At 38.1% G+C, this 68,084-nt stretch overlaps 8 protein-coding genes, 1 long non-coding RNA gene and 1 pseudogene across 10 annotated transcripts; 3 read left to right on the top strand and 7 right to left on the bottom strand.

Annotated features, from left to right (window-relative positions):
* Positions 1-1,693: 1,693 nt before the first annotated feature.
* On the bottom strand, positions 1,694-4,107 carry LOC106912553 (granzyme K-like). Its single transcript, XM_088008719.1, has 5 exons — positions 3,995-4,107; positions 3,739-3,880; positions 3,043-3,187; positions 2,378-2,644; positions 1,694-2,293 (listed from the first exon to the last, which is right to left on the bottom strand). Exons 1-5 carry the CDS (start codon positions 4,047-4,049, stop codon positions 2,132-2,134), a joined length of 771 nt encoding a protein of 256 aa, XP_087864845.1. The 5' UTR covers positions 4,050-4,107; the 3' UTR covers positions 1,694-2,131.
* A 6,008-nt stretch (positions 4,108-10,115) lies between these two features.
* On the bottom strand, positions 10,116-12,518 carry LOC106912554 (granzyme K-like). Its single transcript, XM_088008718.1, has 5 exons — positions 12,404-12,518; positions 12,145-12,286; positions 11,476-11,617; positions 10,506-10,772; positions 10,116-10,421 (listed from the first exon to the last, which is right to left on the bottom strand). Exons 1-5 carry the CDS (start codon positions 12,456-12,458, stop codon positions 10,272-10,274), a joined length of 756 nt encoding a protein of 251 aa, XP_087864844.1. The 5' UTR covers positions 12,459-12,518; the 3' UTR covers positions 10,116-10,271.
* Positions 12,519-17,758: 5,240 nt separating this feature from the next.
* On the bottom strand, positions 17,759-21,248 carry LOC106925729 (uncharacterized). The gene is made up of 4 exons (XM_088008717.1): positions 21,002-21,248; positions 19,210-19,572; positions 18,617-18,925; positions 17,759-18,211 (listed from the first exon to the last, which is right to left on the bottom strand). The coding sequence occupies exons 1-4, from the start codon at positions 21,030-21,032 to the stop codon at positions 18,099-18,101; spliced, it is 816 nt and encodes a 271-aa protein (XP_087864843.1). The 5' UTR covers positions 21,033-21,248; the 3' UTR covers positions 17,759-18,098.
* A 730-nt stretch (positions 21,249-21,978) lies between these two features.
* LOC106925993 (uncharacterized) lies at positions 21,979-28,940 on the bottom strand (annotated as a pseudogene).
* A 12-nt stretch (positions 28,941-28,952) lies between these two features.
* On the top strand, positions 28,953-31,236 carry gpx8 (glutathione peroxidase 8 (putative)). The gene is made up of 3 exons (XM_015000607.2): positions 28,953-29,199; positions 29,367-29,628; positions 30,703-31,236. Exons 1-3 carry the CDS (start codon positions 28,993-28,995, stop codon positions 30,864-30,866), a joined length of 633 nt encoding a protein of 210 aa, XP_014856093.1. The 5' UTR covers positions 28,953-28,992; the 3' UTR covers positions 30,867-31,236.
* Positions 31,237-34,586: 3,350 nt separating this feature from the next.
* Positions 34,587-38,211, bottom strand: mcidas (multiciliate differentiation and DNA synthesis associated cell cycle protein). The gene is made up of 7 exons (XM_088008492.1): positions 37,996-38,211; positions 37,849-37,921; positions 37,693-37,772; positions 37,225-37,285; positions 36,915-37,123; positions 36,437-36,544; positions 34,587-36,053 (listed from the first exon to the last, which is right to left on the bottom strand). Exons 1-7 carry the CDS (start codon positions 38,083-38,085, stop codon positions 35,616-35,618), a joined length of 1,059 nt encoding a protein of 352 aa, XP_087864618.1. The 5' UTR covers positions 38,086-38,211; the 3' UTR covers positions 34,587-35,615.
* Positions 38,212-39,725: 1,514 nt separating this feature from the next.
* ccno (cyclin O) lies at positions 39,726-42,221 on the bottom strand. Its single transcript, XM_015000253.2, has 3 exons — positions 41,682-42,221; positions 40,712-40,897; positions 39,726-40,628 (listed from the first exon to the last, which is right to left on the bottom strand). Exons 1-3 carry the CDS (start codon positions 42,000-42,002, stop codon positions 40,014-40,016), a joined length of 1,122 nt encoding a protein of 373 aa, XP_014855739.1. The 5' UTR covers positions 42,003-42,221; the 3' UTR covers positions 39,726-40,013.
* A 555-nt stretch (positions 42,222-42,776) lies between these two features.
* Positions 42,777-59,580, top strand: tut7 (terminal uridylyl transferase 7). Of its 2 annotated transcripts, XM_015000586.2 has the most exons (29): positions 42,779-43,113; positions 44,175-44,571; positions 45,276-45,430; positions 45,512-45,628; positions 45,761-45,938; positions 46,063-46,151; positions 46,325-46,376; positions 46,505-46,574; positions 47,604-47,730; positions 47,844-47,963; positions 48,082-48,219; positions 48,489-48,666; positions 49,341-50,011; positions 50,091-50,241; positions 50,871-50,957; positions 51,474-51,574; positions 51,713-51,770; positions 52,267-52,370; positions 52,449-52,538; positions 52,626-52,739; positions 52,827-52,904; positions 53,544-53,721; positions 53,797-53,844; positions 53,938-54,029; positions 54,108-54,223; positions 54,319-54,509; positions 56,108-56,178; positions 56,260-56,323; positions 58,030-59,580. In XM_015000586.2, the coding sequence occupies exons 2-29, from the start codon at positions 44,193-44,195 to the stop codon at positions 58,086-58,088; spliced, it is 3,876 nt and encodes a 1,291-aa protein (XP_014856072.2). In that variant the 5' UTR covers positions 42,779-43,113; positions 44,175-44,192; the 3' UTR covers positions 58,089-59,580. The 2 variants fall into 2 exon arrangements, with proteins under 2 accessions (XP_087864842.1, XP_014856072.2); XM_088008716.1 differs by lacking the exons at positions 56,260-56,323; positions 58,030-59,580 and adding an exon at positions 54,844-54,940 and having other exon boundaries at positions 42,777-43,113; positions 56,108-56,156.
* LOC148157642 (uncharacterized) lies at positions 46,455-47,903 on the bottom strand. The gene is made up of 3 exons (XR_015764255.1): positions 47,821-47,903; positions 47,662-47,720; positions 46,455-46,556 (listed from the first exon to the last, which is right to left on the bottom strand). It is a non-coding gene; the product is annotated as an uncharacterized LOC148157642 (long non-coding RNA).
* A 2,194-nt stretch (positions 59,581-61,774) lies between the features above and the next one.
* Positions 61,775-67,822, top strand: isca1 (iron-sulfur cluster assembly 1). Its single transcript, XM_015000556.2, has 4 exons — positions 61,775-61,906; positions 64,982-65,035; positions 65,579-65,684; positions 66,803-67,822. The coding sequence occupies exons 1-4, from the start codon at positions 61,805-61,807 to the stop codon at positions 66,949-66,951; spliced, it is 411 nt and encodes a 136-aa protein (XP_014856042.1). The 5' UTR covers positions 61,775-61,804; the 3' UTR covers positions 66,952-67,822.
* The last annotated feature ends 262 nt before the right edge of the window (positions 67,823-68,084 follow it).

Raw genomic sequence — 68,084 nt, 5'->3', positions numbered from 1 at the left:
AGTTATTTATTAATAAAACATTAAGCCTAAAACGTACTACAGCAACATACTGAATGTTCTGTTCTGTGTGAAAAATTCTTGAAAGTTTTTTTGGTGTTATATCCTAAAACATGAAGTGGCATTGTTGTCAGTTGCTATGGCAACGAGTCTGCGTGTAGCGTGGCGAATACCTCTTTCCCTTTGCTGTGAACCATAGCACGAAATTAATACCTACATTTCTAAATTTCACTGAGTTAACGGGGCTATGGATGACATGAAAAGATTAGTCTTTTTGCCTCCCAGCGTTGTATGCCTGCGCGAAATTTCCGTACGTCCAATAATGTGCATATAGTGTCTAAGTCGTAAGTCAGTGCCTCACCAGCAATGAACCTCACCGCACGTCACTGCAATTCAATATGGCGGATGCTGTAACATATCGCAGCAACGCGCCTCCATGAGGCGTCTACGTATTCATGTCTATGCCCTCCACTGCGCCGTGCACGCGCTCTCACGCGCCCAAGTGACAGCAGGACCCGTTTCCTCATTGTGGATCGCTACTGCTGGAGTTTCGTCCTTCTTCCTTCTGATCAGTTCAGACAGGTAAGCGTCATTAGGTGGGCGTCTCAGTCTGCCTCAGAGCGCAGTTGAACAGAATAATAACATTTATGCTGCTGATGAGCTTGATACGCAGCCACACTCTTTTATAGTTTATTCACAACATCTTACAGGACACTGTAAAATAGAAATTGTATAAATATTTATATTTCAAAATAAAATTCCCTCCAGCTGGAGACAAATGGATGCAATTTGTTTTATTTTCTTTCCATTTTATGGTTTTGTGCTGTCCACAATGGTACATTTTGATGATAAACAAGGTAAATATTATGACCAAAGGCTATTTCATATTCAAGAAAAGCGCAGCAATGGAAATCAGCCCTTTTATTTGATCAGATTCCCTTTTATGATGTGAAAAACACATTTGGCTCAGTCTGGAGAAAAAAAAAAAGCAAAGACGTCTTTGGAGAAGTTGCAAGAGCAAAATCTAATGTGTTACTTCTGTGTAGAAAGTTTTATAGTAAAAGGCGTATTCTTATATTTAATTTATTCAAATAAGGCGTATCTTTGCTCATCCAATCCAGGAGCTATCTCTGACCCTCTCTAAAGCCAGGAACTCCTACCGTGTTTACGGCTTTTCACAGATGAGTGTGAAAAGCTAGAACTTCTACTGTATTGTTTTCCCACACAGACAAAAGGCAGTTCAAACCATCTGCTGTAACATAAAGGTCAATAGGCCAGAATACGTTACTGATTTTAAAACCACAATTTAGGCCATTTGAATGAAGACATGTTAAGTTTTAAAACTAGATTATCTTAAATTTATTTTCTTAACACCCACAAACGTAAAATAACAGCTTGTCAAACTGAGACTGAAACCAAAGTCATCTTCTGCTGTCTTAAAACAACCATCCACCAAAATGTTATATCTACTCATGTGAAGATCATTTTTAGATCTTTGCAATTCCATCAATTTTGGAAGTATATTTGCTGCTATTTTTAAACAGTGTTTGATTGAGACGGTACAGCTACAGCTGTGATAGAAAGCACCACACTCAGAGGTTTTTGTAAGTGGCTAATCTAGTGGTACAGGGCCAAAAATATAATATTTTACTTTTTAATCCTTTAATGAAGTGATTTACACAAACAGGTTTCAAAGTTTGCTGTAACAAGCCAAAGCTCAGTTTTTATTTGTTCAATCGTTGCCTGCGCATACATCTTTAAGAAGCAAATTGTATAACATAGGAGAGCAAGAAAAGTGGTTGAGTAAAACGGCAACATTCAACCAAGGCTTATTCATTATCTCATTGGTTCATTGTCTTCTTGATCCAGTCAAGGTGATCTTTGGTGAGGAAAGCGTACACGCCAGGTTTGGTTTTGAGTCCACACCCATCCCCAAAAGATGTAACTCCAACGACAACTCCATTACAAAGTAATGGCCCACCAGAATCCCCCTACAGAGAGAATAAATATATAAACTGCATGTTATTTGTTCAATCGTTGCCTGCGCATACATCTTTAAGAAGCAAAATGCAAGTTGTATAACATAGGAGAGCAAGAAAAGTGGTTGAGTAAAACAGCAACATTCAACCAAGGCTTATTCATTATCTCGTCGCTTCACTGTCTTCTTGATCCAGTCAAGGTGATCTTTGGTGAGGAAAGCGTACACGCCAGGTTTGGTTTTGAGTCCGCACTTATATCCATAAGACGTAACTCCAACTAGAGCTCCATTGCACAGTATTGGCCCACCAGAATCCCCCTACAGAGAGAAGAAATATTTAAAATGAATTTTTGTGAAAATCACAGCATTTTAAATTGCGTAAATGGCTGGTAGGTCACTTACCTGACAGCTGTCAGCTTGGATGTTCCCATTCCACCCAGCACAAATCATGTTGTCAGTTATGGTATGATTGTAAAAAGCCGGTGAGCTGCACTTCTCTCTGCCAACCACAGTTACATTGACTGACATCAAAACATCTGACACAGCTGCATTCCAGCTGGTTCTTCCCCATCCAGCCACCATACAGACTGAACCTTCTTCTGGGTCTTTGACAACTGTAGTCAGCTTGAGAGGTTTCACCCATTTGGTTTGCTTCACTGCCTTTTCCAGCTGGAAAGTAAAAATCACACTTATTGTATTATAATATATATATATATATATATATATATATATATATATATATACATATATATATATGTGTGTGTGTGTATAATAGCATAGATAAAACATTAAACGTTTGTTCAAATATTGTTAAATATTAAATACACAATTTCCAAAGTATAGTGAGAAGGAACCCCTGAATGAACAGTTTTATTAAAAGAAAGCATAAAATAATTGAAAGGAAATGTTTCAATACATCATTAAGTAAATGATAACCAATAATCAAGTGACAGTAAAGTTAATTGTGAAATATAAATATAAGTAGAGTCTTAATCTTTAATATTTTCCCAGTGAATGAAATTTTATGTTGACCAGACAAAATCATTAATTTTGCAAAGCAAACTTACCTTGAGCAACATGAAGTCATTGTCATAGGTTTTGTTATTAAAACTAGGGTGAGGAAAACTTTTCTTCACTCCAAAGACCTGCCTGTATGGTTTTTCCTTTTCCTTGTTCTTGATGGAGTGCACTCCCAACATCACAGTCTTCATGCTGAGAGAGCAATAACATAGTACCAGAAAGGAACTTAAGATCTAACAGATTAGAGCTTGCATAATAATGACATATTGATGGTTTACTATGTAAATTTAGTTGTAAATACAATTTAACATTCTTTCTATTATTACTGCTGAATAAAAAGACTGATGAATTACACATCCTCTTTAATAATTTTTTCATCACAATTGGTATGGTGAAGTTGTAACCTACCTTAACTATACTTTTGAGTAATGAAGGATGAATCTGAATTTATACAAAACAGAATAAAACCTATTTTGCGTTCTTGTTTGTCAGATCAGCATGTTGTAGGTTCTATCTTTTCCTCTATCTCTTTTAGCCTCTTAACTGCTTACACACACGCTGCAGCTTACATAACCATGTCTAGATTTCCTTTGTGGCATGACTAGCTGCTGCGGTAACTTAGAAATGTGCAGTATGAATACCAATACCAGTCAATGTAGCAACATATTATATTCCTTATTTTTAATGCTACTTGAAATGCACGCCAAATGCATATAAATAAGAAAAATAAGAATTGTTCTTACCCTTCGCAGTGCGCAGCAGTCAGAACCCACTTGGAATTAATTAATGTTCCTCCGCAATCTGGTTTATGAATCTCCAGCAGAGCCATGAAAGGCAAGGAGTGTGGCTTCACTTCTTTCCCATTGATAATCTCAGAACCATGACCTAACACAGGAGGATATCCAGATACAATTTTTCACACAACAGCATCAAAATCCTTGATTAGGGGGAAAAAATTATGAACAAGAGAATGATAGTATTTAGCAAAATATTACTCACTGGATTTGGCAATAAGGAAAACGGCACCAAGGATGAAAGCAACAAACCCCAACATTTTCTCCTGTCAGTGTCTTTGATCTGCAGACGACTGTGTCCTTCACTCTGCTCTTCCTGCTTTTTATATGTTATCTCTAAGGGTATGGTCTGACCACTAAAATGCCTTTTTAAGTAAAACAATATGTGATCATGAAATTGTGATTCTTTTGCCACACCCTGTATCAAAAAAAGTTACTGCATGTGGATCTCAGACCTTGCTGGGACAATTTTAACTTCTTTCTGTCTCCTAGAAACTGTCTGAGCACAACCAGTTGGGATCCCTTTTCCAGCGTGGGTTCCAGTGTATGCCAGAGAATGACCACTCAAGTCCGAAATTAAAACTCAAATTGTTTCTAAGTTGCAACAGAAAAAGACCTCTGGTTCTGATAAGATTTAATCCTTGAGATGAGGCCTGTGTGGCCACTCCAATTTAATATCCTTCATTACCAATCGGTCTGTGTGGAGCCCACACCATGGATATCTTACCAATGCATCAACCAGTGATGGAGAACGTACTCAAACAATGTGCTTTAGTAAAAGTACAAGTAAGCAGACAAAAATGTACTCTAGTAAAACCATTGGCATCAACCAGGATCTATCTCGATATTGTGCCACTGTGACTATTAACCAGTATGACCTTGGTGCAAAAGTTATGTGCATTCTCAATGCCGTCCAAAGACTGAAGCTTTAAAAAGAGTAAGGAAAGATAATTCAAGAGAAATTGGGTTGGGAGAAATAGGTCAAAGAAACACAACTTGGAATTCAAATCAAGGGCAGAATAATCAGAGACAAATCTTGGTACCAACAACAAATATACAAAAAGCATGCTCGCATAAATGTAGAAGGGATGTAAATTCAATGGTGGTGAAAAAATAAAACTTTGTAGTATTTATGTGCCATATTATCAATGTTACAGTACAAATGAAGAAGAAAAGTGATAAAATAAAAGCAATCGTAACAGCAGCAGGAAGATTTTTACATATGAAAGAAATCCAAGCTGATCGGATCCATACCATTTTGAGTGCCACTGAAACAACAGAAAATGCTCAGGATTAGGATTCAAGCTTTTATAATGGTTCTACATATTCTTCAATGGAATGCTAGAAGTTTAATAGCCAATGGACAAGAATTTAAAAAGTTTAAATATGATTTAGAAATAATCCCAGATATATGTATTCAAGGAACGTGGTTGAAACCTAACCTAGATTTTAAAATTCCAAGATAGAGTCTAGAAAGAACAAAGAATGCCATGTTTGGGTTGTGCATGCATCAGCTGCTTACACAGCTCAATCAACATTTTCCGAGCAACTACCACCCTTCCCTTGACGTCAGGCGCATACAGTTAATTGCTAATTTTTAATTCCCTAGAACAACATCAAACATCGTGTATTCTTGAACTTCCTTTTTCTTGAAATACCTTGCTGATGTTCTTATCAACACTTGCGCTTCTGCTCATCTGCAGCCATCGCCCTTATTTCCATAACATTTCCTGTTTCTTCTATGACCACAGTTCTTCCTCCTATTCGCCCTCTAGTTGTGACACAGTATAAGAGACTTTTACACTTAACTTGTAGTCATTACTTTTATCCATTTATGATTTATTCCATTGTTAAGTCAAGATTCCTTATTACTTTCAAACCAAAATCACATAACTCATAATCAACATTAATTCATAGTGCATTTAACACAAAGATTACATAATTTTCAATCAACATTAAATCAGAATACAAGATTACTTATTGCCTCTAGGTTTCTGTGACCTGTTTTCTGTGTGTCATGGAAAGATCTCAGTCAGTCCCAACCAGGTTTCACGACACAGGATAGAAGTTATGGTAGTGGAGGTGGATGTGCTACTTTAATTAAGGATGGAATAGCTTATAAGAAAAACACAACAAATAAAGAATTAGAATGTGTTAATATAGAAATATTTAATTTAAGAAAATATGGAAATATTTAAATTATAAATTATTGTAAATTATTCATTTCACTATAAAAAGTCTTGATCGTGAAATGTTTAAGGAAATAGCAGGAAAATTACATAGAAGAGAATTATGGTGTGGTGATTTTAATGCACACAATATTTTAGGGGGTAGCAAGAAGACAGATCATAATGGTATCATAGTTGAAGAAATGATGGATGAATGGTCATTAGTTTATCTTAATAATGGAAAAGGTACAAGAGTAAATATACATAAAAATACAGTTTCATGTCTAAATGTTACATTAATAACTGATTGTCTTGTTAGTTCATGGGATATTAACAGGAAGTCTACATTAGGGAGTGATCACTTTCCAGTGAGTACAATAATTAATGACAGTATTGAAGATAGTAGAAGATTTCATATTAACAAGATGTGTGGGAATAGGAATATATATACCAGAGTTTGAAATTCATATTTCTAAAAGATTATCAGATCACCTATCTGTTTTCGCAGCAGAAATGATGGCAGTTATATTAAGCTTACAGTGGGTAGAGGAGGTTAGACCAGACAGGGTGGTGATATGCACAGATTCTAAAGCAGTTTAAGAAAGTATTAAGAGAGAAGGAAATAGTAGGAAAGATTTAGTATTAGAAATTCAGTATAGTTTATTTAGATTATATAGAGGTGGCATTGATGTTTGGTTCTGCTGGGTACCAGCTCATGAAGGGGTTAAAGGAAATGAAAAGGCAGATAAATTAGCAAAAAGGGCTTTAGAAGTGGCAATAACGATTATAATTCCTTTTGAGAAAGGGGAAGGGAAATCATTTATTAAGAGTAAAGAAATGGAAAAATGGCAAAAAAAAGGTGGAATGAAGATAAAGAGAGAAGATTATATAAAGTACAAAAGTCAGTATTAATTAGAAATATTAATGAGCGAAACAGAAGGGAAGAAATAATAATAACCAGATTAAGAGTAGGTCATACCTATTTAAATGACATTTTATATTTAATAGGGAAGAAAAATAATGATAAATGTGAAGGATGTGGAGAGAAAGAAAATGTAGAACACGTATTAATGAACTGTAGAACATATGAATCTGAAAGGGAGAATTTGAAGATTGGTTGGAAGGACAGGTCAAGAATGGAGTATTAAAGGAATATTAGGAAATGAAGGAAACATAATGGATATTTATAGATTAAGAAAAACATTATTTATTTTTCTTCAAAATACAAGATTGATAAATAGAATTTAATAGATGTAAAGAAATGTTGCTACACACTCATGTACAGTAGGTGGGGGTATGCACCTTAAAGTTGCTTGCGATCCGCCATAATAGAAAAGAAGAAGAAGAAGAAGAAGAAGAAGAAGAAGACTGCCGCTGTAAGTCCCGCCCTTCTTCCCCGTGTCTGCGGCATTGTTTGTGTAAGCGGGAGAGATCCGCCATGAGAAGGAGACTGTAAAGCTGTGCAGCGTGAGAGTCTGTGTGCTAAGACGGCTATAGTACTGGATACGAACTCGAAACAAGCCCTTTTTCAGATAGGATTGCTGTTTATCATCCGACTTCTAAGCAGGAAGTTGTGAAGTGAGTAAAAAAAAGACTGAACTTCAGTTTTTCTGCCGAGCACTGTTAGAGCTAACTCGTTAGCCTCGTTAGCTCTTATTGGTAACTGGTTTCCTCGGAAGTTCATCTCGTTCTCCGTTCAGCTGAAGGTAAAGCCTAAATTATAGTATTTTTACTTTGTTCACAATGAAAGCTCATATTATTGAGGTTAAAGCATGTAAAATATGCCTGAGCCACCAGATAGTTGTCCCAAACGTGTCACATTGAGATCGGTGAGCATATTCTGTGCCTATCATTTGGGTTTTTGTTCTGTTTATCACATTTTTCTTGAATAATAGTGTTTATCTGAACTATTTAATTATTCAAATGTAAACTTTTACTGATTTTGGGTAAAATGTAATGTTTGAAAAAATGCTTTTGCAATTTACAGAAAAGTAAATTGACAATGTAGTGAAATTCTGCATTGAGGTAAAAGAGAATTGTTTTATTGCAAATTATTTGATAACAAATTGATGTCAAATATGATGTCTACAGAAACATGATTTAAGGATTAAAGCTAGAACAGCTTAATACAATTCTATTATTCTGCTGGTCCTGTCTGTTGACAGGTCAGGGTTTTTTTTCTATTCTGGATTGTTCCTGAGGTGGATTGTTCCGCCTGTGACTTCGATGGTGAGCCTTCCCACCTGGACTTAGGAAGAACTGGATTCCTTCTTTTCCATTTGGAGTCCTGCTGCACCCCGCGTTGTGGTAGGCGTGTATCACTCACATCTTCACACACAGTTGGTTATGTGTGAGACCACTGACTGACCTTTTTCATTCTTATTGTTTAATCCTGGAATTTTGGATCTGACCGTTTTGGACCCGTTTTTATTTGGGACTTTATAACAAACTGCTGTGTAGGAAATTCTCCTGATGTGAACGGTGTTGAGTTGAACCTAATCGGAACTGAAATTGATTAATCCGTTGCCTAATACCATTTAGAATTCAGATTACCAGGGTGCACCAAAAAGATTTAAAACTGAGCACTTGGCCAAGTGTTGTTATTTCTTGTATTTTATTGTGTGTAATTTTATTTTCATAATTGTGTTTCTTGTACAACTGTTTGTCAGTTTTATGGTTTATGTCACTAAAGCCAGTTGTTCTTTAAATTCATTTAACTGCCTTTGTGTGTCATTTAAACACTCCACCGTGCTCCAATAGCTGAACCTATTGGCCCATTCATCTAATACATATATAATACCCTTCCCATCTGTGTTACATAATATGACCCCCTCCGACATAGACATGAATACGTAGAGCTTCATTAAGCGCTGAGTCCTACGTTGCATCACCGCCATCTTGTACGTGGCAGCAGAGCAATCGGAGCTCCCTAAGTCCTGTGCTGTGTGGACTTGTTTCAACCATTTTACAACACAAACTGGATTCATTGGCACTACCTTTCACAGGTAAGGATGAACGAGCAGAATTACTTAACTTTTCAGCCAGAAACTCGCTTCTAAACAACCGAGAAATATTTCCTATGTCGCTAAATTGGCCCGAAGTAACTGCTGATTGTTAGCGTAGCAGCTAACGTTTTCATACTGTTTTCTAATGAGAGAGAGCTGATGAGAAACCGCTATTTGAGGGGAAGTTCATTAAAGACCAGAGGATTTAGTGAGGAAAGATCAGTCAGGATCAGAGCTGGAGCTGCTGTTCCTCAGTCTCTGTTTCCAAGCTCAGCTTCACCATGTCGGTATTTAGCTATAAAGATGCTACGAGTCAGAGCCCAACATGCTGAAAATGTCTTTTTTTTTCTGAATGTGAAGGAAAAATGTATGTATTTTCTATTTCACTTTTGGACAATTTTTCTTTTATCCTTGGCTTTAGCCTGTGAACCAGGACGTCTCAGAAGTCGTTGGAGTTCTCCCTGTGTGACCAGCAGACCGAAGCCCTGCCTGTGACCAGTGTTCCCAGTATAATAAATAAATGTTTTATTCTTTCATTTTTTGTGTGTTTTTACATATCTCAATCTGAAATATTAGTGTATTAATGCAGCTTATGTAATGAAATAAAAAATAATTTACTCTGTTAAAATTATTTTCACTCTTTGCTGTCAATAGCAGAGTTGACGTATACTGTAATATTTTTTCTGGGCTGGAGAAAAATATAAAGAAAAGAATAAACTTATTTTGCATTTTAATTGGAAAAAACTATTACCCTTGAGTACTTTGAAGTCTGTTGCATTTTCAAGTTGTCTGATTCCTTGGGGTTGTTAGCTTCAACAGTTATGTTTTTGCCCACAAACTTAAAATAACAGCTTGTCAAACTGAGACTGAAACCAAAGTCATCTTCTGCTGTCTTAAAACAACCATCCACCAAAATGTTATATCTACTCATGTGAAGATCATTTTTAGATCTTTGCAATTCCATCAATTTTGGAAGTAGATTTGCTGCTATTTTTAAACAGTGTTTGTTTGAGACGGTACAGCTACAGCTGTGATAGAAAGCACCACACTCAGAGGTTTTTGTAAGTGGCTAATCTAGTGGTACAGGGCCAGAAATTTAATATTTTACTTTTTAATCCTTTAATAAAGTGATTTACACAAACAGGTTTCAAAGTTTGCTGTAACAAGCCAAAGCTCAGTTTTTATTTGTTCAATCGTTGCCTGCGCATACATCTTTAAGAAGCAAAATGCAAGTTGTATAACATAGGAGAGCAAGAAAAGTGGTTGAATGAGTAAAACAGCAACATTCAACCAAGGCTTATTCATTATCTCATTGGTTCATTGTCTTCTTGATCCAGTCAAGGTGATCTTTGGTGAGGAAAGCGTACACGCCAGGTTTGGTTTTGAGTCCACACCCATACCCAAAAGATGTAACTCCAACGACAACTCCATTACAAAGTAATGGCCCACCAGAATCCCCCTACAGAGAGAATAAATATATAAACTGCATGTTAGGGAAACGGTGACATTTTTAATTGTTGTAAATGGCTGGTAGGTCACTTACCTGACAGCTGTCAGCTTGGATGTTCCCATTCCACCCAGCACAAATCATGTTGTCAGTTATGGTATGATAGTAAAAAGCCGGTGTGTTGCACTTCTCTCTGCCAACCACAGCCACATTGACTGACATCAAAACATCTGACCCAGCTGCATTCATTTCAGTACTTCCCCATCCAGCCACCATACAGACTGAACCTTCTTCTGGGTCTTTGACAACTGTAGTCAGCTTGAGAGGTTTCACCCATTTGGTTTGCTTCACTGCCTTTTCCAGCTGGAAAGTAAAAATCACACTTATTATATAATAATGTAAAAAAAATTAGTACAGCTAAAATGTTAAAAGTTAGTTCAAAGGTTAAATATGCCATTTACGAAGGGTAGTGAGAGGGACCAATTTGAATGAATATTTTTAAGAAAAGATAACAGGAAAGTATTTGAAGAAATTGTTTCAAGACATGGTCTGCACAGAGGCACAGTTGGTAGAACCTTCTTGACTTGCAGCAAGAAGGTTCTGGGTTTGATTCCTGGCCAGGGATCTGTTTGCATGGAGTTTGCATGTTCTCCCTGTGCATGCGTGGATTTTCTCCAGGTACTCCGGCTTCCAAAAACATGACTGTCAGGTTAATTGGTCTCTAAATTCTCCCTAGGTGTGAGTGTGTGTGCATGGTTGTGTGTCCTGTCTGTCTCTGTGTTGCCCTGCGACAGACTGGTGACCTGTCCAGGGTGACCCCACCTCTCGCCTGAAACGTTAGCTGGAGATGGGCACCAGCAACTCTCCTAACCCCACTAGGGACAAGGATGTACAGAAAATGGATGGATGTTTCAAGACATCAGTAAATGAAAGATAATCAATTGAAAGTAAATTGTGAAATAAGAATCAGCTTGATATAAGTAGAGTCTTAATTTTAAACATGTTCCCTTTGTATGAAATGTTATTTTAAACAGATGAAATCATTCATTTTGCAAAGCAAACTTACCTTGAGCAACATGACATCATTGTCATCTGTATTGGGATTATAATGAGGATGAGGAAAACGCCTCGCCACTCTGAGGATCTGCCTGTACTTTCCTTCAGTGTGGCTTGAGATGGAGTGCACTCCCAGGAATGCAATGCTCATCCTGAGAGAGCGATAACATAGTACCAGTATGGTAAATTTAAGATCTTACATATTAGAGGTTGCACAATAATGAGATATTAATGGTTTACTATGTAGATGTAAATAATTATTCTAATATAACATTCTTTCCACTAGATCTATTACTGCTGTATACCAAAACTGATGAATTACACATCATCTTTAATATTTTTTTCATCACAATTGGTATGGAGAAGTTGCAACTCACCTTAACTATACTTTTGAGTAATGAAGGATAAATCTATTTATACAAAACAGAACAAAAACTATTTGGCATTATTGCTTCTCTGACTAGCCGCTACGTGACCTTAGAAATGTACATTATTAAAAAAATTAATTCTAATGAAACTGTGGACTGCTGGTTTTCTTTTACATCTAAACGTTATTTAAGTTTGTTGAGAGAGGAAGGCAAAACCAGTCAATATAACAGCAGATTGCATTCTCCATTTTAATGCTACTTGAAATGCACGCCAGAAGCATATAAATAAGAAAAATGAGAATTGTTCTTACCATTCGCAGTGCGCAGCAGTCAGAACCCAATTGGAATCAATTAAAGTTCCTCCACAAATTGACTCATGTGATGCCAGCAGAGCCATGAAAGGCAAGGAGTGTGGCTTCACTTCTTTCCCATTGATAATCTCAGAACCATGACCTAGCACAGGAAGATATCCAGATACAATTTTTCACACAACTGCATCAAAGGAGACCCTTGATTAGGGGGAAAAATTGTGAACAAGAGAATGATAGTATTTAGCAAAATATTACTCACTGGATTTGGCAATAAGGAAAACGGCACCAAGGTTGAAAGCAACAAACCCCAACATTTTCTCCTGTCAGTGTCTTTGATCTGCAGACGAATGTGCCCTTCACTCTGCCCACCTGCTTTTATATGTTATCTCTAAGGATGTGGTCTGACCACTAAAATGCCTTTTTAAGTAAAAAAAATATGTGATCATGAAATTGTGATTCTTTTGCCACACCCTGTATCAAGTTACTGCATGTGGAGCTCAGACCTTGCTGGGACAACAGAAAAAGACCTCTGGTTCTGATAAGATTTAATCCTTGAGATGAGGCCTGTGTGGCCACTCCAGTTTAAGATCCTTCATTACCAATCGGTCTGTGTGTAGCCCACGCCATTGATATCTTACCAATGCATCAACCAGTGATGGAGAAAGTACTCAAACAATGTACTTTAGTAAAAGTACAAGTAAACAGACCTAAATGTACTCTAGTAAAACCATTGGCATCAACCAGGATCTATCTCGATATTGTGCCACTGTGACTATTAACCAGTATGACCTTGGTGCAAAAGTTATGTGCATTCTCAATGCTGTCCAAAGACTGTAGCACTAAGTTAGCCATGATACAAAAACCCACCACATTTATACGATTCTCCAGGAAACCATTATTAAGACCATCAATGTTCTAGGAATAGGAGGCTGTTTATGTTCTTAATTCATTGTAAAAAGACTCCATTTTTACAGTGAAAGTTTTTGTGGATTAAACCGTAGGGTAACACTTTATTTGAAGGGGGTTGAATAAGACTGACATGACATAAACATGACATAACACATGTCATGAACATGAATAAGCCTTCATGAATATTTATGACTGTTGTCATAAAGTGTCATTTGGTAAATTGACACTTTTAATACAAAGTTGACATTATTCAAAATGTCTTTGTTATGACAACTTGACATTAACCAATAAATCATTACTGTTATAAATTTGTTATAAAAGTATTACTGATTGCACTTTAGAAATGAGGTAACTTTATGTTATTAAAGGTAAAGTTTAAACAGTAATGATTTCTTGGTTAATGTCAAGTTGTCATAACAAAGACATTTTGAATAATGTCAACTTTGTATTAAAAGTGTCATAATTTACCGAATGACGCTTTATGACAACAGTCATAAATATTCATGAAGGCTTATTCATGTTCATGACAGGTGTTATGTCATGTTTATGACAGTGTCATGACAGTCTTATTCAACCCCCTTCAAATAAAGTGTTACCAACCGTAGTAACACAGAGAGCTTTCTTGGAGTAAGCAGAAATTGATCTCCTTATTGTGGTGGATTCCACTCCATGAATTCCTGGTTCTGTGTAAATTTTGATTTCACAATCCATGATTTTCTTTTTGCTGCTTGTTCCACTTGATTTCCTGGTTTGTTTCATTCAGGCTTGCCTTCATTCTCCCTCGAACCTTGTTTTCATGCCATGTCCATGTCACTGTTACTGTATCTTGACAGCAGCCCTTGGTGTCTTTAAATGGTATTTCTTGCATTTGGCTTTCTGCTGAATGCTCTCCTCACCTCCATTTTTAGGCCCTCCTTAAAACTGAACTTGGCACTTTCCTACTGGGTAATATTTAACCTCTTGGAGTTGTGCACTTGTTGTCTGACTAAAGCTAAAGAATAACAAAAAGATAAACACAAATAAAAAACATAAAATCCCTCTGACAAGAAGAGTTAATGAGAGTAATGATAGGTCATCTCAGCACAAACTCACTTTTAATTTTCTTTTGGTAGGGTGTGGATGTTTATGAATATCAATATTTAATAAAGATAGTGATAATAATAATATCTTAGTCCATATTATGCAGTGCTGGGAAAAGGGGTGTGCCCATATATTGTGTATTTTTGTCACATTTCCAGCCAATTCTAGAATGATTGATACCGTTGGAAGATTTATGTTTTCGCAGGCCACTTGTGCCATTCTGCAAAAATTTGTCAAAATTACGCCACAGTGAGGTAAAAACTTGTCTACCTCTTGTCTATCTTGTTTTACCTCGCACATAAAAAAAATAATCACATCAAAAGTTACAAACTCTGTGTTTAGTCATTTCTTTGATGACCAAATATATTAGTGTGTGTTAGAAAATGTGTCAATGACAGGTATTAACTTAAAATACTTTGTAGAGCGTTACTTTGTGAAGTTCGGTCCATTCTCTTGTATTAGCTTACTGGCACACAGGCCACATTCAGTATGGTGGACGCTGTGACGTATCACAGCATCGGGTCGACCTGCTCCATGAGGCATCTACGTGTTCATGTCTGGGTAAAATACTGAGTCCCTGTTACTTGTTGACAGTTTCTGCTGTCAAGGGTGACATAGCCAGTTATCGGGTTTAGGGGTCAATTCTTACATTTGGCAAAGGTGGTTTGGTGTATCACCTGAAACATCCAAGTGTAACAAAGATAAAATTTAAGACACTGTAGAGATTCTATTGTGATAAATGCACAAGAAAGACTACTAGGCTCAGTCATCACTTTTATTCTTTGTTCTTTGTTAGTAAGCAGTTCCAGAAAGCAAATCATAAACCTTATTTTAGATTTCCCTTTCCTATGAAATAGAGGCATCTAAGACATATCTATCCATACTTAAACCAAGATCTGTTCTGAATATGAGTAATTATAGAACTTCATTCTTACAAGTGCAAGAATATTAAAAACTTTGTTTGATTCATTGGCATGGACAATATTTATAGTTTAGGTATTGTACAAATCTTAAGCTGCAAAATTAAAAAAACAGAAGAACCTAACCAAATGCAAAATATTTAATTTAAAATAGCTGCAGAGAAAACATGCTGACATGTTGCAACATCCGTTGTGTGAAACAAATATCTTAGCTAATGGCAAACAATATTTAATTTAAAATAGCTTCAGAGAAAACATGCTGACATGTTGCAACATCCTTTGTGTGAAACAAACATCTTAGCTAATGGCAAACAACCAGAAAAACATCTCACTATCATTTAAAATAGAGACATTATTTTCCTGCCAATATTTTTTTTTTGGTTTAGCCCGTAGCCAAAACCATGACCCAACTACATCTCAAATATATTCATATATATATATATATATATATATATATCCCTTCTCACCCTCCGTGGGTGGTCTCTCTTTCATCCTCTGAGCTTGGGTCCTCTACCAGAGGCCTGGGAGCTTGAGGGTTCTGCGCAGTATCTTGGCTGTGCCTAGAACTGCACATTTCTGGACTGAGATGTCTGATGTTCCTGGGATCTGTTTGAGCCACTGCTCCAGTTTGGGGGTGACTGCCCCGAGGGCCCCGATGACCACAGGCACCACTGTGGTCTTCACCTTCCAGGCCTTCTCCAGTTCCTCTCTGAGGCTCTTAAGTAAACTGTGAAACATCAAATTCAGCAGGAATATTCAGTTTTTAACAAAACGTCATAATAATTCTACATGAGCCATCTCTGGAGTCATTTAACATTCTTCAACGGCATATTCACTGTGGCATGATCACTAAACTGTAATCATACTGATAATCCTCATCTGTCTTCCCCACCTCCAGGCCTGGCTCCAGAGTGGGCCCCTGGTGACCCGCGTCCGGGTGAGGGAAAACCAAGTCCAAAGTTATTTTTCTTCATAAGGGGTCTTCAGGCTGCGCTTTGTCTGGTTCCTCACCTAGGACCTGTCTGCCTTGGGTGACCCTACCAGGGGCATAAAGCCCCAGACAGCATAGCTCCTAGGATCATTGGGACAGACGATATTTATGGTTTAGGTCTTGTACAAATCTTAAGCTGCAAAATTAAAAAAACAGAAGAACCTAACCAAATGCAAAATATTTAATTTAAAATAGCTGCAGAGAAAACATGCTGACATGTTGCAACATCCGTTGTGTGAAACAAAAATCTTAGCTAATGGCAAACAATCATAAAAACATCTCACTATCATTTAAAATAGAGACATTATTTTCCTGCCAATGAATTTTTTGGCTTAGCCTGAAGCCAAAACCATGACCCCACTACATCTCAAACATTAGGTTATATTCATATCTATCTATCTATCTATCTATCTATCTATCTATCTATCTATCTATCTATCTATCTATCTATCTATCTATCTATCTATCTATCTATCTATCTATCTATCTATCTATCTATCTATCTATCTATCTATCTATCTATCTATCTATCTATCTATCTATCTATCTATCTATCTATCTATCTATCTATCTATCTATCTATAACACATAGATAGATAGATAGATCTATAACACATTAAGTAAACTGCGTAACATAAATTCAGCAGAACTACTCAGTTTTTAACAAAACGTCATAATAATTCTACATGAGCCATCTCTGGAGTCATTTAACATTCTTCAACGGCATATTCACTGTGGCATGATCACTAAACTGTAATCATACTGCTAATCCTCATCTGTCTTCAAAATCATGACACATTTAGTATGTTCAACTGAAATTCATGAGCAAATTTTAGTTTATCTGTTGCAAAATAGTGACGGTGGGTGGTTCCAACATTGTGCTCAAGACATTCTCATGAACACAAGATCTCTTCTCTTCCACAAGATGGCCTGTCTGTGGATACTTTGAGTTCTTGCTTCTTAATAGAGACACACAGATGGAGAATTTGATTGTGAGATTAAAGCTGTTTTTCTTTTTAAGAAATAATGATCCCAGAGGGTTTATGTAAGGAAACCTCAGATGTATGATCTGAGCTGACATGTAGCTTATCTGTTTATGCACCAAGTTTGACCGATAGCCAGTTTATTAAACTTAAGTGCCTGTGAACTAAACGGATTATATAAATATGAAACAGATCTTCATTAATGTGCATCTATGCAATGTACACAACAATGTAACACAAAACTAACATCTTGAAACTTTTCACAGCTTGAACTGAGAACAATTGGTAACACTTTATTTGAAGGGGGTTGAATAAGACTGTCATGACACTTTCATAAACATGACATAACACCTGTCATGAACATGAATAAGCCTTCATGAATATTTATGACTGTTGTCATAAAGCGTCATTCGGTAAATTATGACACTTTTAATACAAAGTTGACATTATTCAAAATGTCTTTGTTATGACATCTTGACATTAACCAATAAATCATTACTGTTTAAACTTTACCTTTAATAACATAAAGTTACCTATTTTTTAAAGTGCAATCAGTAATACTTTTATAACAAATTTATATCTGTAATGATTTCTTGGTTAATGTCAAGTTGTCATAACAAAGACATTTTGAATAATGTCAACTTTGTATTAAAAGTGTCATAATTTACCGAATGACACTTTATGACAACAGTCATAAATATTCATGAAGGCTTATTCATGTTCATGACATGTGATATGTCATGTTTATGACAGGTGTTATCTCATGTTCATGACATGTGATATGTCATGTTTATGACAGGTGTTATCTCATGTTCATGACAGTCTTATTCACCTCCCTTCAAATAAAGTGTTACCAAACAATTTAATGTCTCCTTAGGGTCAAAGTAAAACTTTTTTCTTGGTTGCTAAAATATGACATTTTCCAGTTTTTCTGACCCACTTCTGTGTGGTAACAGTTCAGCAATCGTTGAATCCACTGACAATCTGTCTTGGACTCTCTCTGCGGATTTGAGATCAAATAATGTGTTATTAGCATGTGAGTACTCAGATGTATACTTATAGACAGAAAAATCAAAACTTGCCTTTTTTCACAATGTGATAAATACACCAAAATGAAGAGACCAACAGCCAGACTGAATAAATCCAAAACGATGAAATTTTTTTTTGAGTCTTATTAGACGTTGCTGCGGAAGAGAAAATATGCACATGAGAATAAATTTATTTTCATCCAAGGTACAGCATCTCTCACAGGTATCAATTCCTCTTGTATTTTATTTACTTTCAAGGCCTTGTCTAACTAATAAGCACATCTTTCAAAGCAAGAACAAGACTTTGAAATTAATGTACTGCTTTAGAACTCAAACAATGACAGAAAACAGGATATACCTAAACATTTACCTTAGATTACCAATGGGGGCCATTTTAGGAGGATGAATTTTTTATGCACTGAAATGTTTGATTGTAATGTGGCAAAATGTTCAAGGGGTATGAGTACTTTACAAGGCACTGCACTTTTAATTGTCTGAGCTGCAGATTTGCATAATTGACCTCCAACATCAATACTTTATTTCCCTTAAAATTCCTCCCACCTGTTTTAGCGTTGAACATTATAGGACTATCTTGAAGAATCCATTTCCTGCTGGTCCCATGGTCAAGATGAATAACAACAGCAGAAACGTATATGAAGTACTCTGTGGCTGCACTTAGGTTGGAGATGCTGATGCTCATAAGGGAGGAGCCATTGGTGTAGGAGTAGAACAGCGTCTCACAAATGAAGCTGCATATTGTCACATTGTAATAGTGAGAAGTCGTCTGCATCAGTGCAGAGATGTTCCAGCTTAGATTCACATGATCGATGTTCACAAAGTCCACAGACACTGACTGAGGCGAAACGGGCCCTGGAAGATTTAGATCAAGAATTCACTTCAATGGGAAGTGAAATCTTGTGAAGTAATTACAAGAAAATTTACACACACACACACACACACACACATATATATATATATATATATATATATATATATATATATATATATATATATATATATATCTTGGACAATTAAGGATATCAAACATTAAGTAAACCAGATAAAACTGCCTCTGTGATATGATTTTTTTGTGCAAGAAAAAAAATTCATTGAACAGGAAGTATGTAAAAGTTCTTCAAAATAACATTTCTTACCCTGACAAACAACCCTGTGCTCCTCATTACAATAACGAGCCAGTAGCTTGTCCTTTTCTTCAAACATGGCCTCCAAGCTTACACAGTGGCCCTCATGGTTGTAGTTGTACCAGTGAGTGAGTCTCAGCTGTTCCCCATCGGTCCACTCCCAGCCACTGCTCTGCTTATGGAGACCAAGCCAAAAGCTGGCATTGTTTGTGGGGATGGCACTGAGGAGAGCAGAGTATTCCTCCTCTGTGCTCAAAACAGCAAGGTCCACAAAGTGGCTCTGACAGTACTCACGACCTTTGACCCAGGGCATTGGTTCTTGGGTGAAGAAGTAGCGCGAGGAGATCTGGCCTGTTGCTAGACTGCGGCATACCACTAAAACAAAAGATAAAGCAGAAAAAATTACTTTCTGATGTCTACGATATCTTATATATTAAATTCCATTATGTTAAACAGTCATCTCTAATCAAGCAAAGATAAATTGATATGAACAAAGAAAAACCACAAACAGCCACAAAAAGAATGTCAAAATTACAAGAAAGGCTCTCAGATCAGTTATGGAATTGCAACAAAAGAGTTTGAACCCAAAAATGTGAAGTGTTGGGTTGTTTGAGTTGGTTTTTGGATTTTGTTCATTTCTGTGTTTCTTAGTTCCCTTTCCAAGATCAGCCAAGCCTTTTGTTTTACTTTGGTCACTTCTTATGTTTAGTTATTCCTTGTTTCTCTAGTTTTATTTTGTTTTTTGTGTCTAGTTATTCTGTAGTGTTAGATTTATTTCCTAATCCTCTGTGCACTCTCCTTTGTCCCCTGTGCTACTTTCTCTCTCTCCGTTCTCCTCAGTCTGCCTTCTGCTTCCTTCCCTCACAGCTGCAATAACTAGCTAATCAGCCCAGTTCCATTGTCTCAGCATTCAACCTCCCAGTACTTAAGCACCTCTTTCTCAGACATTCCTTGCTGGTTTCTTCTGTTACTTCTCTTGTTTCACTGTACTCCCTCTGTCTCTTTCTGGATGTTCTTTTGAGTTATTATTTTGTCTTTTGCTCTTGTGGTTTTTGTAAGATTTTTCATTTCATTTTTTTCTTATATTTTTTCATCATCTGCTCGACAGTTCTGCTTCTGCATTTGGGTTAATCACCAACCACCAACCATGATAATTATGCAAGCTTTTCTTTCTACTTGAGTTACAGGCCATGTTGCTGCTTACAGACAATGCACATGTGCAACTGAAGAGCCTATTTTTTAAAATCTAGACTTCTTTAATAGGGATTGTTGTTTGAATAAGTAATGCTTAACAGTCTATGTATAATGTATTCATGGATGTCAAGAGTTGCCTTAGTGCCTAACTGTTTTTTTCTGCACTGACATACTGCATTAGAAATAGTCTGTATTTTTCAATGTTCGTTTTTGACATGTTCTGACTCAGTTACACATCCCTTGGGTCTTGAGTAGTCCTATATGCCTATTTCTAAAAACTGCACAGTATTTTCTATTTTAGTCTTTTACAGTATGTCATCATTGTCATTTATTATTATTATTATTATTATTATTATTATTGTTACCTTCATGTCTGTCTCTGCTTTTAGACCTGAATTTCCCTATTGTGGGACAGCAACGGCTGTTTCTATTCTATTCTATTCACAGAAATTGCAATGCAAACAGCAACACATTTTCATATATCAGTCAGTGGATATGGCACAAGTTTAATGCTAATGGTAGTTTCACTGCATAAAATACATTCAAAAAAAAGTTTCTGTCAAGTGGATTACATTACATTTCTGAACAAAGTAAAGAAAGTTGTTGTTACCCAGAACAGCCAGCTGCTGCAGTATCTGCATCTCATTGGAAACATACAGGTGTATCCGTATGCTTTCCCACAAGGTGATATGCGCCACTTGCCTCCTAATCCCAACAGCTCTACGCGTGTTTTCTAATAATCTACTATCAGTTCTTTTCCTGCTCTCTCCTCCTCATCTGCCTCAAACTCTCTCTGCTTGGGAATTTTATAAAAGCAGGTTATGTTAGATGGATTACGCAAGAACTATGGCAAAAGAGGGAGTGTCCCTGGTTAACATATCACTGCTTCCAGGAGGATTTTTTTCAATTGCTTTGCTTATGACCTCAATTCAGACTATTATGTTTCCTATTTCCCAAACTAGTGTTACTAACCTGATTTTTACTCCCTGATCACAGTGTTGTCTATAGAAGACTTTGATAGGAGTTATTTGATGGGGCAAGTGATAATTTTAGGGTGACATTGGGGTGGAGAACAGTTTACCTCATTGTGATTGAAAACAATAGATTCTCATCAGAAGGTTGTTAGCAAGGAAAGCTGCCTGAATTGTCTCAACACGCTGGTGTGGATGAACAGCAGGGAGATGGAGGTGTGCTTTTAAGGGATCTGCTAAAAATACTTTCAGGCAGCTCCACCCAGCAGTCTATTTTGGGAACTGGCAGAGAGAACAAAGGTTAACCTGAATGCACTTTGTGAATGTGAAATCCTAATCTGAGCTAACACTGCACATCAAAAAGCTTGAAAGTTTCACGCAGGAAGAAAAAATGAAATGGAAAAAAAAACAAAAACAAACAAAAATGTGTTCTGCAAGTTGACCGAAACTTGGATCAGCTATGATGAGTTAAAAGGCATGCTACATGCAGTAACAAGAACATTTGGTGTTAACTTTGCTCTATATGAGGTAAACACTACTGTGCCATATTTATTAGATTGTTTTAGTTGACAAAGTCTTAAAGGCACTAGGGTTGTTGCATCATTTGCAAGGATCTTCACTTTCTGAAAGTCAAAGTGAGGAAACAACTCAATTTTAAAACAAGCCACAGAGCGCAATGCAATTAATGAACTGAGTTACTAAAACAAATTAACTTTTTGATAATAACCTAATTTATTGAATATGACAGCAGCAGGGAAAATGGATAGTTTCATGGTTGTGTGGTGACAGCAGATTGTTTTCCAGATTTAATTTTGTTGTTAGAAATACAAATGTAAGTAAGTGTTTATGAAGCTGTTGACTTTTGACACGTGTCTTCTCGCCTTTTCAGAACCCACTTTCCTGTCGATTCACTGTCAAGTAAAGGCCACTAGAGTAAAAAAACATTTAAAAATCACGATAAGCCAAAAATGTTCCTCATTCTGCATTTATAACACCCTTAAAAGAATACCAGTCAGGGATGTTCCTCACTAACAATGACAGAAATAATATTCATTGCTCAACCGTCAGGTCTATCTTTCGCCTCTTCGCCTTTTCTTGGCTTCTTAATTTAACTCATGCTATGAAAACTTCCTTTCATATTTAAGTACAGATCCCAGAGGTGGAAGCTCTGGTCGGCTCCACCTGAGAAGATGTGAGCATTGACAGAATTTATGGCCAAATGCAGACTTCGATGTGAGGAGGATATAATATCCAACATATAATATTGATAATTTATATATTATGACCTTCAAACGTTTGCATGTCTCTGTTGAAATGCTATGTTGATGAGATATAACAAGTTAGATCACAGTAAACAATGTAAAAACTTCAAAACATTCAAGTCTACCTACACTACACAGAAGATAAGGGATTTGGCAAGAAATTTCAGAATGCTTATAAAATGCATCATGACCTTTAGAGAGGAACTTAATTATCATTTTTGTCTCTTCAGGGTTTCCGTACTTATTGTGTAACTTGTTGTTCTCAAAATATCAACCACAAAAACCACAAGTTTCTGTTTCTGATGCCTTAGTGCATCACTAAATGCTCTTCTTTGATAACAGTTTTTCTTCATCAGTCTTCATCATGCCGTTCACATTATGACACCATTAGACCAAGAGGATCCCTGAAGTTTGATCAACAGCTTCTCGCCACTGTGAGGCTTCAAAAAGGATGTTCTCAGAGGGCATCCCACCTCAGCCCCATGTTTCCACTGCATGAGCCAGGAAACCGAGACCTCCCATATGACTGCTATGATCACTAATAGTTTTGTTTTCACTGAAGACCCCCGGCGATAATGAGTCAGTGAAAACCGTCTCAAAAATGAACTATTTCAGTGGGAGATGACAGATGTGCTATATTACTCAGCACTACGATGATGTAATACACGCATTCCTATCAGGGTGGTGAAAATGTGTTAAACAGAAATTTGTGACTGCTTCAAAAGTGGAACGTTTAATTTGTTTCATTAATCTTCTGACATGCGAGTTGGTGGATTCGTCTGAGGGAGGGGGGCTCCCATCTCCAACATGTTAAATTCATGAGGAAGCCTGGTGACCAAACATCTTCCCAGGACATCTGAGACAACAGATCTGTAGACGGAGTTATTGGGAGTAAATCATGAAGGGTTTATTCACAGTAAATCTTAATAAATATAATACAGTCTAATGGACTTTAAGGCATCACCACCTGTGAATTTGCGTTAAAGGAAGTCAAACAAGTTCCGGATTTTGTGTCCCAGATCCTTAGCCGTTCATCTTTTTTAAATAACTCATTTTCTGTTGATGAGAGCTGACCATCCAGTACCTGCTGAGTAACTGCTGTTTCCAGGAAAGCATTGACACTAGAGACAAGTGTGACTGAACACACCACATGCTCTGCTTGTGGTCAACAACCCACAACTAAACGTAAAACAGAAACAGTGAGACACCACAAACTGTCACTCTAGTACAAGTAAGTCTCAAATTTCCCCTCATAGTGACCCCCACCATTTTTGTGAAATGGTTTTATAGCTTTTAGTTTACCTGTGTCTCTCATCATCTGTTCCCTGTGCAGAGACCTCTACCATCCCAACTGCAGCTCAGACAGGTTGACTTTAATCTGGACTAGGTTGAAAGTGTTCCAGAGATATCCAAAGATAAACAGCAGAACCCGGTGCAACAGCAATTATATCACAACTACAGTCGAGAAGATAGGTGTCCGAAAGGTCAAAGACAGAAGAAGAGTTGGACTAAAAGAGGCTAATCAAAAACTGACAAACAGAAAATTGTTCTGGCTTAGTTTTATTATTATTATTATTACAGAATACCCGAAGTCAGTTTCCCTTTTCTGTATAACCAACATACAAAACAAAGAATGTTACTGCACGACAACGGCAACTTATAACTACAATGCTGCTTTATGTCTTTTAATGGGAGCATGTAAAAGAGAGCAGATTACCCCTGTCCTGGCTTACCTCCACTGACTGGCAGTATATTTTACAGTTCACTTTAAAGTCCGTTTTGTTTTTAAGGTTTTAAACAGCATGCCACTTTATCGATGATGATGATGATGAACAACATTAATGGACATTTTTCAATTACATAGATTATGCTTTAAATGTATAAAAATGTTCTGAAAGCCTTGTCATTGCAAAGACAACTTGTGACAAAATGTGCAACTTAAAAATACATGTAGTAATTTATGTTGATCCATTAACCAGTGAACTGTTCAGTTTCACTAAACAATTGTCTCCAGAAAACATATTATAGACAATAAGACTATGATTGTGGAAGTTTAACTTTTCTCTACAAAATGGGCCCTTGTTTCACTCATGAGGGTTGAATTGCACTCCAGCAACGTAGCTGTAAAAAGGATATTTTGAGGACATCCTCTTTCACACCACTCAAACGATAAGCCAGAGTGAAACCTTTTTTTTCCATATCATTTGGCCCTAGAAGTATTTCTAAGCTAAAGTTACATAGAAAGTGGAAGAAAGAGAATGATGAAATACTGGGATGGCATTTGCAGCCAAATGTTTTCTCTTTCTTCTGCTCAAATAAAGAAACAAATCTAATGCTGCTGCAGCTGATTATTGGTGAAAAAGTATTTTCTTTTATGATAAACTTTATGCTCATAAAAGCTATAGTTAACATGTTAGTCTGGTTAAAAAGCACTACTTGCTTCAAATAGGTGCATTTTTAATTTACTTATAAAGTTATGACCAAAGGAAAGAGTGACTATAATTGTAACTATTTTAAATGTTTAAGATCTAAAATACGATGATGCATATATTTTGAACCTCTTTGAGCAAAACCACCATAAAAACCCATCAGACTGTGGTTAGAGACCACACTAACAATCATTTGCATATGCTGAAAATAATATGTTTTGAGTCAGTTTAGTTAAAATTGAGCATGTTCAAATATTGACATTTTGCTAGTTATAATATGCCAAGAATGTGCAAATAAACTGTTTATTCTTGCAACATTAAGTACATTTAATTCCTGTTTTTACTTGTATATCATGGACCTCGAGAATTCCAACCTTACAAATTTAACACACCGTTACGTTTTATGATTAGTATGCACAACTTTCTGTTTCATGCACACAAGATACTGCACATCTAGGAGTTTTATGGACAATCTGTCTTGCTGTGCATTAACAAATGGCCTACATTGATTTACAGCTACAAACAACTCCAAGCAACTTTTCTTTTGTGCTTGAGGTGTGAGTCACATTGACCATACTGACTATAGTTTGCAGTTGATCATCTTTATAAGAGGAGATTTCTGTCGTTAACTAAAGACTACTGATCTGTAGACAAGAAGTGTGGTTATACATCTAACCTCACTTCCTTAGCAGAAAAGTGTGACTCAAAGCAGAACGGGAAAATGTCTTTTGCACAGCTGAGTATCTTTTGCCTAGACTTCGAATTATCTGCATGTGACTTAGCACAAATGAAAAATAGAAGAAAGCTAAACTTTTATTTAATGTTGATCAATGGAAAAGTTCAATCTTTTTTAACTTCTGTAAAAAGTATTCTTTCTTACGGTAGTCATTCAGCAGGGTTTGTGTTTTTCCCTGCAAACTCGTATTGGCACAACTCTTCAACTCATGTTTTCTCACTAATATCTGCAACAACAAAACATACATACATACATGATTTGATTTACTATAATTTAAAGTATTGTATGATGCATGCAGACCAGTGTTTTTCTTATCAAAATGTTATTCAAATGTACTGTGATTTGTGCAAAGGTTCTTTATATCTATATAAGACTTGCAGAAGACTTATGTAACGTTTGAGATTAGGAACTACTTAAATATAACAATGCAAGTCGATCTAAAGACAAACAGGCTCCAGCAGTTTCTGTTGCTTAAGCAAAAAGTCTGCAAGAGTTTGTATATTTCATAACTTGACTAGATTAGATGATTTTAGGTATTGAGCAGCACAGAGGTGCTAAATAAAGCAGACCTGGCCAAGTCTGAATAAAAACTCTACAAATACAGTTCTACCAAGGAGTTTACATATGCATCATAGGTTTAAAGGTAGCAATTTGGGGATTTAACAATTAGAATCTTTCACAATATACATTAAAAATATTTTTATAAAATCTACATTACGCAGATGCAAAATTCAGTGGAATATGTATGTGTGTAAATCTCATCAAACTTTTCTCACATCGTGAGTGACTGTGCAAGGGGACTAGTGACAGAAGCCATCAGTGATGATGCAGTTACAAGCTCCTGCAGCTGAGATGAGAGAGACTCTGCATACAGCTGTTGCCAGCCAAAGCTTTTAAGAGAAGGTGGCAATGAGATGGTCACTGATATCAATGCTTGACTAGAGTTAGCCAAAAGGCATGTTGGAGAAAGTTATGATCAGCCCAAAATTGAACTTTCGCCCCATCAGGCAAGGCACTATTTTTGGCGGACACCATCCTTCCAGTGAAGCAAGGTGGTGGCAGAGTCATGTTGAGGGGATGCTTCATTGCAACAGGCCCTTAAAGCTGGTCAAGGCAGAAGACAAAATGAATGCACCAAGAGAACTACAGCTTCTGGGAACATTTATTTTAAAGCAAGAAGAATCCAGCTAAAGACTCACATATGGTATAAAGACGTTGGCCCAGTCAAATCCCACACCTCAATCCCATAGAGAGTTGGTAGCTGGATTTGAAAATGACTGTTCACAGTCAGAGGTGAAACATCCTTGTGCAACCTTTCAGAGGTTGAACAGTTTGTAAAGAAAGAATGGAGTAAAAATTGAGAGCTATCCACAGAATCTGTTCTGTGATTGCGACCAAACATGCAGATACTAAGTACTGACTTGAAGCAGGGGAATATTTATGCAGTCAATTAAAATATGTGACACATTTTGTATTTGTTTGCTGTTATTTTGTAGACATCCATTTTCACTTTGATATGAAGGGGTTTTATTTGTAAATTTCTTAGTCAAAAGAAACTAATTACGTTGATCGTCATTGATTTGTAAAATCATCCAAGGGTGTGAATATTTTATTGTAGTCACTGTGGGGCAGTAATTATTTTTTTCCCTGGCACAGTCAAAGTACAAGGTGCTGACAACATTAAAAGAAATTCTTGAACATTTTCCACCATGGAAGATTTAAACTTGTACACCACATTTTTTTTTCCTTTTTACTCAATGCGAGAGTCAAAGACCTCTGAAAAAGCCATATTTGCACATCTTTATTACCAACCTTATTTGTTGGCATTTCTGCGTACGTCCATCTTCTGGATCTCACAGGGTGTTGTGATGAGTTTAAAGTCACAAATGTCTTCTGCAGTTGCCCACCAGAGATGACTCGGCTTCAAATGCCACAGAAAATCTTAATCATTACGGCAATTTACCAACTTTATGGGCTTGTAAGACATGGGAAACTGTTCATATTCCCATAAACCAAATGAACTGAAGTGAAACTACACTCAAACCACATGTCAAAATGAGGTTTTTAACAACTGTGCAAATGTGTGATTGCAACACGGGTGTGGAGTGGTGTATGTCTCGCATGTTCAGTGGTACCCTCAATGCGGGTAAAAAGAGAGGATCGCAAGGACAATGCAAGATGCACAATGCAGTGAAACGTTTATTTTATTTTCATTGCACAGTGCAATGCAACCTTTGTTTTCTCTACAGTGCACATTCATGTTGATGTTTTTTTATTAGTTTGTTTGCGTTTCCATAGGATACTGAAATAATATTAAATAAAACATTAACATGTCTTTAATGTCAGTGAAATAATTAAATATGTCTTACAATCTTACAACCCAATGAATAAGAACAGTTTGCAAGCTTGTCATGGACAAGTGAGAATAATGTTTTGTGTTTTGTGTTTTTTTTTTGCTATACTATTTTCATAAACAGGAGTTTTAATCTTAATTTTGGTGACATCTTACTTTTCTGATCACATTTAAGATTATTTCTTATCTTTATCAGAAGGTGTTGCAGAGGTTTGTGCAGCATCTTGCATGTCTTATTGCAGGGCATTGTGTTCTTGCATGTTTTCTCCGTGAAAATTCGAGCTCCAGCCTCCGACAGAAGGCGTAAAATTCAAAGAGAGAGTCACAGCGCCCCCCAGAGGGCAGCGGTGTGTACTGGCAGCTGGACCTCCTCTGCTGCGCCCATGGATGCTCCGCCTCTTGAAGCGTTTGAATGCGACTTAATCGGCTACTTCGTGTCCCTGTGAAGAAAAATAAAAAACACACTGGGCATGAGAAATTCATATTTTATACTTTGGCAAAAGTAATCATCACCCCAAAGCTGACAGCAAGTCCTAGAATAAACTTTTGGAGAGTTGTTTCCTCTTGAGAATTTCACAATAAAATGTTCGTGTCTCTGCGAATTTAAAAAGTCTCCCAAGACATTTTATTAGACATTTCTTCATAACTTTTGACCTGGAATAACATAGTATGAAATGTTTAAGAACCGTGACTTTTGAATTTAGCACAGCTTTTAGAAACTGTTGGATTTTTTTTTAAGGCAATGAGTTTCCTGTTTGTAGGGATTTTTTCCCCCCGTTAACTTCACTTTACTTTCATCCTCGAGTCCGCCCAGACTTTTCTGCAGGATTCCTAACTCCCCCCCTCCAAGATGGAGGCTCTCGGAGGTTATCCCACCAAGTCCTCCAAAGCCAGAATAAAAAGGCTTAGGGTCCTGGTGAGCATGACAGTCGGTGTGGGCTGTTTGTTCCTCCTGCAGACGCACCTGGTGAAGCCCAGAAAACAGAAGGACTTTTATTCGTTTGAGGTGAAAGACGCAAGGGGGAGGACGGTATCCCTGGAGAAGTACCGAGGAAAAGTACGTCCACATCATCACCAGACGTCTTAAGTTTGGCGATAAATCTCTGCAAATCTTCATTTGGAAACGGAGATTACGTTTTTCTTCTTTATGTCCTACTTTCTTGTCATTACGTTCTGTGCAGAGTTTTATTATAATACATGCTCCATGGTTTTTGTCCTGTTCAGGCATCGCTGGTTGTAAACGTGGCGAGTCACTGCCAGCACACGGAGGCGAGCTACAAGTCTCTGCAGGAGCTGCACCGGGAGCTGGGTACGTCTCACTTCAACGTCCTGGCCTTCCCCTGCGGCCAGTTCGGGGACACGGAGCCCGGGTTCAGCCGCGACATCGAGGCTTTCGCCAAGTCCACCTACGGCGTGACGTTCCCCTTCTTCAGCAAGATCAAAATCCTGGGCACGGAGGCTGAGCCTGCCTTCAGGTTCCTCACAGGTCGGCAGGAAATCATGATGTCCTGTTGTATATTTACAATTCTGCACAGCAGTTGCTGACTTTAATTGGTTACTTGTCCGTTTTTTTTCAAGGTGTAATGGTTATATAATTAATATGACGCTTGAATTTAGTGTGGATTTTTTTCTTTAACTCTCTTAGGATCAAAAAGGATAAAATCAATGCATACATTGAGTCAGATATTTAAATAATTAAAGAGTTCTTGACCCAGAAAAGACTGGCTGGTTAACTTTTTCTAATGATGGGTAACTTTTAAAACATAAAAAGGTTAAAGATTTAGACAACACTAATATTTAGATAAATGTCAGCTTTAAAGTTTAACCCTTTTCTAGACATCAACAATCTTCCAGCAAAATTCTGGCTGGATGTTTAACTACTGCAAGTCAATTTTATTGACTTGTGTGCTGACAGAGACCCAGGCTCTTCAGTGAAGCACACACTTTTTAGGGTTGAAACTGAAGTGAATATTTATAGGAAGAAAATCCAAGAAGGCTATTATAAACCTGCTAGAATTAGTTTTGATTGTTGTTTGAGAACATTGTCCTGTTAGAATACCAAAAAGAAGAAGCAAGAAATAAAGCTCTGTTCCAGCTACTAGCTATCCACGTGTTTTTCAAAGAAAAGATTTATGGTGGTAGGAGAACCAGCTATGTCCAAACAATAACAAAAGTCAATGTTTGGATAAGCTAAGATTAGGCTTTCATACCTAGTTAGCACTGTGCAAACTGTTAAACACGGCATTAAAGCATCATCATGATCTTTTTTGCTGCCAGTGGTAATAGAATGGCATATTGCACAAAGTGGATGAAATCATGATGATACAATATTAAATGAATGACATTCACATCAATGATGAGTGTTCAAAGGTTCTCAGTAAACCTGAGTCAACAAACATGTAAAGAAATTTAAAAAAAAGCTACTTACAAATTTGGAAATGCTCTTATTTTTTTGCATAGTTACATTGTTAGGAAATTAAATATAGTTGTTGTATTGCTGTCTAGGGATGTCATAATTTTAAAAAAATAATTCACTCAACCTTTTCTTTTTTTTTTTAAGATTCTGTGCAGAAAATACCAAAGTGGAATTTTTGGAAGTTTCTCGTGAATCAGGAAGGAAAAGTGATCCGGTTCTGGAGAACAGACGAATCCATGGAGAGCGTCCGAAAAGAGGTCACAGCACTGGTGCGAGAAATCATCATAAGGAAACGCGGAGAGCTATGATGGCAAATGCTTGGTAGATATGGGACATTTTGCCACTTTATGTCAGATGGAGCCGTTAAAGCCTGAAATGACTGAAGTGTCAGCAGAGGACATGCAAGAGAGATCTGTTGCTCCAGAAAGAAGTGTTGGTATGGATTTATTTGAGTGTTGGTTTTATTTGAGTGTTGACCATTCTATCGGACAGTAACGAATCCAGTGTTGGGGTTTAAAAAATATATAAAAATCTCTCTACGGTGTACTTCTTAAAGTAATTTTCTAAAGTTTACAATCTTGTTTTTAAGATGAAACCTACCTTTTCACCTTCTAGTGTCTGATTTGAGCCTCTTAACTGTATTTCATCCTTCCAACAATAAAATAATGTACCCCAAGAGCATCAGTTGTTTTCTCCAACTGCATGGAGATGCCCATGTGACCGTGGTAAATGTTGCGTCTCCAACGACTGTTCAAATCCTCACCTGGGGCTTTTCTACATGGAGTTTGCATGTTCTCATGCTTAATGATCTCTGCAAAAAAAAAAAGCCCCACCGTGCACAGATAAGTGGGTGGATGAAGGTGATGGTGTGCAATACAGGCAAACATCTCTCATTTTTTTCCCATAAGTCTTATGGTTCAGATGCTACATTAAGTCTTTGTACCATTTTCATTGTATAGAGGCAAACAAGCCAGGCTTGAGCCGTCTTTTTCAAATTGTCTTCCAATGGCCTTCAGCATCTAGAGTGAGATGAAGCTACTTTTTTGAGCATCTTACTTTGCAAATGCAGTGGAAGCAACAACTTAGTTTTTCTACACACAACTTTTACTTTAGCTTTATGTTTATTAAAAATGAGTGCTGTGTGGTTTTGTACATTTCAACATAGGTATATAAATATGCTTAGAGTACGTACTGTACACCATAATTCTTAGCACCTAGAAACCAATAACTGAAAGAGGTTGAACCTTCATATTCATGGTGGTAACTTTTTTTTTTAAATTGCGATGTAAATGCAGTGAGTATTGCACAAAGTCAAGCTGCTGTGGATTTCTCAGACAGTTTGAGGGCAGCAGCAGGTAAGCTGGCACCTGACGACCCAACCAGCTAACGAGACACTGCCTACAAACCAGCCGAAAAGCACCAGAGGTCCTTTTACCTAAAGATATTTATATGAAAAGTCCTCCAACATTTGCAAGTTGAGCGCAAATATAACCGTTATGGTAGCAGAGGACTGTGAGCTGAAAGAGAACTCGTCAGCTAACATTACACTGCCTCCATACCAGTCACAACTGAAAGGTCTTCTGCACCAAACACAATTTGAGACATTTTGCAGCCCAGCTTCAGCAGCAGGTATTTCTAAAGGTTACCCTGATAGCGGGTAACCAGATCTACTGTCACGCTGGCACCTCCACCTCAGATCTGTAATCTAGAAATCAGGGAGATTCTGATATAGAGATGTCCACTTTTCATCTTACCTTGAAGGGAGAAGGTCGTCTTATCCTCATTAAAGCATCCTCCTGACAAAGAGGAGAAATTAAACAATTGAGCTCATAATTCAAAACAAAACGAGTTTCTGCAAAGTTGATCAGTAAGAAAGTCGAACAAGACTGAAAGCTAATAAGAAAATAATTGAAAACTGTCTAATGCTAAAGAACCAGGTAGGGGCTGTGATTTGTTGAAAGTTTGCATGTGTTGCATAGGAGCAACAGCAGATTAAAGGAATACACAGATGGGCTACAACACCACATATTTTAATTCCATGATTTGATCTACTTACCCACTTATTTGAATGCCCCTATGTGAATTTTACCCCCCCTCTTACAGAAATCACTTTTAGCCCCTTCACCCCGCTGAGACCCGGGTCATACCTGTCTCGGTGAACCTGCGGTCTCTCCTGCTCCAACTCCCCTCCTAAATACTCCCGCAGGGCGGACAGCAGAGCGGGAAACTGCGTCTTCTGCTCTGCCATTGGCGGCCTAATCCTGTCCTCCCCCCCCCTTTAAGTTGCTTGTCTGGTGATGCCATTTGCGTCCTTGTTTCCAGTGCAACAATTAAGTAGACAAAGTAAAGAAAAACAGCAACGCGGTAAAGCTTTAAAAGAGGGGGCGGCAGCGTGCTGTTGGCCCAACATGAAGAATCTAAACCTGAAAATGAATTACACACCAGAAGCTGGATTTGCTATCTTATTTTCATATCATTTACCAAGAAGGAGCTCGGAATCATTTTATTATTTTCTAATTTAATAAATTTTTTGCAAACATACACTGAGTGCGTAAAGAGTCGTTAAGTCCAGTTGTATCTGTTAGAGTTGTGTTTTTTCACGTGTAAATTTAGTGGAGAAGGTGTGTGCGTCAAAATGCTCATTTTTTTTTGTATAAAGACAGAAAAACCGCATATATTTTTAGATTATTGTTATTATTTTAAAAAGAATGGCATAAGACAAGAAATGTAGAGGAAGGAATTTCTTTGAAAAATGTTTACAATAAGCAACACCCTAGTCATCCTTAAATGACTAAATAAATAGCTTTATTTACATAAAACACATCTGAAGTTTTTTTTTTTTTTTTTTTTTGTAAGAACTACCAAAACTAAATATTTTGACTAACTAACTCCAAAGAAAATTAAATCTGATTGAAATAAATCTTGCTGCATGGCAGGCAGCTGTTAGAAAACATAACTGTTGTGTAGTCGCGCGCTTCACACCGTTTGGTAACCAGCTGCTGTTGTGGCGCTAACTGGGCTGAGCGGCGCGAGCGGCGCGCACGTTCTCGCCACCTGCTACCTCCATATGGGCCTTTAAACCGCGAGCTCGAGCCTGGAAGAGCGCGACAGGTGCGCGGGGAGGCAGGATGCTGCTTCTGGAGCTCCAGTTTGACACACCTTTGCTTTTTGATTCGGCAACCTGACACTTTAATAAAAGTCAGCACTTGTTGTTCTCTAACTATACTTGGTTGAAATCGCTATTCTGTTATGTTTTTCTTTTATTATTATTTTTTTTGCAGGCATCCTTCCCTAACACTTTTTAAAATATATTCTTTCATTTTGACCCTGAGTGTGAGTCCCAGACTCTTGACACCTAAGGAACAGGTTCCCCCCACCCCTCCTCCATCTTCTTTCCCACGACTTTTATTTACAGCCTCCTTCCTTTATTCACCTTAGAAACCCACTGTGTCTCTGTGACTTTATTTTTCTTTTCTTCAGTTTGGCGGCCGCTTAACCGGTCAAACTTTCCCCAGTCGGCCCAAGCAATGCTTGCTCTCTGCCTGCCTTTTTACTCGGTGGCAGTCGTTCGTTTCACAGTGAGCTTCATGACTGGTGCACTTCAACTCTTTAGAATATCACCGAAGGTTAATTTAGTCAAGTAATTCGATGCAACAGCAAAACTCATGTTATATCGATTCACACACGCTGAGTGATACATTTGAAACGTCTCCATGGTTATTTTTTATAATTGCTTATATAGTATGAAACCCCAAAGCTAAATTTAGACTTGACAGTTGTTCAATAACCTCCACTGGAAATTTAAGCCCCAACAAGCAATGGCTGTACGATGTGCTTCGTCCAGGCTTATTATTAGAAAGTTGGGTAACACTTTATTTGATGGGGTGTGCATAATGCTTTAAAAACCATTAAAAGTGGCAAATTTGCTTTAAAGTATCATTATTTACAAAATAATGCAAAGTCGGCATGCAACTTTCAGAGCAACTTTGCATTAAAAGTGTCAGTATTTAAAGAATGACACTTCATGACAACAGCCATAAACGTTCATAAAGACTGCTTCATGTTCCTAACAGGTGTTATGTCATGTTTATGACAGTGTCATGTCAGTCTTATGCACACCCCGTCAAATAAAGTGTTACCGAAAGTTGAGTGGAAGAAAAAGGTGTGGTAGAAAGACACCATACATGCCTATGCATCTGTCATTTTCTTTGTGCTAAGCACCAAACCAAAAACAGTGTCTGGAGCATCTTCCTTGGCTAAGGGAAAACAAGATTCAGGACTGCTCAAAGTTCTCTTTTCCGCTTTACTGGGCTGTTGATTTTTATTTTTTTATTTTTCCATTTTTTTATTGTCATTTATTTTTATGAAAGTTTAAATATAGAAGAGGTTTGGGGACTTCTGCTCCCACAATACAACATTTAGCAAGTTGAAGTAACAAAAGTTTATTGATAAACTGTGCAAACAAAACCTGTTCAAATTTCAAGGCAATAGACAAGGAAGATGGCTGTGAAGAACCAGGACCCAGGGCCTTTTCTCATGCCACACAGACTCAGAGTCAGACAAAAGTGAAGGAAGCCTCTACATCTTAAGGCAGGTCATGAGATTACATTTGTATCTTTGCTGAAACAACAGGATTTTGCAATGAAAAGTTTCTTCTAACTGAATAAACATCTGTTGTATTTCACATGTGTATATATGCTTAAGTGTGGGGGGGAAAAATGCAAGTTTTTCTCCAAAGATGAAGCAAAAAAAAAAGTTTATTTCAAGGCTTGTAAAATATATATTTTCCAACAAAAAAAAATGCAATGAATTCAAAATTCCTCATATCTCGAGGCGTGTAAACAAAAACCGAATGTAAACAGCAGAGAGGGCAGTCTTATTTCCTTAAAGCGCCACTTTTGACTGATAGCTCACAAGCTACCTGAGGAAGACATCACTTAATCATTTACAGATACCACTATAGATTAGGAGTTAAGCATTAACAGCTGCTGCCCACCCACTTCTCTCTCAGATTTATGGCACCTTCATCACGAGAGCCCCTGTGGCAGTCTGTCACTTCAGCTGTGGTTGGGGACCCAGCGGAAACGGTACCCCCCCTGCAGGGTCCTTGATGTAAACGCATGCCCATGAGGAAACACCTGAGTCCGAATGGTGCCGTGTTCTCTGACGGAGGTCCTGAAGGATGAGGCATCTTCTGCAGCCTCCGGTGCATCAACAATCACAGTGCTGCTGCTGTTGGGAGTGGACATCTGCAAACTTGAGAATGCGCCATACATGCGTATCGACTCGGACTCCTGTGGTGATCCTGCAGCGTTGCTGAGCAGCACAGCATTGCAGCGTGTGCTGATGTCCCTCAGCATGTCCTCCACCGAGTCAGAGGACTCAGTTTCATAGCCTTCATCCAGGCGCTGCCTCTTGCAGGGACTCAGAGAGGTGTTTTCAGAGCTTGGTACCTCCGGTTCTCCAGCATGAGAATCTCTGACTGTCATGAATCTCTAAAAGAATCAAAATAATCAGAAGTTCACACTCATCAACTATATAAATATGATTTTTTTTTCTTTTTTCTATAAAACTTTACATTCTGTATAAACACGGCTGAGACAAAATTCTGTAACTATTCAACTAATATGAAAAGTTTGAAACCCTTATAAAGCTCCACCTCTTCCTCGGGGTCAATCCAAGAGGTCGTTCCTCCCTACTAGGATTGTTTTTTAGGACAGATTTTTACCTGCATTTATCTGATTCATTGCTGGTTCCTGCAGCGGAAATGCCAGGGGGAGGAAAATGATGCCTAAAAATGACCCTGGTTCCTGAAAAGGTTCCTGCAGTAGAAAAATCCCACCTATAGAGATGGGTTTTGAGCTTGAATTTTACTTACTTCAAGGACTGAGGCGAGGTGTTTTGCTCGACTCGCCAGTTGCTTGAGGTGCAGGTTTCTTTCCTGAAGGGAGTCCAGTTCTTGTCGCTTGTGAAGACTCTCCTGGAGCTGCAGGCAGACGTTACAAGATATTTTCGGTTATGCTGTCTGCTTTTGTTTGTCCTCTCTGCTGTGTTTTCTTGCATGTTTCCTAACATGCAAGAAAAATATAATATTTAAAACTATATGCAGCTATTTTAAATGTTGACCTGATTCACTTGTCTTTGGAACAACCAGTTTTCAGAGCTGGCCCAAGGCATAAGTGAAACAAGCTGCTGCTTTTTTAAAAAATATACATTGTTGAAATATTTCTTCAATATTTTGCCCCGCTAAATGATATGATGGACACAAATTTTGCTTTGTCATTTGCATCACAGAAAGTTGAGTGAAAGAAAATCAAATCTCCACTGACACAAATAATCCTAAGATTATGTTTTACCTGTTTGTTGATGGCCATTGAGTCTCCAACAGCCCTTCCCTGGCACTCTGCAACACTCCTCCATGAAACTCCATCCTCTGTTTTTTCTGTGGAGGATTGAACCATGCTGTCCTCTGGAGAAAAATCCCTCTGAGGGGTCAGAGGGGGTATAACACACCCCTGAAATGGGAGAAGTTCAGACAGACAGCTATCTCCTGCAGCAGTGGAATCTGAGCGAAGAGAAAGATCACCAAGGAAATAATGAGCAGGAGTTTGGAGGAAGGATGACCAGAGCAGAAGTCATCCCATTGCCAGAACTTAGCCCCCTCACCTGCGATGAAATCCATCACATAATCTCCATAATGCTGCTCGTCTGGGTCAGACTCGTTCGCCTGTGAGGAAATAAAGCTGATTATTAACATAATGTGTTTTGGTAACTAAAACCACAAAGAAACCATGACAACTGTACCTGGTAATTCCACCAAGTCAAAGCAGAGCTCCAGGAGTGAATCTTGGTGGTCATTTCAGATGTGTAATGTTGTGCAGAGGGGCAGTGTGTGGAAAGAAACTTCAGGTGAGGTGCTAGTGTTTAGTAGCCTGCCTGTCATGTGTAAACTACAATCCCATTTGGGCAGGATTCCTAAAGTCAAACATTAACAGAGGGGGGCTCAGACTGTCTTACCTAATAAATATCAGTGTTGGTCTTGTATCAATTGTAAAACTAAACCACGAGTCAGCAAGTATTGTAACCAGATCAAATAAATTCCTGTGGTTTTATTAAAGATGATTTTATTCTCACCTGAGAGACGAATGAGTTTCTCTCCTGTTCCACAGCAGATGCACAGCCCTCCAAATCCCCCCATTCAATTGTTGCAAAACCTAAAAGATAACCATAGTGTAAAAAAAAGGACCTAAAAATAGTATCTGGAGTTCAGTCACGGTATTTGTGGTTTACCTTTGCAAGCAATGCGGGGAAATTCAACATAAACACTGACAGGACTGCTGCTTCTTGGCACCGGGAATTTATCCTGCAGGAATAGTGCCTGTCATCAAAGTTTTCATTTATTTGCAAGTTTTTCTAAAGAGAGAGAACTTTGCTTACAATTGCTTTCCCCCTACGCTGTCCCAGTCTGTTGGGCCAAACAGCACCGAAAGCGTTCCCTTCTTTTTGCGTCTCCATCATCAGCTCCATCCATCAGAAACTGACAGGGACATGATTTAGACTTGGAGCTGATATAGTCGACTCTCTCCCGGTTCGTGTCTCTGTGTGCCGCGGTTTCCCTCTCCTGGCCCAATCAAATCCACTAGTTCGGTCTCTAGGGAGTGTCGGCGTCCTCGGAGATGAAATTAGTGCAGTATGGGGTTTTCTGTTTAAAACTGGGAAACTGTGCCGCGCAGAACGGCGCCATCACAGCGCCAGCAGGTGCGCCCCGCAGCGCTCCCTAAATCTGCGGCCAACATCCCCAAGCAATCAGGTCTCATTGTAATTATGCAAATCACAAGTATACTGAATATTTACTGTAAGAGTCGATTGATATTATAGAGATTGCGTATAGGCTGAACAAAAGATGATTATGTGACGTCCGCACATTTTTATTTTATAACATGCTTATATACCGCCTTGCTTTTTCATGCGTAATTTCAATCCATTTGCGTAAAATATCATATATACACAAGAAAGGTTGCTGCCCTCGAAAAGAAAAGTGGAAAAGGGAAAAAAAAAGCTCTAAGAGCAGACAGTTCAGTAAACACTTGTGACAAATGCCTCAATTAGTAAACAAACAGGGGGATGTCAACTGGTCTTTATAGAGCTGAATGCGCCTGTGTGTCCGAGCTGCCACGCGTAATGGATTAGCAGATAAAGCCGCGAAATTGCCTGGCCTGTGTTGGCAAAGTTTGTCTCTAAATACTGCTGCTAACAAAAACGATGAAGTGCTGACCTCCATGCAACAATAGCCGCAGGAATCACTGCTTTTGGAAAAGTGTTTATTTTCTGTGTTGGCCACTCCAGCCATCCATTTATTGCATGATCTTAAGTGGTTTCTAAGATTTGTGTTAGTCTTGTGATGCCCAATCTGGTTTAAAGAGATGATCATGGTCCTTTTCACTAGTTTTAATTTTCTTTCAATAGTTTCGTTCAACTCCGATATATATATATTTTAATGTTTTGATTTCTTGCAACCCGAATTTTATCAGCAAAATCACATAGAGGGTCAAATGGTGTGGTTCTCTCTTCTGGCAGTGAGATGGAAAGGTCCCCTGTCTCATGTTCATTGGCTTTCAGGCGACTTGTGCCCGTGTTGAATAGATTAATGATTTTATTCTGTATCAGACTGACACATTTTAATTGATCTGTGTTGTTTTCCTGACATGTTATTCACTGACTGTGATTTGACCCATTTCAATAGTCTTGGTTTTCTCCTTTGTTTCAGCGCAGTGGCCAGTGGAAATGGCAGCGATTGGCAGAAGTCATGTCTTATATGTGTGACGAATGTGTGACTATGGATAAACATGAGAATAACCTTAGCTTTTTCAAATGTTACAATCAACTTTATTGTATTTGATGGTGAATTTATGAGCTAACTAAAAATTATAAAACTGAAGGAGTTTTCCTTTATTTTTTTTTTAAATGTGCAGCTCTTATATGTTCAGCAACTCTGAATCAATGCTTTATAGAACCACATTTCATTACAGTTTCGGATTTGGTGTATTTTGGTATATTTCTAAAACAATTTTGCACAAGTATCTTTATTACATCAGTTATTCTGTGGTCAGTTTGCACAACCTGAGCTCTGGATTGCTGCATCGCACTACCAAAGTAAAAGCCAGCAATTTCTTTTCATACACTTTATTACTTAAAATAATTAATAAATAAGATACAATGGTTCAAAAATCCTTCATTAAACAGATTACAGAAATGTGTGAGTAGAAACACAAATAAATCAAATATAATACCAAGTAAACCTTTAGTGGTTGCAAACATATGACTGTTCATGAGGGCTGTATGCAGCTCACATCTACGAAAATAAATCATTATCATGCATTGCTTCCCAAACACATCATAATAGACTAAGAAAAAACAATTAGAAACCAGCTTTTTTAACTTTCTAAGGTGATGTTCTACATTAATGGCCTCATTTTTAGAGTCTCCTGATTTAGTGACACCAACATCTTTAGGTTGTCTTTGCATTCCTGCACCAGACTGCAGTCCTGATCAGGAGTCACCTCCCCTGTCAAACACTGCCCAGGACTAAAGGCAGAGCTTTCACATGACTGGATACAAACTGGCTGCATACATAGATCTCCTCTGAAACATTCCCATGGGTTTTCCACCAACTCTACGTCTGCCTGCTCTGCAACGCAGCGTTCGGGTCTCAGTAATTCGCATGCAAGTCTCAGGGCACAGCAAGCAATCAGAGATGGTGGGTATTTATTGAAAGCATAGTCTGCTAGAGTCAACTCACATACTTTTTGTGCAAGCTCACTGCACTTTCTGATCTTTGCTATCTCTGAACTCACTCCTGAAAACCCATCACCGCTGTTGTTCTTAATCACAAACTGGGCAGCCTCGACGAGACTGCTGAAATAATCCAGGAAGAAGGCCAGGGTGGGCAAGGCGAGGCGAAAGTTAAGGCGGAGCAGGACGAGGCACTCCAGGTTGCAGAACTGCTCCTTGGTGAAAGCATCACAGCACAGAGACAAGAGATAGCTGACGGATGGAGAGTGCACCTCCACCTACAGAGACACAAAAAGAGATGGGGAGATATCTGAATGGAGTCAGAGGGATCTGCCTCTGAAAGACTTCACTCAAGACTGACCTGTTTACTGGCTAAGAGGAGCGCAGTGACACCCAGGAGCTGGAAGCAGTCTGTGGCCACTGGAGTGGAAGCCAGGAACCTGTCCATGATGTTCACCGTCAGGCAGCAGCACTCAAAGGACAGACGGAAGTGTTTATGGACGGGGATGAGCCAGCTCACCAGCTTACAGCGTGCATCTGCAGTCAGCTGCAGGCAGAGTAAAGAATTATCAGAAAACTGGCCCGAGTCATGCTGTATGAAAAAAGTATTTGCCTTTTAAATCTAATAAATGACTGTACCACTCTTATCAGCGTTAAATGCCATTAAGAGTTTGCAATAAATGGAAATGAATCATTTAATTCGGTCTGGGGGAATTTCAGCTCACTCTGTTTTGCAGAGAGCAGAATTTTTGATTCCTTCAGAATAATTTTAATAAGTTATTCTGATGGACAACATCCACCTGAGACCATCACACAACCAAATGACCCAGATGTAGCTTCATGCACTCCTTCTAATATGGAAGGTTACCACTTTTACATGTTGTCTCCATCTGTGTATAATGGCTCTCATTGAGGAGCATTGTAGTCCAAAAGCCTTAAAAACTTCAAGATAGAAAAATGGCAAAGATTTTAGAATTCCTTGAGACTGGGAAAAGCTGTATTTGTTTATAAGATGTTTTAGCTATAAGTTCTGTTTGGAAAATGTACATTTCTGTTTGGGTGTCAAAAGTTAAATTAAAATCTAAAGACAAAACATAAGAAATCCATGTTTACTTTGAAGCAGGGATGCTACTGCTTTTGCAGCAGTACATATTCCGAGTCTCCAAGAAATTGTCTTGAAAAAAAAACTAAAAGATGATGTCAAATTGTAGTTTGACATTAAAAATCTAATGCATATTGCTGCAGGTGTTCAATCAAGTCAGAATAAGCCAGTTACGTATTTTTGATTCTCAATCATCTACTGTAAATAGGCTATATTTCTGCTGGCCTACTTGTGGTTGACGTGCCAGGCTTTGGCAGGGATGAAACTGCGACTCTTTCTCCCTCTGGATCCTGAAACCGACGTCTCCGTACTGAAGGTACCAGTGGGACAGCTGTCCATCAGCGGACTCTGATTCTTCTGACTCCAGTTGGGATGCATTCGTCCGACAACGGGGCGGAATGGGAGAGGAAACCAGATCGTCCTCGAATCCAGAGTCACCCAGTTTGGACATAAGTCTCTGCTTTCTGTGGCGAGCAGTCTGCCGAGGCGGCGTGAGTCTTCTTTTACAAAATGTATCGCAAACTGAATCGTCCTTTCTAAATGACACCATGTCTACCTGTCCGTCAGTCTTTAGGGCTTTTGTGTATAAAGTTCTCACCTTGCTCGATGCTCCATGGAGAGTGGTGCCGCGTAGTGACGTCACTTTTCCCGGGGTAGTCCCCGCTCTTGGGTCTCGGCTTTCTTCCGTTGCTCAGGCAACGGGAGCTCAGTCTCACCATCCCATGTTGGTTTTAATTAACAAACCTTTGCCATGTGGCAATTCTAGCAGCTGTTGCTTTTAGACTTACTCTGCAGGACAAAACAAATAGGTAATAAAAAACATATTTATTCACAGGTTAAATGAAAAACAAAGTTTATTTCATAAGGTGTAAATTTAACAGAGTGTCACCTATAATCAACTTTTGAGGAGTGAACAACTGAGTAAAGGCCAAGTAGAATGTAATACAGTTACCAGTTTTAAGATTTTTATTTTTATTTATTTTAATTAATGGCTGGACTAATTTCTGATTCAAAATTTCGGATAGCCGACGGTATATTGCACTGCTGTTGTCATTGTCTTTCATAATTTTTCTGTTATATTTTATTTATCAGAATTATTTTTATTTTGTGTGATATTTTATTTCATTATTACAGTAATTCATTTTCCTTTTTATAGTTTTATTTCCTGCATTAACATATCCTTCTATAGTACTTCTCTATTTTGTTGTATTTTACTTGTACTATCATTGTACTGTTTCTTTAGTGACTTTCTTCTATAATTCAAGTTCACTTTTATAAGAATTGATTGTCTTCAGTTATTTTTTATTACAAGACATATTTTTCTTTGACAAAAACCTGTTTTAACTTGTGGCTTATAGGGGTTATTGATCTTATATGTGTTAAAGGTTATGACGTTGCACTTCCTTTTCGGTCATGATTTGCCTTGTTTATTGTATTTTAGTCAGTGTTATTTATTTCCTAGATAAACGCGTTCATCTTTTATTTTATTTTATAATATTGTCGGGGCTATTTATCATTCATGATATGCACATTTTATTTGGAACTGTGTGATACTTCACTGTAATGCTCATGATTTAAAAAAAAAAAAAAAAAAAAGCCTGTCCTTGTCCTTTACGTCATCTTTCAAACTCAACAGCAAGACAACATGAACAACCCGACAAGTATGTATCATGTCCACGAATATAATGTATTTTAACCACAATGTGTACTCTTGTATCTGTCTCTTAACAAAAGGCTTTATAAGACCACAGCTACCGACGAAAAGAAAACGCAACACAAAACGTAACATTAGCATCGGGGCTAACTGTGTAGCTATCCTAAGTGGCAAGCTAAACATTAGCTGCTAACATTAGCTGCTAACATTAGCTATGTTATGACGCGGCAGTGAGCTGTCTTGGATTTATCCAACATGTATGTTATTTGTTGGTTTCCTTCGTAATTGGTGTGGTTTAACTCGAGGAAGTGGTAGCGGGAATTCATGCTGCAGACGCTGCTAACTTAAGCTAAAAAACCTTACAGTCATTGGTAAATGACTCGTAGTTAGCCACGTATATTGAGCCGTGTTGCCTAATAGAAGTCTATCCGAAAATAGCAGCCTTAATGTTTGTTGATTATATGTTTTACTCATATAGTTTTATGTTTCGATTAATTTTATTTTAGACGTTCTTCCCGTCGAATTAAATTTCTACTCTTGTCAGTATCTACCAATAAAAGTTAGAGGTTAAAAGTCAGAAAGCAAGCTGATAAGAACACAAACACCGAATTTAAGCGGATATATTATGTTTTAGTCGAGTGGATTCTGATTAAAGAACTATTAATGCTGTTTGTTTCTTTTTAAATCATTTGTTTTCCTCAAACTATTTGCATAAAAAAGTTATGTGTCAAAGTTGGAGGCTTTGAAGATAGTCAACTAGACAGGTTTTATTTAATCCTTTTAACACAGAAATACTGTTGCAAAACAGTGTCTCAAAATGACTAAAATTGCTAAAACCAAAATGATTACAAGTTTCCATAGTTACTACTACACAATTCATGTGGGTCTTTTGAATTGTCTGTGTTATTTTTGTTCTGTTTGTGTTTTTTTGCACTGTTTTATTTGAAAAGAGTTCCAGAATTGAATTGTAAAGCTTTTATTTAAACGCTGTTGTTTACTCTTATATTTTCTACACCTTGGACAATTCAAAAAAACAATTCTAAATTACAATTACATGTCATCCTGCAGTTATAGCAAAAGTGAATCATGGAAAACTCGAGCAAACCCTATAGGTCTAAACAGAAAAGCAGGGAGAAGGGAGCTACAGCATCAGGCAAGGGAGAAAATTGGAAAATGCAGGACCATATTCGTGGACATAACTCGCGATCAGAGGGAGGTCAGCACGGCAAGAAGAGCCAGGGTGGTCCCTACAATGCAAGTCCCAAGAAGGGAGGCCTGGGACCCCTGGGCTACTCGCCTGGTGGATTCAGAGGTGGTCAAAGCCCCTCTCGGAGAGACGATTTCAGTCAAGAGGAAAGTTGGAGAGGACCTTCGCAGCAGCTCGACTGGAGGAGGAGAACCCAGGCAGAAAGTTCAAATGAGTACGGAATGAGAGAGGACACAGACGACGTCGCTCATAAACCTGGTGAGATCTTTTGGAAAGTTGTTGTGTGTGACAAAAGAAGAATACAAATTAAAAATAAAATGTGTTCAAATGTGGTAATCACGTAGTTCCAATGAAGTTGTGATGTTTGGTAAAGCAAAATAAAAACAGAATACAGTGATTTGCGAATCTTTTTACCTATATTCAGAAAATACACTGCAAACACAAGATGTTCCTAAAATATCATAATGTTTTAGGAACATTATTTAATGTCCAAGCACTCATTTGGAATTTGATCCCTGCAACATGTTCCAAAAAAGTCAGAACAGAAGCAACAAAAGATTTGAAAAGGAAAGTTCAAACATTTGTTTGGAACATTCCAGAGGCGAACAGGTTCATTTAAAACAGGTGAGTGTCATGATGCAGTATAAAGGCAAAAGCAAGGATGAGGTGGTAAACTTACCTCTGGCCCAACTTTTTTGGAATGTGTTGCAGGCATCTAAATCCAAAAGTGAACATCTCTTATGTGTTTGAACAATATAACGCTTATCTTTGTAGTGAAATCAGTTGAATACAGGTCGAAAAGAATTAGCAAATCTTCATATTCTGTTTTTATTTATGTTTTACACAACATCCCAACGTTGTTGGAATTGGGGTTGTATCTTAAATCTGTTCGCGTTCCCTGCATACCATTTGTGATATGTCTACACATCACTAATTAATGACTTTAATTTCTTATTCCGAAGGAAGAAGACAGAGAAACAGAAACAAGAAGAAAGCCTTGGCTGAAGAGTATAAGGGCCTTGAAATGGAGGAAGCCAGAGTCCCAGTTCAAGACCTCCAAACCACACGCCAAGTAGAGAAAAGACTAAGGAGAGATGAGATATACCCACTAAGGAAGGTACTGACTGTCAAATACACAGTATTTAAACTGTTTACACCTTGACTTCAAGAATATTGTACTAGTGACTTTTGTTTTTAGAATTGCCATGGCAATCCTGGTGCACTTTACACCTGCGCTTTGTGTGATATTCCCCTGGAATCTATATCTCATGCTTTCAAGCACGTCAGAGACAAACGGCACAAGAAGAGGGCTCGGGTAAGAAATTATTTTGAATTATTTTGCAATTTTAATGACGTTTGGAGTTGTAATGCGACGAAAATGTAATAAAGTTGGAGGAGTCTGAATCCTTTAGAAAACCGCTGCGTATGCTTTTGTTTGTGTTCACAGGAGAAACAGGAGCAGCTGATGCTAGCTGAGATCATGCCTCCTGGTCCAGAGCACATCAGTGCAGTGACTGCAGCTCTAGAGGCGGTTGTCCATGAGCATGGGATGAATGACCAGGATGTTTTGAAGAGAGAGAGTCTTGTTTCCGTCATGCAAGACGTTCTACTGTCCGTCCTGCCAGGTGATTTTTAAAATTTTTACCTAATGACCTGGATGTCACAGACCGTCAGGTCACACTGTTTAAAATCTGTTGACTAATTTGTGACAGTTCTATTGGAGTCTTTTTTTATTTTCTCGTCTTGCAGAAATACGGCTCAGGCTTTATGGCTCATCTTGCACAAAGTTTGGATTTAAGGACTCTGATGTCAACATTGACATTCAGTACCCACCTCACGTAAGTAACAGTTTGTGAGTTTGACCGTTTAAATGGATGTCTTATCACTATGTCTGACACGTGGAATAATTTTCACGTTGTAAATCGTTTTTTAATATTGGGTTGTAGATTTTCCCACATTTATCTAATTTTTTATTGATGTGTAAAGCTCTTGAATTGGCTTTTATCCACAGATGCATCAACCAGATGTCTTGTTGGTGGTTAAGGAGGCTCTCTCTGAGAGTCGTAAGTCACCTTATCCTTCAAACCATCCTTTAACGAAGAAATCCCACCATAACTATAAAAACTGTCATGCTGCTAATGTGCATTAAATGACTTCATGTCTTCTGTTTTATTGATTTAATTCTTTTCAGCTTATTTTTGTAATGTGGAAGCAGACTTTCATGCCAGGGTGCCTGTGGTCATCTGTAAAGAAAGAAAGAGGTTAGTGCCAATGATCAGATTCAGTGGGTGAAAATATGTTTTAAAATTAGGATTATTGCTTGGTTTAATTAAGCAAGCAAGGCAGGAGCCCATATTGATACCTTGTTGAAGTCTTGTTTATATTTGGCAGTTGCCCTATTTTCTTAATGTGCAAAGTGGTTGAAACGCCTTTTATTTCTTGACACTTATCATTACATTCAATTTTTTTTCTTTTCAGTTTTTCTTTTTTATTGTATTTTTTCCACTCTTTTGTAAATGTTACTGTTATGGAGTGCAAAGCTAAATTCCTGCGTCTAGTGGGGTTGCAGTCCTTGTTGGCCAGACTGGAAGACAGACTGGGACGCTGGTCTGTCTTACAGTTTCTTCAGTCCTATTTTTTAAGGTTGTCCCACAGTGAAAGTGATGCAGCAAGAGCAGAAGGGTTTCAGTTTTACATGCACATCTACTGTTGAATAAGGCAACAATTGAAAAACTTTACATAAATATCAAAAACACATGAAAGTAAAGCTTCTAAGCATTCTAACCTTGTATTTGTATTCGAGGCATCTACTTCTAGTCTTCTGCATCCGATTGTTGAATACAGATAGACTTTTCCTGTACTGACCTCTTCTCTTTATGAAGAGGACTGCAGTGAGTGTTGTACATCTACAGTGTCATAATAAAACTGTTCAGCAGAGTACTGCTTATTTGAAGCAGTAACATACTGGCGTGATGCAAAACAAGTGATTCCATTGCAGTTTTGCAAAAGTGCACCAATTTTGGTGTACTTAGCCCAGCACTTTTTTTTAAGTGCCCAGCACTTTTTTTTTTAATCTGGTGTTTTCCATCAGGCAGATTTAGTTTTGCAATTGCAATTAGCGCAGTTTTATGGCAACTACAGTTTTTATGACCAGTACATAAATTGTAGATGCATTCAACAAAACAAAAAGAGCCAACTGGGAATAGATAAGTTTACAATATATTTTATGTATCTGTGGGTACAAAAGTTGTAAAGTTTTCATGACAGGAAAATATAATTTATCCCAACAGTGGCTTAATCTGCAAAGTGAGTGCTGGGAATGAAAATGCTTTCCAGACCACTTCCTACTTGTCTGCTCTCGCCAACATGGAACGTCTTCTCCTCCCTCTGGTCTTGGGCCTCAGACACTGGGCACAGGTATGTATGTCTCCTGTTTATCCCAGGTTAACCAGGCAGTTTGTAAAGCTGACAGAGCATGAAGACGACTTTCATGCTGATAAAACTTACCTTGATTTTCTGCTTTTATGTAGATCTGTGAAATCGACCGTCCAGAGGAAGGAGGGTTGCCTCCATATGTGTTTGCCCTCATGGTTATCTTCTACTTACAGAAGCGTAAAGAGCCTCTCTTACCGACTTATCTGAACCAGGGGGTGTGTTTTTTGTTTTTTTTTACATTTCTTCTGGGAAATAAATAAATTCTGGAACCGATGTTTAGCTCTGTCCATTTGCTTTCTGTAGGAACTAATCTTGGGATTTTATTGTGTTTAGATTAAGGTGTTTTCACTGAGCAGGCTTTCAGCCTTCAACCTCACACATACTGATGAAGGGTATATTCACTGGATCTACAACGTCCCTTCCTCCAAAGAATCCACCCAGCCAGCAGAGAGGTCCACCATGAAGGGGAAGGTAATCATAAAATGAACAATTAGTGAATTTTAAAATGGTTTTTAAGATGAGTAAGGTTTACCATCATCAGAATAAGATGTTTCATCCATAACAGATCTGCAAAACTTAATGAGAAGAAGCATGGAAACAAAATCAGTGAAACACAATCAAAACATTTACAAAATATATATTGAGTTTATGTTTAATTGTGGAAAACTGAACATGTTTTGCTTCAAACGAACACTTCAAAGGTATTAATTTAACTCATGTAAGTTGGCTGTGTCTTCCAGGTACCACTGATGTTCCAGAGTTCCCATCTACCGGTGGAGGTTGGGCTCCTGTGGATAGAAATGCTCCGCTTCTACTCGCTGGAGTTCATCATGGCCGACAACGTGATCAGTGTGCGAACCAACGCCGTCCTCTCGAGAGAGATGAAAGACTGGCCGAAGAAACGCATCGCTGTCGAGGGTCAGAAGCTCTTTAAAGTTAACTGCTCTCGTTTGTAAAATACGCCATGCAGTGTTCATACCTCTTGGAGGTTTTTCATTTTAAAAACCGGAAACTTTATTCACATTACTTTCAACATATCAGGAGGACACAGCTCGTTCAAATTCTTTGCCGTAAGAAATTTGTTTTATTTCTGCGCGTGAATTTAGATTTTTACTCGACTACCTTGATATTTGGTGGCACCTGAAAGCTCTGAAGGCTGAGTATGTATCTTTAGTCTGTTAAATTTTTAAATTAATTTACATTTTATTTGGAAAGTGATGCACCAACAGGTTATGGCATGGGATCATATGGCTCACTGATTTTTATTCTTTCATCTTAAATGCCAGTTTACTTGTCCTGCATAGATGGAAAGTTTTCAATGCCCCTTGCTCATTCCTGGCTCCTCCCTCTTCTCTACGACGACTGCATCATAAAAGACAGGAACCAGAAGACCAAAGTGGTCTTGAAGGTTTATACAACAACAGCAGCTCCTTACTGTATTTTGATAATAAGCTGTTCAGTGATTTCTAAACTAACAAAAGTATTTTAAAGTCTATTCTCTGAGCTGGAGGTAGGCAGTGGAAGGACTTTAAAACTGGGGTGATTACTCGTGAAAACATGCCTTAACACTGAGAAAATGTGCTGGTTTTCAGACCCGTTTGCTGTAAAGAGAAACGTGGCCCGCACTGTGAACAGCCAGCAAATGTTTGACTACATCCTCCACTGCCTCAAGACTACGTACAAGTACTTCGCTCTTCCGCTCAATACGTCTGCTGCTAACCACAGAGACAAAGCCAAGCAGGGCCTGAATGAAGGAGCCAGCAGTCTGTCTGATTTCAGTCAGCTCTCCCTCCAGTCCCCCAGCCAGACTCAGGGAGCAGATGATGGCCCGGATGACTCTGACTGCATCATTGAAGAGGAAGAAGTTGAGGAATGTAGCGACTCCGACGAAGAGCAGGAGAAGGAAAAGGCCGACATGGGCAAGAGTAGTTTCTCAGAGGATGAGGAGGATGAGGAAGAGCAGGATGAGGATCTTGACGTTGATAGTCAGCCGCACGATCGAGAGCACTTGGACAGCTTAACAACAGAGGACGAGGACATTTTCCCTGTGGATGAGATCTCTGGAGAGGAACTTCTGTCCGACGAGGAGCCTCAGGATTTGGACACACCTGGTTCTCTGGATGAAGAGGAGGAAGAGGAGCTGGTACATGTCAGGCTTTCACCTTCAATGAGTAAAACTAAAAATGAAAGCACCAAAAGTCAATACCAACAGCAAAGCCAATATGCTTACGAGTTCACCAAGCAAGCTTTTACCAAAGGAAAGGTAAGTTTGGCACCATTTTCTACTTTTAGCATCTAAAATCTTACTCGTCCGAATTAAGCTCACTATAATACTTTTGTAGTCACACATGGTGGTGTGCAGCTTGTGCAAACGTGATGGACATCTGAAGAAAGACTGCCCGGAGGATTTTAAGAAGGTGGAGCTGGATCCGCTGCCTCCACTAACGCCGGACTTCCTCTGTGTCCTTAACAGAGTCTGCGAGCAATGCTACTGTAAGTCCTGACATTCAGTTGATTCACTTTGGGGAGCTGTCCTGTACTTTTCTTGCAGCAGACATGAAGTTGAGAGAACTAATCTCTTTAATAAATTAAAGCATCACTTGAAAGCGGCTTTCTTCATTGAAAGTAATTTCATTATCTGAAGCATTTTAAATCTGACCAAAGAAACCTAAAACAGACAAAACTGTAAGGGGGCAAGCACAGTTTTGCGCCACTCCCTGTGTTTGTTGAAAATCGTCCAGTGTGTGCAACATCTTAAAAGCATTATTGAAGTTTTCTATTCGGTAGTTGAGTTGCTTGATGCCCCACGAGCTGAAAGATTTAACCATAAGCATAAATAATATCCAGAAACACTACAGATCTTATTTCATATTTGTTTCAGGCTAGATATTCTTAATATGTTCATGTTACATCTACTTACATTGAAGTAATTTAGTGCTTGTTTCAGTCAAAGAAGGAACACCTTGAGGGAGGTGGTGGTTAAATACATTCTTTTTTTTTTTTGTCCAGTAACAAGTGAGTCCTACGACAACTCCTGGTGGCTTTTAAATGTGATGACTTCACTGTTAGGTCCAAGTTACCACAAAATGATTTGTGTTTTCATTTTTATTTTTTTCTTTTAGCCGATTTTGCCCCTGATGACCTGGAAAATGGTGTGAGAGAGCTCATCCTTCAAGACTTGGAGAGCTTTGTTAGACGACAGTTTGCTGGTAAAGTGAATCATGTTTTTCATCATGTTATTTGGTTTAGTTTGTGTTTTTTTTCTTTTTAACTGAAACTGGCTTTTTGACCCGTCAGTCAAGGGAAAAAATGTTCCCATAACTTTCAACACTGTTCCAGAACAAACGAAATACACTCTGCTACTTCCATTGGAATCAATAGGGGAAGCAGCTGCCTGGTGCTGCTACTTACAGTATTTGATCATCAGGAAGTTTGGCACGTTTGATGAAAGCAGAATATTTGTCAGTTTGCTTATGTGGGGCATATACGTGTGATGACCTGAGAAAAGCAGTTGGTGCTGCAGAGACGTTTAGCAGCCAGAGAAACTGAACACTTTGCAGTTATTGAGTCGACCATAAACTCCTCTGCTTACCAAAGTACATAGCAGTATAAAAATCTCTGACTAAGTGGTGCAATGACCAAAGTTTACCTGTGATTGAATGATGATGTGTCAGTTTTTCACATCACCATACTTATAAGATTGTTGGTCCATTTTTTCTGCACAGGGGCTCGACTACAATTGTTTGGCTCATCCAAAAATGGTTTTGGCTTCAGGCAGAGTGATCTTGATATCTGCATGGTTTTGGAGGGAAAGGAAACCATGGATGTAAGTTATTTATCTTTTTGTACTTCTTTTCGATGACATTCATTGTAAACATTTTACGTTACGCCAATTAAAGTTTGATCACGTAACAAACTTATTTTTCTGGAGAAGGAAGCATAAGAATACACTTTTCTCTGACAGGACGTTGACTGCATTAATATCATTAAAGGCCTGGCAAGACAGCTGAAGAAACACCCAGGTATGACAGAGCAGCAGTGATTAAATAGACTAGAGCAGAGACCCTCCAATCCAGGCCTCGAGGGCCGGCGTCCTGCAGGTTTTAGATGTGTTTCTGCGTCATCGCACTCTGGAGAGCTCGGCTGCACCGAGGAGGTCATTCAGATATTTGATTGAAATGTGCTGAACCAGAGACACAGCTAAAAAGTTACATTATACCAGGCTCGGAGGCCTGGATTTGAGGACCCCTGGATTAGAGATTGAGCTACGTTATTGCACAACTTGTTTTAGTTTTTTTTTTTTTAATTAGATTAATTAATTTTGCAGTAAAAATATTCCAGTAATATCTCATTTTTTTGTTTTCCCAGCTTAAATCAAGGATTGACTTTTTGTCTGATTTTGTAAAGTTGAATTGTTTAAGGAACATTAATTAACCCTGTTTATGCTCAAATATCATCTGAATTTCCCCACTGTGGGAAAATAAATTATATTTCTATTCTGTTCTATTCTGCTGCCAGGTCTTAGGAACATTCTTCCCATCACCACAGCTAAAGTACCCATTGTTAAGTTTTACCATCTTCGCACTGGATTGGAGGGAGACATCAGCCTCTACAACACACTGGTAGGAATCAACTCCTGTCCTTTGCTTTATTTATTATTATTGACAGGCCATTAAAAGCTGTTGCTGTTTTTTCCGCAGGCCTTGCATAACACACGCCTGCTAGCATCATATGCTGCAATAGACAGAAGAGTGAAGATCCTCTGTTATATTATGAAGGTTTTTGCAAAGGTGAACGTGCAAAATGTACTCGACTAAAGCATCTTTCTTTTGGTTTGTTTATGCTGCAGCATCTCATTCTCTGCTTTCCCTCTAAAGATGTGCGACATTGGAGATGCTTCCCGTGGCAGCCTCTCATCCTACGCCTACACTCTCATGGTGCTGTTCTTCCTTCAGCAGAGAAACCCGCCAGTCATCCCTGTGCTGCAAGAGGTACAGCAGACAACATACCGTTGAAATGCCCAAGCTGACCTTTTTGAGCTTGAGTCCTTCATTTAACCTCGTGTTGTTGTTTTGCAGATTTACGGTGGAGAAACGAAGCCGGAAGTTCTTGTTGATGGCTGGAACGTCTATTTCTTTGATGATTTGAAAACACTGGTGAGAATGTTACTTCAAGTGCCTTGCAAAGGAATACATAAACTATTAAGTTTTTCCACAAATAATGGATTTTATTGAGATTTTAGGTCAAATTCACACATAGCCATATATTTGGGGAAATTTAAACTTTTTTCAGCATTTCTGCTTTTCATCCACACAAAAACTCTGTTTAACACCACTAAAATGATTATTTATGAAAAGTCCAACCAAAGTGGAGATTTGAAAATGGATATTTAGTTTCCTGCACATTACAATCTGTGACATTATTAATTTTGTTTTTTGAAGGACCCTGTTATGTGTTTACAAGGCCTTAGGTGATTTACTACAGAAAATGCTGTGTGTCATTGTGAAGAATCTAAATGAAACATGACTTTTACAAATAAAAGTCTGAACAGTGCTGAGGCATTTACATGCTGGTTCGTAAAATGACTATACAAGTCTTTAATGATACAGTGGAAAGGCCTCAAATATATACAATACTTTACAGATTTTTTTTTTTGAATCATCTTAAAAAACGTATACATTTTTCCTTCAGTTTCACACTACTTTTGGTGGTTTATCACCATAACTACTTAAGCAAGGCACTGTTAGTGCTCATGTAAATCAATAACATGATTTGTTATTATCTTCCACCTGCAGCCTTGTCACTGGCCACTGTATGGACAGAACACCGAGTCTGTTGGGGAGCTCTGGCTCGGTCTGCTCCGCTTCTACACAGAGGACTTTGACTTCAGAGAGCATGTTGTTTGCATCCGACAGCATACCCGCCTCACCACGTTCAACAAACAGTGGACGTCCAAGTACATTGTCATTGAAGGTCAGTTTTACCGACACTCACAGTTCAAAGTTTACTGTCAGATGGTTCCCGAAATTCTCTCTTTGCTCATTCCAGATCCTTTTGACCTGAATCATAATTTGGGTGCTGGTCTCTCCAGGAGAAGTATGGTTTCTGTTCCTTTATTTGTAATCTATATACTTATAGTGTCAGTATTTTATAGATGTATTCTTATGTGTTACTTTGTCATCTAAACAGTGACAAACTTTATCATGAAGGCGTTCATCAACGGAAGAAGAGTGTTTGGCACACCCATGAAAGGTTTACCACCAGAGTATCCCAGTGAAATGGTGCGTTGCGGAAATCTAGACTTCATAATTTTATATTTTATTATTTTTTATTAGTGCTAATGTAATTCTTGTGTGCAGGAGTATTTCTTCGACCCCGAAGTTCTGACCGAGGGAGAAGTTGCGCCAAACGATCGCTGCTGCCGCGTCTGTGGAAAGATCGGACACTTTTTGAAAGACTGCCCGATGCGCAACAAGTGGGTATAACCGCAGCACGTTTTGTTTGAATCCATCCGTGTTTCCGACTCAGATGTTTGGAACGTCATGTCACGCACCGCATGTTTTGTCACAGACCGAAGCACCGACGGGAATCGGAGAACAGGCCAGAGCACTTTCACGATTCAACAGAGGAGTTCATGGATCCAGTCAGGTATAGGAATGAACACTGGAAGAAACGAGATGCACTGGACATGCGCTGCTGCTTCCTGTGTGGATCAGGCACCCACATCAAGAAGGACTGTCACCTTTACAGAAGCCCCGCAGGTTCTTGGATGGATTTTTTTTTTCTCAAAGATATTTATTATTAAATTTTAAAAATAAATAAATAAACAAAGAGGATGAGATGCACAAAAACATAGATAGAAACTTCTCAACATCTCAACTGAAGCTGATCTGTAGTAAAACAATTGAACTGAACGTCTAGCTTAAAAATTTCTTTATGTATTTGAACCTAGATGATGATCTGGTACCCTGACAAAAATCAAAAATAGCAGCCAGTTTACCCAGTTAGTAGCAGACCTTTGTCTTGAACCATAGAGTATCTGTCTTGCCAGAAGACAAGCAAATGATAATGATTTTTTTTTTTTTTTTTTCTAAGGAGAAATAATTGTTGGTAGTTCCTTCAGTGCCGAAAGAGCCACAAGAGGGTTGAATGACAGTTCCACAGCCAGGACTAACATCTAGATTACAGCAAGGTAGTGCAGTGTTGAGCACAAAATGATGAGTTAACTCATTTAAGTATGAATCTCTGCTTCCTCAAATATACGTTGAATAAAAACTGATCCTAAGCCTGTAGTGTTAGACTCCAAGGGTAAGGAAGACATTTCCTGTTTTTATTTTTGATGCATCAGGGAAATTTGCTAACTGAGATTAAAGGAAGGGACAAACTTGTTAATATATTCATGTGTAATATCACATTTTTCTTAGATTTGAGTAAGAGATCCAAAGGTATTGTTAATGAAAAGGTCATTGAAATGGTTTCTTTTCTAAATATACACCCTCGCAGTATAGTTAGTTACTGGATTATCAGTTAGTCAGGGCAAAGCCCCCACCGGTTCTGGAGTTTTGCGGGCGAGCTTTAGTCAGACAAGAGTGTATGCCTTTCCACAGTAAGGGAGGATATTTATTTTAATGCAGCTGAAACTTTGCACCAAAGATGGAGAGGAGACCACTGAATTAGACTGTTTTTTGGTCTTCAATATAGAAAGTAAACTCTCTTTGAAGAGACCAACATGCTTCCATGCAATAAGACGAATGAATACGTGGTTTTCTGCTATTTTAAATGAAAATCTCTCACACTACCACACCCTCCCAACCTACAGGGACCATCTCGCTATTATGAGTTTGGTCTATAACATGAATTTTGGTCATTTCTATAGAGGTTTTGGACCATCACATGGAGTTTCAAACTAGATTTTCCAAGTATTTTTGGAAAATCTTTTTCAGAGAATGGTTGAATTGAGACGTCAGTGTCTTTGGAAATAGCAGTGAAAGAAAGTAAGGAGTCCTATGTAAAGTGTGATGGAACAGGAGGATGAAAGGAGAAGTATCTTCTTTTAGGATGAAGATAGTCCCAGCTGTCAAACCTCAAAGTTAGACAAATTTACTCGCTCACTGTGTTAGAACTGAAAGTAAATGCAGCCAAAACTTGGATCAGTTGTCGGCTTTTAGACAAGATGACTTTATATTGACATTTTCCATGGGTCTTTGAATATATTAGCTTCTTTATTTTCTTCAAACATCATAGTTTATTAAAATATTGGTTTTGTTAAAGTTCTTAGCAATTAGAGAAATGCACAACATATTGATGAATAAATTGGAGATGTGCCTTGCGTCCTTTATCTTAGTTTGTCATTTTGCAGGTAATGTGAAAATGGAGAACCTTACGTCCTCCTCAAGCCACCATAAAAATCTGAGAGAGAAGGAGAAACAGGTTTGTTTTCTTGAACTAAATCCAAAGTCATAGTGATTTTTCTCTTATGATCTGCTGTATAATATTGTGGTTGTTTTTCAGGGCTTATCTGCACAAGAAGAGAGGAGAAGAAAGCAACAGAATGTAATTCTAAGTCCGCAAGCAGGTAATTGAGTTTCCAGTGTCTTCCTGTGTGCCACACATTTATTCTAATTGCATTGCTAATTTTACATAAGATATGTCTACTTTTATTATTTTGTTTAGCTGTTTTTGGGAGAAATTTATCTGTAGACATTCAGTTTTTCCCATTTGGTTGTAAAGGTATTCTGTTTCCGGCCCAATGTATGTCATCTTATCCACTAACAGCTACTTTCTCTTATGTTGGTAAAGACGTAAACTTAGGATGAAAAGTAAGGACAAATTTGACAAATCCTCTCTACCAGAGCCAGACAACAAAACAAAAAACAAAAACAAAAATAAAAATCCTTTGGATTTGATATAACTGTTACAGATATTTCTGCTTTACAAATTTTACTTAAAATTACCTGCTCTATCCCAGTAAAAAGAATCCTAAATCAGAGGAATCTTACGATTGCTATTAGATGCTCAGCTGCTTTGACCTTTAGCCGACCTCATGGAGGAGACTGGTCTTGTTTTCAGACATAATATACCAGATAAGATTAATGTGGCTTGTGCATTTATGATGTTTCAGCTCTCCCATTTAGAACAACTAAATGTGTGATCCATTCACTTTTGTCAACAATGGATGGCCTCTGAAAAAGGCAATTAACATTACATTTTTATATTCTGGATGATTGTCTTTAGGGTTGGTGAGAGGAGAGAATAAGAACATTGCATATTTGCACCATTCCCAGATTCCACCATGTTCCTCTAGACCAGAGGTTCCCAAACTGTGCGTGTCATTGCAGGGGGGGCGCAGGAAGCCGTCTGGATGAAAAAAAACAAAAAAAACATGAACACTGTATGCTCTGGGTTTTTACCTTAGCATGGCCAACTCTCTGTTATTCCTATGTCAGTTTGATACAGTAGAGGCTTCCACACTTCCCATATTTGTGTCCTCTGTCACTTTTATCAGCAGTTAAAACTGTTTAATCCGTTGTTAACATGTTGTAACCTGTTTTTCCGAGCCGCCTTTAAACGCAACATGAGCGCTACGACGCTCGCGCTGGGTTTCCACCTGTGAAGGAGACCTGCTGCTGCTGGGCGGAGCTACGTAGGTTTGTGTTAGAATCACGGCGGCAAACCAGCAAAACGCAAAGAACTTTTCACAGTTTTTCCCTCCGAACTAACCGACTGAGTTGAGTAAAGCTGTTGGATGCAGGTAATGTTAGCTAAAAGATGACTAGCTAATATCAATACAGAACCTTAAGCTTAACAAGTACCTTGTAGGCTACCGATGTTGGTGTCTATTTTCAGCTACGTACATTCATTTTGCCCCCAAAAAAGTCGATGCCCCCCTCCCCTCCCCCGTCACACACGTCGTTTCAACCAGACAGCCATTTGTAATCCATAGGGGGGGCGCAGAAAATGTTTGGAAACCACTGGGGGGGGCGCAGAAGAAAAAGTTTGGGAACCACTGCTCTAGACTGTGGAGTACACTCTTGTTTTTACTTTGGCTAAATTTTTGCGTCTTTGTCCTCCTCCTGTTTGTTTTCTTTATGTTCAGAGAACATGATTTGTTAATTAATTGTTCTTGGATTTAAGAGTAAAAAAATAAACCCATTGTGAATCTATTTGTTGAATAGTGTGTGTGCATCTGCCTTGTCTTTTTTTTTTTTTTTTCATTTAATCTTGTCTGGATTAAATTATACTTGCACAAACCTTAACATCCGCTTTCTGGTGTTGTCTTAGGTAGCTTAGCTCGTCGAAATTTAGGTCGTTCTGGTCCAAGGAAAAACCCAGAGGAGTGAGAAGGGCCGCTGGACACTCAGATCACAGGATTTCTGCTGTTGTCGCCGCAGACTGCATCCCAGATTCGGGGGAAATCCTTAAATCTGAATGGTACTACTGGGCCATTGGGTGCCCATTAAAAAGCCAAAGCCTGGACATCAAGACTTGAAGCCAAATAGGGCCTTTTTATGTGTGTTTCCTCCTCAGAGGAGATTTTAAAGCTTTTGTTTTATCAAGAGAAGCCATTATGCATGTTCAGTGTCTCTGTTTGCATTCAGGGTTTTTTGTTTACACTGCAGTCCAATAATAGCAATTTCAGATCCCTCTCCCAAATTCCCTTCATGATGGTGGGTTACGCAAATACTAAAGTATTGTTTCTGCTCAAATTAATATGAAGAATGTTGATGATCTACTCAGCTGGATTCACAAACATTGTTTCAAACTAAAATCACTATGTTATGAAACATTGCTCAGTTTACGTGTTTTTTGTTTTCTAGAGATTAAGATTTTTATTGGGATTTAAGAACTTAATGAACATTTTAATGTTCATTAAGTTCATTTTAATGTTCTTTTTTTCCCTGTAGCATTCTTCCTTTTGTTTCCAAACTATATATTTTAAACCTTCTCTGTTTTTTTGTTCTGCACTGAGGCCTTTTCATTTCTGTCCAAGTCCCTCAGAATACTCCATTAAGTCTGATTTGAAGAAAAGGCAAAAATGTATTTTATTGCAAAACTGCAATTTCCTGTCACAATTTCACTACTATGCCGTTTCTCACCTGCCTGCATGTAATCATCAGAGCACAGTAGCCGAACATCCTCTGCCGTTCCTCCACACATGCCTGGAAACACGATGACGGTGCAGCAACAGTTTGGAGACAATGTTTCATACCTGCACTGGTTGGGATTTTCTTTTTTTTTTTGGTAGAAAAACACACCAACTGTTCCAGTCGTCTGCATTTCCTGCTGCAAACTCCACACACACATGGACTTGTAAATCGTGTCCTTTTGTTGTTAGTGCCACAGATTGGTAGCTGCACTGTGAAGGTGCACAGCAGTGGTCCCCAAAGTCTGTCCTCGAGGGCCGGCATCCTGCATGTTTTAGTTCTCTCCCTGAACATTGACAAGCTGAAAAGGTTGTTTCTACCACCAAGGAAAGAACTAAAACATGCAGGATGCCGGCCCTCGAGGACCGACTTTGGGGACCACTGGTCCACAGCCTTCAGTTTTCTTTTGCTGCTTAGTTTGTCTCAAAGATTTCATTCATTGTTAATTATGGAAATTCTGCCTTTATTGTTAAATTTTTTTCTACAAAAAAAGGAGAGATTTTGGTTTCATGGTCAGTTCTAATGTTGCATTTGATTTTATTGCCAGCCTTCTTAAATTTATTTTGTGGACTCAAATGATCAAAGCTTTCATATGTAATTAAGGAATCCTGATCCAGGCATGAAAGGTTGGCTTTCAATTCATTTTGTCTGGGGGAAAAAATCCAATTAAACATCAATTTGCAATCCAGTGTGGAGTCTTTCCTTTTTGTTGTTGTCACATACTGCCTTATGTGCACTTCTATGAAACATTTATATAAATTTATCTGCTACTTAAAACTTGCAAACAGTGCTCAGATTTGCCCTAATAAATCTTAAATTGAGACTAAAACGAACTGCTCTAAAAAATGTGTGGTAATTCATTTTGGCACTTTAGCAGGGTGGAAAGTACACTCTGGCACAATTAATGTTCAAAACAATCTAGAATATTTTTTTATTGTGCACCATCACCTCTAACATAATGAAATACTAAAGTTATTGTTTCACTGTTCCTGTTCACACGTCATTCACTGTACACATTTGTTTCCCCCAATATGCCTGTGCTCCTAGCTCCAATTCAACATTATTTAATTTCAAGGCAAAAATGAATTACTTTCAAGTTGCATTGTAGGAACTTGGCTAACAGTTCAAATCATCAGCTATACCTGCTTATCCTTTCTTGGTGGCTGGTGCCACCAAGCATTACTTGCCACCAAGTAATCATTGGGCAAGAGGTCAATACGCAACATGGAAACTCTATGCAGAAAGAGGTTTTGGACTGAACCTTCTACCTGCTGGTGAGTGCATTACGGTGCAGTCCAGTTCTATAAATGCTATTTGTCAGGATAGCCTAACAAATTATGTAAGTTATGTACAGAAAATGATTTTATGCAGGTATAATAAAAGGTACGATACACTTACAGATTCAGCTTTCAACTTTAATGTTGTTGAGAAAATAAATTTAAAATAAGCTAGTTTTAAAATTTAACATGTCTTGATTCAAATGGCCTAATTGTGGTTTTGAAATCAGTAACGTATTCTGGCCTATTGACCTTTATTTTACTTGTAGTTACAGCAGATGGTTTGCTAGGATCGTTTGAACTGCCTTTTGTCTGTGTGGGAAAACAATACAGTAGAAGTTGTAGCTTTTCACACTCATCTGTGAAAAGCCGTAAATACGGCAGGGGTTTCTGGCTTGAGAGAGGGTCAGAGATAGCTCCTGGTTGGAGGAGCAAAGATACGCCTTATTTGAATAAATTAAAGATAAGAATACGCCTTTTACTATAAAACTTTCTACACAGAAGTAACGAATCAGATTTGCTCTTGCAACTCTCAAAATATGTCTTTGCTTTTCTTCTTCTTTCCATTTATGTCAGGTAAATGAATGTATGTCTCCATTGTTCTGCAGTTTCTGGTGTAAGTTTATGCATTGTCTTATATTGGATTAAAATCTGTAATTCTGTGACGTCAGCACGCATTGCTGTTGTTTTCCTTGTGGCTACACGTGGCCCGCCGAGAGGACCTGGGATCCAGAGGAAGAGAGAGCCAAACTTTTTTCCAAAGTTAACCAATTTATAATTTCTTCCTTAACAATGTGCAAAGGCAATGGAAATATTCTGGTCCTCATGAGTTAAGATTAGGCAAATGTGACCCCATTGGTAGATTTATTTGTAGGCTTTTCCAAATGGTAGGTAGTCCAGTTAACAACAAATCTGCAACTTTTTTCAGTGACTTTGGTTCGTTAGTCAGAATCTTCAAGTGATCCCAGCCTTTAGGACAAGTACTTGTTGCTATTAATAATACATTTTATTTTAAGCGCCTTTCAAAGCACTCAAGGACACTGCAAACAAGATAAAACATTATAAACTAACAAACCATCTGCAACTTTCATAAATCAAATATAACAGTTCATTTAAACATTTTATTGTACAATTTATAATGTTAACTGCAAGATAAAACGTTTTAAAACGAGATGTCAAACAACATGCGCACTTTCTTTAGGTTCCCCTTGTTGTTAGGACATGGGCGGTGCTGGGACATAATTAGATCGTGACGGGTACACAGCGTTCCCATCTATATGTTTTCGGCACGAAATCCAAAAACAAAAGCTTGAAAAAATGGCATTCACCGTGGTGTGCTGTTGAAATAATAAACAGGATATTCTCTATGAACGCGATAAATTAAATAAAACTTGTTCTCAACACAGTATTGCAGCATAAAATCAAGAAAAGTAGGATGTTACAGAACATATGGGATGTATTAGAAAGAGGTTACATAACTGAAAATTACGCTTACCGTACTGGACCTCACCCCTTTTTCTCATTGGCTATTCGGCCGCCTGTCAAAATCTTAGCCAATCATTTGTCGGCATGTCTTGCCTCTCCTTCGTTAGGGGCGTTCTCTAACGTGTTTGCACGCTTGCGCAAACCAATGTTATGAATTCTAACAGTATCAACATGTCTGCCTCCTTGGTGCGAGCGACCGTCCGAGCGGTCAATAAAAGAAAAATTTTACCCACAAGAGCCGCGTTAACACTGGTGAGTCAAGCATTTAGTTTGTAAAATTAAAAGGGAAACGCGTCTTGTGTCCGTTTGGTAAGTGCGGTTCTCGAAAAGTGTAGCGTTCTACCCTAGCGGCCGTTAATGCAGTGTCAGTTGTGTAAGTTGGCTAAGTTAGCAGTAGCTAGCTATCGGTGAATTGCTGTCCTACTGTTGGCTCTGTTACCGAATTGTCTCTATTGTTATTGACAAACCGCTTTATCATAGCTGATACATTTATGCGCGTTCATGTTCTATCTTTTTAAAGTGAAACTTAACTCGACATTAAAATCAACTTAGTAGCCTACTGATGATACGCATCTTACACCAAACCTTATGTTAGATTAAGCCAAGGGTCCTCAATTTACATTAATTTCCAAATAATTGCGACATACATAGTGGAGCTATGCATTTAAGCGCTTAAAAATGTTGTATCACGTTTTGCTAAAACCCTAATGGACGTTTAGTCCACCTGCTGATATCAATGGCCAAATCTGGTTATTTTAAAGGAAAAACAGGAGCTATTGTATCGAAGTCTGCTTTTGCTTTAATCTTTGAGACTCTACTAAGTTTCATCAGTTTATGTTTTGCTTAGTCTTGCAGAGACAGGATGTCTAACAGGCTAGCAAAAGGAATTGAAAGCATGCACATGCCACAGTAAACAAAACCTCTCTCAAGGGAATCGCCTAATGTATTTCAAGTTTTAAAAAGTGTGGACCACAGATTTCAAAGGATCTGCAAGGCAACTGGGTTACATATTTCTGGCAAGTAGGAACAAAACTGTAGATATCCATCTTCCACTCCTTATCTGAGACCAGGTCAAACTTTGACGTTCTTCTTCCCAGCTACACCCTGAAGCTCGTCAAGGAAAAGTCTGAGGCATTTCCCTTCCTGACCCTGCTGTATAATCTAACGAATCCTGTCTCTACCCCAAGGCATTCTTTTATTTGGACCTGATGATAAACGGCATTCTGTCCAATAGATTTGGTTAAAATTGTTTATCAGTTTTTCTAATTAGTTTTGAAAGAACATTAATCAACCTTTTAAATGATATCAAGATCATGTATGCATGTATTCCTCTCACCATTTCACAGACTATTAAGCTGATTTCAAAAATGGAAATCACTGAAACTTCGACTTGTAATATGAAATAAAAACGGTTCTTATTTTTTATGAATCCAGCAAATGGAGCAAAAATATGATCCACAATAACACATCTACAATCGAATCCCCAAACCGCCTCTAGTGACTCTTTCTGATGTGGATGTTTTCCTTTGAACCCCTAATCCCTGAAGGCGAGTCCATCCTGTGGAGCAGCTCATTCCAGCTGCTTGGACTCTTTTGGTCATTAGTGGCTGCATGGGACAGAAGGTTAGGAATGAAGGTCATCTGGTAAATTAAAAGCTTCATCTTTTGGCTCAGCTCTATTCAGCACAACTGACACGGTGCAGTGTCCCACATTGCTGCAAATGCTACACCAAACACACCGATTAGCCAGCTATACTCTACCCACATTTCCAAACAAAACCCTGAGAAGTGTAAAGTGACCGACTTTATAATAGAGTGGAATGTTGGCTCATTTCACTCTATTCCACTTGAAAAAAGTAAAGTTTTCATCTATTTCCCATAAACACTTGGCAGTCTTTGCAGTAGCTGTTCCGAATGAAAGTAGCTGATCTTTTGTGCTATTATTAGTCATATTGCTGCAATCCAACTTTTTTAAGCGTTGGAGTTTGTGTTACTATACGTATTTGTTAAAGAACAGGTCGCCATCTTTAAAGCATAACTTGTTCATGCATTACAAACAAAAATAAAACATGTTCATTATTTACACGTAATCACATGTGATCAACTGCGATGTTGTTCAGTTTCCCTGGCTGTACTTTAACTCAGTTGGGCACAAATGATTGATTTTTGGATGGTCCTTGTGTGAATGTTTGACCATTTTCCCCATTAAGTTAATACATTTTGTGGCTTCTGTTATTACTTCCCTTAAAATAATTGTCCTAACACAAAATGATTTAAAAAAATCAGAGTGTCTTATCTAAAGTGTTGTATTGATGTGAATTGTGTGGTTGCGTGGCCACACAGACCCAGTGTGGTGTTGCAAATGAAATGGAGCGAAAAGCAAGCGGTCGGTGTGATCAGGGTTCGTTTGAAATGGGCGGGTTAAGACGTTGTCGATGGAGCCCATCAGCTGAACGGCTCTGAGTGCTGCAGCAAGATAATGTGTTTGTCCTCCGGAGATAAAGCCTTAAGTAAATGCTACGTCACGACGGGAGACACAGCCAACAACAGCAGATCTTCAACAGAAAAATGAAGTTACTTAGCCCACAAGGAATAACTGGGATCTTTATAATTATATGTTACATATTTGATGAAGATCTATCGAGGCTAACAGTTGTACATAATGGTCTTGGCTTGTTCTGACAAAGCAGACGACCAAATTGCTTTTAAACTGTTCAGTGCTGTGAATCAACTGCAGGTTGTGGCACAGTTTGGTCTCTATTACAGCTTCAAAATATAAGATCTTAGTCACTATCATTTTTTTAGGTGTGGGCAATAAGAGTTAATGCAATGATCTAAATGCACTATTCATTTGCAGGCAATAAACAGAAAACCTGAAATGCTAACCAGTTACTAAGGCCAAGCAATCCTTTGCTTTCTTGCACTTCATGATGTTGCGATCATGAACAGCACAGCTGTAGTCTGTGTATTTAAAAACAGCAGTATGTACTGACGGTCACACTTTAAGTGCTTTAAGGGATTAGCACCTTCTGGCCCAAGTGTTTCCACTCTGAGTCCCAAATTCCTTGATGTGACGGCTCAGGTTATTTTGTTACGCTGCAGGTGCAGGCTGGAATTTCAGACAAGCTCTAGTATGTTTGTGTTATCTCAGTCAAATGAAAGGTGTCAAATAACAAGAAAAAAAATTATGTTGCATATTTTTTTGTGTACCCATTGCTTTTTTTTATTTTTATTTATTTTTTCTAAGGATGTTCTGTAGAGTTCCAACATGTTCCTTAGCTCTGTGATTCATTCTTTATTTTCTGTTTTTTCTTTTGTTTTCTGTAGACTCCTTCAGCTGTGAGCAAAATCAGATTGTTGCTTCAGGACAAACCAGAATATGTGAGTATACAAAATGATTCACTGTAATGTGTTTTTCTTTTGGGTTTTTTTTCAGACTGTTTATCTTTTCTGTGCTCTGTCGGCTTGTGTCTGATAAACTGATTTTGGTTTGATGAGTATCTTATTTTTATGCTGCTAAAAACAAACAGGTTTCTCTAGTTGACAGAAAATTGTCTTGAAGTTATTTCTGTTTTTTTGAAAATGCAGTTCTTTTGAAATGTTGATTTCCTCTAACAAAAATCCTGAGTCGTGTCTTCTGAAGGAGTAGCTCTACAGATTGATTATTGGATTGTAGTTCAACGTGTTGTTGTGTTTACAAAAGCACCGAGACAAGAAGAGCATCAATTCTTAGCCTTACTGTGTGTAAACTGAGATTCTGAAATGTCCACTTTTTCATTAATTATTATAATTAAACTTAAAACCAAGAGGTTTTGAGTTGACTGTTTTACTAAAATGTCTGTTGGAAAACACACCTGCACCTGTTTGATTATCAGTTCCTGTATTTTGGTGTGTGTTGATGTGTGTTTGCTGCATCATCAACAGATTGGTTTGAAGGTGGGAGTGAGAACACGTGGCTGTAATGGCCTGACTTACACTCTGGAATACACAACAGAGAAAGAGAAATCGGATGAGGAAGTGCTCCAGGATGGTAAGCGTTTTTATTCATTGTGAACCAATCAGAGTTCAGGCTACAGAGTGAAACTCACAAAACATGAGGTTGATCTTTTTTCATGGTGGAAATAAAGGTTTTAAGATGGCCTGGAAACAAGAAGACTGTACAATCTGTTTTCTGTCCTGCTGCAACAGCAACTCCCCAAAAATGTATTTGTTTATGGACAATGAAGAAACATACATATAATAAATAATTTTGACGGCATAGTATTACATTATTGGCCATTTGGTCTCTGCTTTCCTCATTTCTGGTTCTGATCTGTCATTATGAAACTTGAAACTGTGACCTTTAGCAACATAACCGACTGTCAGCTGTATCAGCTGCAGCTAGACTCCATTTAACAGTTTCAACATAAGATTTATCATATCTGGAACATAACAGTCAACATATGTTAAATTGTAATGTCCATATGGTGCATACTGATATTGCAATAGTGATATATTGTGCAGCCTAATATGTAAAATGTTGCTTAAAATTTTCTTATTACTGAATATATTGGTAGTTATAAGAAAGCAAATACACAAAATATAAAATAATGAAAATAAACTGATATGTGCTTAATGAAATGTTTCAAAGAAACTTTGATTAAATTTTGTCAATTTCTTTTAAAACATTATAAGGTCAGCAAGGCTTTGTCCCCAGATTCTTCTAGGGAAATGTTTCCACTAGAAACTGAGAAGCAGTTCAAAAGGTTTAGATCTTTCACCTTTTAAAGGGAGAAGAGGTCTTATCAGTGCATTGTAATTTTTAAAAGAAAACAACAAAGAAGCTACAACATTTTTCCATCACTGTGGTTAGGTTTTGGACAGTGAAAATCCAGAACGTAATCTGCTGAAATGCAAATCTTTCTTTGTAGTGCACACTCTCATTTACTGCAATAATTGAATGAAAATAAACCAAAAAAGTCAGCATGGGTGCTCCTACCTTAGGGTTGACTAAAATATGTTAGAAAACACTTTCCTACCGTTTTTCTACATGTTAAAAAAACCGCTTAAAAAAATGTGTATATTTTTAGTTTTTTGAAGAAAACAAAGTTTACAGCTCCAGATTAATTTAGTTTGAATAAAAAAGTGGTTCTTTGTGTTTTCCTTCAGGTGTGAGAGTGTTTATTGAGAAGAAGGCTCAGCTCACCCTTTTAGGAACTGAGATGGACTTTGTAGAGTCAAAGCTGTCCAGTGAATTTGTCTTCAACAACCCGAACATCAAGGGCACGTGTGGCTGCGGGGAAAGCTTCAACATCTGAGCGTCGCTGAGCCGCCGCCCCTCCCCGGCTCAGAATCCCGGCTTTTTTCTCTCAAGACTGAGAGACTGCCGACGAGGAAGTTGGGTGTGAGGAAATCAACGCGATGTGGACACCGCTCAGTTCCTGCCGCTGCTCTTCCTGCAAACCATTCACACACCGGATCAATCCAACTATGCATTTTAGTTTTCCCTAGATAAGGCTTCAAAACAATCTGTAGTCAAAGCCAGAAATGAATTTAGGTTAAAGTTCCTCTTGTGTGTAACTGTTCTCAGTTCTGTGTTTGAGAAAACATCAGGACCTCAGAAGCTAGATGTTTTCATTTAGTCTACAACCTTTTTTTTTTTTTTTTTTTTTTTTTTTTTAATATTTTCAGTCAGATCTAATGGTAAATGCAGGAGAAAATAGTGCAAGAAGGTGTGTTCATGAGAGACCTGGAGAGGTTTTGGTCCTTAAAACTGTTAGGGTTTAGGATGTAATAAAAATCCCATTTCCACTGAAGCCCAGATATTAAGGCAAACCAACATCAGCTCTTTGACAAAAGCACTGCACTGCAGGGTCCTGTTCTCCAGCCTAATCTATGGGATAACTGGAGGAGCTTCAGTGTCTTGAGGCTGTTTTTTTCCAGCTTGTAACATTGCTACATATGTATTTATATGTGTGTAAATAGAAGAAAAATATGTAAATTCAACAAATACGCACAAAACAAACAAACGCACAAAACATGTATCCTCATGTAAGAACACACAAGGTTTCTGGTATTTTGTTTTAGCCCGATCAGAGCCAAGATTGTTTGTGTTGACTGTGTGCTCTTAAAATCATTAACCTGTGCAATATGTCTGTGTACATATGAATAATAAAAAAGCAAAATGAAGGGCTCTGTTCTGTTTCATCTACAGTTTGCTTTTATGACTTTAATAGATTGTAATGTTAGATTAATTTCATTCAGTTCAGTTTAATTATACACCTCCAATTCTGTTTTTACTAGATTAACAGGTTTGGGAAGAAATCCTCAGATGCATTTAGTCAGGTGTACTTTCTATGGGAAAGGAAAACAACAAAGCACATGTTGCTATGATCATTTAAATTCCAACTTACTGAATTCATAAAATCTGGCTGTCCTCAGCAAGAAGCTG

This window comes from Poecilia mexicana, unplaced genomic scaffold, assembly GCF_051168715.1.
Source record: "Poecilia mexicana isolate PSO_F unplaced genomic scaffold, ASM5116871v1 scaffold_9, whole genome shotgun sequence".
NCBI lineage: Eukaryota > Metazoa > Chordata > Actinopteri > Cyprinodontiformes > Poeciliidae > Poecilia > Poecilia mexicana.
This window is presented reverse-complemented; position numbering and strand designations above follow the sequence as displayed.

What these genes read in the sequence shown, in the direction of transcription:
- LOC106912553 (XM_088008719.1), bottom strand. Translation starts at nt 4,049, where the DNA reads ATGTTGGGGTTTGTTGCTTTCATCCTTGGTGCCGTTTTCCTTATTGCC. An exon ending in TTTCCTTATTGCCAAATCCA is followed by an intron (nt 3,881 to 3,994) that starts GTGAGTAATATT and finishes CTCCTGTGTTAG; the next exon opens with GTCATGGTTCTGAGATTATC. An exon ending in ATGACTTCATGTTGCTCAAG is followed by an intron (nt 2,645 to 3,042) that starts GTAAGTTTGCTT and finishes TTTACTTTCCAG; the next exon opens with CTGGAAAAGGCAGTGAAGCA.
- LOC106912554 (XM_088008718.1), bottom strand. Translation starts at nt 12,458, where the DNA reads ATGTTGGGGTTTGTTGCTTTCAACCTTGGTGCCGTTTTCCTTATTGCC. An exon ending in ACTGCTGCGCACTGCGAATG is followed by an intron (nt 11,618 to 12,144) that starts GTAAGAACAATT and finishes TCGCTCTCTCAG; the next exon opens with GATGAGCATTGCATTCCTGG. An exon ending in ATGATGTCATGTTGCTCAAG is followed by an intron (nt 10,773 to 11,475) that starts GTAAGTTTGCTT and finishes TTTACTTTCCAG; the next exon opens with CTGGAAAAGGCAGTGAAGCA.
- LOC106925729 (XM_088008717.1), bottom strand. Translation starts at nt 21,032, where the DNA reads ATGCAGATACTGCAGCAGCTGGCTGTTCTGG. An exon ending in GCAGCAGCTGGCTGTTCTGG is followed by an intron (nt 19,573 to 21,001) that starts GTAACAACAACT and finishes CTTTTGTTTTAG; the next exon opens with TGGTATGCCGCAGTCTAGCA. An exon ending in GCACAGGGTTGTTTGTCAGG is followed by an intron (nt 18,926 to 19,209) that starts GTAAGAAATGTT and finishes TAAATCTTCCAG; the next exon opens with GGCCCGTTTCGCCTCAGTCA.
- gpx8 (XM_015000607.2), top strand. Translation starts at nt 28,993, where the DNA reads ATGGAGGCTCTCGGAGGTTATCCCACCAAGTCCTCCAAAGCCAGAATA. An exon ending in TGGAGAAGTACCGAGGAAAA is followed by an intron (nt 29,200 to 29,366) that starts GTACGTCCACAT and finishes TGTCCTGTTCAG; the next exon opens with GCATCGCTGGTTGTAAACGT. An exon ending in TGCCTTCAGGTTCCTCACAG is followed by an intron (nt 29,629 to 30,702) that starts GTCGGCAGGAAA and finishes TTTTTTTTTAAG; the next exon opens with ATTCTGTGCAGAAAATACCA.
- mcidas (XM_088008492.1), bottom strand. Translation starts at nt 38,085, where the DNA reads ATGGAGCTGATGATGGAGACGCAAAAAGAAGGGAACGCTTTCGGTGCT. An exon ending in AGCGTAGGGGGAAAGCAATT is followed by an intron (nt 37,922 to 37,995) that starts GTAAGCAAAGTT and finishes CTATTCCTGCAG; the next exon opens with GATAAATTCCCGGTGCCAAG. An exon ending in TCCCCGCATTGCTTGCAAAG is followed by an intron (nt 37,773 to 37,848) that starts GTAAACCACAAA and finishes GTTATCTTTTAG; the next exon opens with GTTTTGCAACAATTGAATGG.
- ccno (XM_015000253.2), bottom strand. Translation starts at nt 42,002, where the DNA reads ATGGTGTCATTTAGAAAGGACGATTCAGTTTGCGATACATTTTGTAAA. An exon ending in GCCTGGCACGTCAACCACAA is followed by an intron (nt 40,898 to 41,681) that starts GTAGGCCAGCAG and finishes CTCTGCCTGCAG; the next exon opens with CTGACTGCAGATGCACGCTG. An exon ending in TCCTCTTAGCCAGTAAACAG is followed by an intron (nt 40,629 to 40,711) that starts GTCAGTCTTGAG and finishes GTGTCTCTGTAG; the next exon opens with GTGGAGGTGCACTCTCCATC.
- tut7 (XM_015000586.2), top strand. Translation starts at nt 44,193, where the DNA reads ATGGAAAACTCGAGCAAACCCTATAGGTCTAAACAGAAAAGCAGGGAG. An exon ending in ATCTGTAAAGAAAGAAAGAG is followed by an intron (nt 46,575 to 47,603) that starts GTTAGTGCCAAT and finishes TTATCCCAACAG; the next exon opens with TGGCTTAATCTGCAAAGTGA. An exon ending in CAGAGTATCCCAGTGAAATG is followed by an intron (nt 54,030 to 54,107) that starts GTGCGTTGCGGA and finishes TCTTGTGTGCAG; the next exon opens with GAGTATTTCTTCGACCCCGA.
- isca1 (XM_015000556.2), top strand. Translation starts at nt 61,805, where the DNA reads ATGAATTCTAACAGTATCAACATGTCTGCCTCCTTGGTGCGAGCGACC. An exon ending in CAAGAGCCGCGTTAACACTG is followed by an intron (nt 61,907 to 64,981) that starts GTGAGTCAAGCA and finishes TGTTTTCTGTAG; the next exon opens with ACTCCTTCAGCTGTGAGCAA. An exon ending in TTCAGGACAAACCAGAATAT is followed by an intron (nt 65,036 to 65,578) that starts GTGAGTATACAA and finishes CATCATCAACAG; the next exon opens with ATTGGTTTGAAGGTGGGAGT.